Source organism: Cyclopterus lumpus, chromosome 8 (genome assembly GCF_009769545.1).
Source record: "Cyclopterus lumpus isolate fCycLum1 chromosome 8, fCycLum1.pri, whole genome shotgun sequence".
NCBI lineage: Eukaryota > Metazoa > Chordata > Actinopteri > Perciformes > Cyclopteridae > Cyclopterus > Cyclopterus lumpus.
The window spans coordinates 4,463,323-4,534,756 of NC_046973.1; the positions used below are offsets into that span (position 1 = coordinate 4,463,323).

The 71,434-nt window shown below is 42.5% G+C and overlaps 4 protein-coding genes across 12 annotated transcripts; 2 read left to right on the plus strand and 2 right to left on the minus strand.

Annotated features, from left to right (window-relative positions):
- Positions 1–679: 679 nt before the first annotated feature.
- On the minus strand, positions 680–21,255 carry ttyh3a (tweety family member 3a). 3 transcript variants are annotated; one of them, XM_034540407.1, is made up of 15 exons: positions 20,929–21,255; positions 20,248–20,431; positions 16,874–17,043; positions 14,673–14,784; positions 14,283–14,503; positions 13,286–13,381; positions 12,347–12,419; positions 11,799–11,874; positions 9,672–9,727; positions 8,807–8,899; positions 7,990–8,082; positions 7,123–7,259; positions 5,669–5,842; positions 5,226–5,301; positions 680–2,783 (listed from the first exon to the last, which is right to left on the minus strand). In XM_034540407.1, the coding sequence occupies exons 2-15, from the start codon at positions 20,371–20,373 to the stop codon at positions 2,673–2,675; spliced, it is 1,614 nt and encodes a 537-aa protein (XP_034396298.1). In that variant the 5' UTR covers positions 20,374–20,431; positions 20,929–21,255; the 3' UTR covers positions 680–2,672. The 3 variants fall into 3 exon arrangements, with proteins under 3 accessions (XP_034396298.1, XP_034396299.1, XP_034396300.1); XM_034540408.1 differs by lacking the exon at positions 20,929–21,255 and adding an exon at positions 20,621–20,691; XM_034540409.1 differs by lacking the exon at positions 20,929–21,255 and having other exon boundaries at positions 20,248–20,456.
- A 652-nt stretch (positions 21,256–21,907) lies between these two features.
- On the plus strand, positions 21,908–29,911 carry snx8a (sorting nexin 8a). Of its 6 annotated transcripts, XM_034539913.1 has the most exons (14): positions 21,908–21,959; positions 22,064–22,130; positions 22,832–22,959; positions 23,598–23,727; positions 24,390–24,580; positions 24,685–24,805; positions 25,365–25,501; positions 25,635–25,715; positions 25,817–25,977; positions 26,196–26,325; positions 26,412–26,480; positions 27,007–27,156; positions 27,993–28,142; positions 28,570–29,908. In XM_034539913.1, exons 2-14 carry the CDS (start codon positions 22,109–22,111, stop codon positions 28,648–28,650), a joined length of 1,551 nt encoding a protein of 516 aa, XP_034395804.1. In that variant the 5' UTR covers positions 21,908–21,959; positions 22,064–22,108; the 3' UTR covers positions 28,651–29,908. The 6 variants fall into 6 exon arrangements, 5 of the variants coding, with proteins under 5 accessions (XP_034395804.1, XP_034395805.1, XP_034395803.1 ...); XM_034539912.1 differs by having other exon boundaries at positions 21,928–22,130; positions 22,813–22,959; XM_034539916.1 differs by lacking the exon at positions 22,832–22,959 and having other exon boundaries at positions 21,943–21,959; positions 28,570–29,911.
- nudt1 (nudix (nucleoside diphosphate linked moiety X)-type motif 1) lies at positions 29,890–33,150 on the minus strand. Its single transcript, XM_034539917.1, has 4 exons — positions 32,993–33,150; positions 32,739–32,898; positions 31,405–31,550; positions 29,890–30,171 (listed from the first exon to the last, which is right to left on the minus strand). Exons 2-4 carry the CDS (start codon positions 32,891–32,893, stop codon positions 29,999–30,001), a joined length of 474 nt encoding a protein of 157 aa, XP_034395808.1. The 5' UTR covers positions 32,894–32,898; positions 32,993–33,150; the 3' UTR covers positions 29,890–29,998.
- An 836-nt stretch (positions 33,151–33,986) lies between these two features.
- mrm2 (mitochondrial rRNA methyltransferase 2) lies at positions 33,987–36,603 on the plus strand. 2 transcript variants are annotated; one of them, XM_034539391.1, is made up of 2 exons: positions 33,987–34,345; positions 35,353–36,603. In XM_034539391.1, the coding sequence occupies exons 1-2, from the start codon at positions 34,057–34,059 to the stop codon at positions 35,772–35,774; spliced, it is 711 nt and encodes a 236-aa protein (XP_034395282.1). In that variant the 5' UTR covers positions 33,987–34,056; the 3' UTR covers positions 35,775–36,603. The 2 variants fall into 2 exon arrangements, with proteins under 2 accessions (XP_034395282.1, XP_034395283.1); XM_034539392.1 differs by having other exon boundaries at positions 35,413–36,603.
- The last annotated feature ends 34,831 nt before the right edge of the window (positions 36,604–71,434 follow it).

Below are 71,434 nucleotides of genomic sequence, written 5' to 3' on the forward strand. Positions count from 1 at the left end.
GGCGCCTTTCTGCGCCTCTCAAAGGGATCGGCATGCGGCTCGTGGGCTGCACGGCAGGACTAAAATACCAACGTACATAAAACCCGCGCCAAAGGGCTTTACGGTACTTTGGTTGATATTGTTTATGTTTTTGCCTGGTTGCATCACTTTTTTTGGGGGGGGGGGGGGGGGAGCTGTCGCTCTCACCACATTTCCATGCAGCTGTCAGCGCTTCATCTGTTTGTATAAATATATATTTGTTCGTGGTTCTGATGATGTCGCCAGTAATTGGATCCGCTTGGTTATCCAGGATCACCGATGAACGGCTACAGTGAAGCCAGCCGACGCCAAGAGAGCAAGATCAAGTGGTCTGATCGGACCCCAGATCAGACCCCAGATCAGACTCCAGATCCTCTTCAGGGTCTCAGGGGTCTGGGCCACTTTGGTCCGGCCTCTCTTGCGAAATAGAAAATGTCCTTTAAGAGACACACACTAAATGCAACAATAAAATCAGCATTCACTGTAGAATTCTAGGGCAATCTTTCTTGTGTATAATTGTATCAAATCACGGGCTAGTAAAATGTTATATTTTGTATTATTTCCTCCTTAAAGAGATGCACTAGTTTAGTAAACAGGGTTCTGCTGCTACCTAGTGTCGGTTCCTGGTCAGGAAGAATCCAATAATCCACGAGCAGGTCGCTACAGTTAAGGTTGGTTTATTTCAAAACACGGCATTCAAGCTCAATATAACCACAGGTTTTACATGTACACATTTCAGAGATTGCAAAAAATTATGTATAAAACAGAAAAAACTAAATGAAATCTAGTGATTTTCTTTTCCAGAAAAAAAAACTCAAAGGAAATTAAAATCTATTTTCCATATTCACATTAATGAAGCAACACACTGTGCTTGCAAGAGATTCTAAAAAAAAAAAAGAAAAAAAAGAAAGTAAAAAGCAAATCAAATAAAAGAAATATATATTTTAAAAAAAGCGTGGAATAAGGTTTTTTAAGGAATTGAAAATGAAATGTCAATTTCAGCCACTTTTTTCTCCCATTTGTAAAATGTTTATAATCTGTACAATCGCCTCGTATTACAAACAACAACGAGAATGTGACGACTACCCGAAAAACACAAAGATTGCACCCGTGTCAGAATGTTTCAAAGAGCACAAATGAGTTGGAAGAAGTCATTTTTTTCCTCATTTCGGTACACGGGGCAGCCGGGAGCTGTCGACTTTACAAAGTGGCCTCAAGTTTAAGACATTTAAAAAGATATTCAGAGAGTAAAAGAGTTGCGCTTCATTTGTTGGCACCGTCTAATAAAAAAACCCACTTCCTGGTACTGGTCACGAAGCACATCTAAGAGAAGCAAGCGGAACACAGTCGGGAGGAGCTTCACGTTTCAACAGGAAGTCAGCAGTTATCAATAATCCCTTCACAGCATCCGCTCGCTCTCATCTACCGAGTTAGAAATGCTAAAACACATTTGTGGGACGCCGCGTTGCGCAACCCCTCCCCGTATGCAAACCGTCACATAAACCGGCATTAAGATTCTTGTGAGAAGAGTTTCTGGCTCTAGGCTGCTGCAGTCAAGGATGTGTGTGTGTGTGTGTGTGTGTGTGCGTGTGCGTGTGTGTGGACAATCCCCAGTTCTGTTCAGGGAGATGAGGCTTTACAACTCAACAGGAACATGGAGAGAATAACAAGCAGTCTGGAGTAATGTTGGAGAAGACACTCTACTGTCCTCTGGCTCACCGTCGGCTTCAAAGGGCAGGAAGAAAAAAAAGTTCTTCCAGTTGTATACAAACTTCTGGTCTTTGTCACGCGCATTAGCTTCTCTTTTTGGGGGGGGGGGGTCGTCATCCTGCTGAGACTCTTCTTGCCAAACAGCTGCATTTCAATCATGCAGCTCTTCTTTGTCCTCATCAAATCCTCTGAAAAGTGTGTGTCAGAATAAAGTTTCAGAATCGTGGCTCATCAATGGATATGAAAACAACGCCACAGGAGTGCACCCCAAAAAAACAACAACAACAAAAATTGAATACTGGCAATACTGGCCCCAGACGTCGGCTTGAGCACAAAATACAAAAACAAGATGATATATATACAGTATGCCGACTTTAACCGGAGAATGACGCAAAATCGGACTCGATGATTCAAAGCGCAGCAGACCTGCATTTTAAATGTGCACGCGAGTAGTGCCGTCGCACTGCGAGATGAATCTGATGAGGGGGTGACGCTTCGCTTCACTTCACTTCACTTCACTTCACTTCACAGGTGGGAAGGCAGTTGGCTCCTCCCACGTTGGCGTGCAGCAACCAGAGAGTGCAGCACAAAACAAAGTCACCGAGCGGGAGTCGTCGGTGTTAGTCGACGAGCGCTTCCAGAGTCCACCGCAAAGTCTTGTTAGAGGCCTAAAGAAGAGAGTTGGAGTGTGGAAGTTCAGGCTCCGTCACGTCAGAGATGCGGACGAATGACCCGGCACCGACGTCGATTCCCGCGATCGTGAACATAAGCCGAGGAGGAAACAACGTGTACGATTCATCGACTTTTTTATTTTTGCTTCGACCGACGGGCAAAAAAAAAAGGCGTCTGAGGAGGAGGAGGAGGAGGAGGAGGAGGAGGAGGAGGAGTGACTGAAAGGTGTGAGAAAGAAGAACGGACCGACTGGATGCGAAGCTTCGGAGACGTCAGCGCTGCGGACGGGAAGAGTCCGCCGGCGCCGGGTGAGCCGGAGGGGGGGCGGCGTTGGGATCCGGTGGGCTGTTGGCCAGGTACTTGGCCCGCATGCTGGAGGTGTACTGCGGTTAAGACAAAGAGGAAATGACACACTGGAACCAAACACGACTGATGCTTCCACGTCCAATTGTTACGTACAAGAAGGACACGAAAAGGATCAAGTCGCTCCCGACTAAAACATTTTTAAAAACACAGCTCATGTCGGATTTTTTCATCATCCTACGACTCAAATTGAAAGATGCAGGTTTTAAACCCTGAAATACCCAGGTGGTAAATAAAACATGGAAAGCATCAGTGGAGGAACACACAGACACATCAGCATTCATCCGACATGTCAGATGACCTCTCAAACGAGTTCCTCCACATCACAGCGACGTCGTCGGAGCACAAGGGGGGGTTGTGTAAATACAGAACGTTAAGTATTTCTTTTGCCTTTAACCTTTCGTGCACATTCATAAACATTTAGGATGCACCCATGCATTGTTTTTGAACACAGGCGGTACAAACACAAAAAGGCTGCATTCATCGGCCTTCAGAGCCATTTGCATTTGCACCAATATGGGCTCATTAAAACCACTACTTACCTGGGATATTAAAATAAAAATATTTAACGCTGTCAATAAAGATTGAGTGTTTTGCCTATAATATGTTAAATATTTTTTTAATGCCTGTTGTTATTTCCCACGGCCTGAGTCTGGTTTGATCCCATTTCAGGCGAGAGTTCTGAGACTAAATTTCTTCTACGTTTTACACAAAGACTCCCGACATCTGTCTGACGGATTAATCCAAATATCCGTCACTCTAAATGTGTTCAGGTCAAATCAGTAACGGCAGAGCTCATAAATCAGATGATTTATGCGGCAGCCATAAATGAAAAAGACACTCGCTATAAATACACAAGGTCATAAAAAAAAGAAAAAAGAAGTGGCACACCCAATAACTGAATGCTTATCAAATACAGGTGTGACTCTTTACCCCCCCCCCCCAGCATGTCAAACATAAAGAATCAAGACAAAACAGATGCAGGTGATCAGTGAAACGGTTTAACAGCGTCAAGATCTTGACCTTGACTTGACATTGACTCATAGTTTACAGTGAGCCCCCAGGGAGGAGCTACAGCTTCACATGTTCCTCCCAGTACATCTGTGGTGCAGGGGGGGCGAGGGGGCAGGGGGGGGGGGGGGGGGGGGGGGGGGGGGGGGGGGGGGGAGTAGGGGAACATGCAGCCCAGGGCCACAGGAAACAAGAAGTCAGGTGAGACACCAGGTGGGACACTTAGCAAGAGTCAGGACCTGGGGGGAAGGGGGGAGGTGGGGCCTGACTAGAGGGTGAGCAGAGCTGGGAGTTTGGGAGGTGGCACAGAGGAGGAACAGGCCAGCAGGTGGAGGTGGAGGAGGCGGACATGTTTTGTACCTGTTAGCGCGGCGGATGAGGTTACCAAAACGATCTTGAACTCTCCGAAGGCTTTAACTGCCAGCTGAGACCGCTGTTACTGTCCGCGGCAGTCAAATACAACTGTATGGATTCGCAGGAAGAAATAAATACAAGAAACAAAAAACGACAAGAAGAGAGTATAGAGAAGATACACAAAGCGTCTAGGTCCAGGCAGACACATGGCCACTGGAGGGGGAGGGGAGGGGTGGGGGTTCAGGTCAGGGGGTGGGGGGGTCTTGTAGAGGATCAACAACTCTGACTTGGAGGGAAAACAAAGCATCCGGCAAACCGTCCATCACTTATTTTATTGACGAGGTTTCAGTCCTCAGATCATCATATGTGTGTGATGCTGTCTATAATGAACATGAAGTCTCTATATATGCTGTCTATAATGAATATATAGATATAGATAAATATGATGTCTTTTGTTTTGTCTCCATATCCACGAGTCCAGAGCTGGATGAGATTCACTGTGTTTAGCAGGATAAGAACGATCGCTCCAAATACCACAATAGTGCAATACACTACTAAAAGCATGCGATCATATCATGTTTATGTGGGTGGTAAATAAATATATCTGCTTTTCTTACACGGTGCATAAACCAGAGTAAAGAAACAAGGAAGTACGGAGCGTTCCAAGTGGTGAACCATTTCTTGATATTCATATAACTAGAAAGCCTAGAAAGTAAGAGAGTGTGTGTGTGTGTGTAAATGAGAGAAAGAGAGAGAGATAGAGAGAGAGAAAGAGAGATGAAGCTGTGGTAACAGGAGCGATGATGAGGAAACAAAGTGAGTGAAGGAGAGTAATAAAAAACTGATTGCTGATGGGTTCATGGCGGATAAATGACCATCAAACACACAGATTGCTGTGGAGTCTTTATGATAACTGTGTTTTTAAACATCGCCATTGTTTTAAATCCTTTATATTGGTCTAATCTTCGCGGTTCTTCAGATGCGGTGGAACGTTCCGAGTTCAGTCCCTGATTTTAGTTCCTGGATCATCTTTTCAAAAAGGGGCTCCTAATCACTCGCCTGACCCAGAGGTGTTTGACAAGAAATGCGACACTCACCGAGGGCGGAGGAGACTCTCGTCCTATCAGAGGCGTGTTCTCACAACGGGAGTTCTGAAAGTTGGCATTCTGCGCCCTGTTGAATGAAACACACACATCGAGATCAAACACGACGAGCTGAGAAGTGCATAAACCCCCGACGCACTGCTTTAAGGATTATGAAACAATATGCTGCGCACAAGAAACTCTCCACGTCAGTTTTCAGCAGACCAGGGCATAAAAAAAAGAAAAGAAAACCTCCCCTCCCCCAGTTTCCACCAACACTTCACAGCTGGAGAGCAACAGCTGCATCTGCTGTCCACTATGTGGCTTTCTACAGGAGAGCCAAGCTCCTCTCTGGGGACAAACATACTGGCCCACGAGTACATCTTAAGTATCTAATATCCACCACTCATCCTCAGACCGGGCCTTCTGCCTCACATTCCCATTCGGTGGTGACTTACATGTACTCGGTGACAGGTGCGTTGCTGACGGTGTGGGCGGGGGCGGGGATGGAGGTCTCGCTGCCGTAGCTGCTGCCGCAGCTGTACAGGCTGGGCATGTGGACCCGGTACAGGTTGTCATGGTTTTGCCTGCCCCCGTGGCTCAGAGACTCGTCCTCGCTGTCCTCCTCGTTCCTGCAAACATCACACGGCGCTGCGGTGAAACCGCCACCAGGGGGAGCTCCCGTCCCATCCGACTGATAACAAAGGAGCAGTGGGAACGCCACGCCGCCACACTTTGATTCACTTTCATCATCGCTGCCCGAGGGACAGAAAACCAGATGAATTCTCTGCTGCGTGAAGCAAAGATGACGCAGTTCTTCCCGCTGACCTTAATGGGACTGAACAAACACGGGAACAAATGGCCTCGTGTAATCGGATCACTTTTTTTGCAGGGAAATTAAAAGCCCTAATTTAGCGCCGGGACAATAAATGTTGTCACATAAAAAAGGCAGGAGCCTTCTTAGGCAAGGAGAATGTGATTACCCTTGGTTCTTTTCAAACAATGGAGCAGTGTATGCCAGATCCAACAACAATGCATTCAACATGGTCTGTCGAAACCGAGCAACAATGACACCGACATCATGGAGCCTGTCTCCCTCTAGTGTTCATCCCATAGCTAATCCACAAGTTCATTTAATGCAGTGAATGTCCAACAACACATGCAAGTGTGTGTATCAGAGAAACCAGCGACATACTAATTAATATATACACGAGGTATGCTAACACAGCATAATACTTATAAATCGTCATGTAATCCCATAAGGGGTAAAATGAATTAGACAACAATAAAACAGAACGAGCTTAGCAGGAACCACTGAGAAAACAGACTGGTGGCGTGTACGCCTTTGTTTTATAACAGGAAGCACCAGCTGAGATCAAACTGATGAACATGCCCCCCCCACAATTGTTATCAGGGATCAGTTAATTATGTGGTGCAGCTGAGCTGACGGCCAGGTCCGGGGGACCACTTTCCTTCCGAGCCATGCTTGTATCTGCTGCTGATGGGACAAAGACATCAGAATGATTTCAACCCATTTGCTGCAGGAGAAAAAAAAAGGAAAGGACAGCAGCCCGGGCGGTGGTTATGATAGATTTAGGCCAACTCGGCACAATTAGGGGGGCGGATAACGGGAAGCAATCTATTTGAGGAAGCAGCTGGAGCCTTCTGGACACCTCCCGGTGATAAACACAGCCTTATTTATCCGGAATGACTTTATCATTCTCATGCCGCACAAGAGCTGGAGAGGAATAGGGACAAATGCCATGAAACCATCATTTATTGATAGGCTTATGTTCCTTAAATTATTTCTCACTGTTTACGCAGTCCTGCACACAAAAACCCTGCTTTAAAAGCTTTTGCCCTGCTTCCTATGGGGGGGTGGGGGGTTGTGTGTGTCCAGTGGATGCTTTACCTCTTGCTGTGCCAGGTGTGAGGCGCGCTGCAAACGATGGAGCTGAACATGAGAGCCGTGATGAAGGAGAAGAGCGCGAGGTAGATGAGGCCCTCCAGTCCGTCGTAGCACAGTCCCGTCATGGCCTGGACAAAGTCCTGCAAACAAAAAGGGAGAGGCACCACTATTATTACGGCACGAGTGCACTAGATCAGTGCCTGCATTAAAAAACACATCCGGACTGTTGAGAAAACCCAGAGAAGGGAAAGAGAGGAACAAAAAAAAAAATGCAGAAGTTGTTTTGTCGTACTTTAAGCATGTGGCTGCAAGAGTCTTTAAAATGCATCGGCTGTGATTTTCTCATTTAAACTAGGTCAAACCAATGAGCTCAGTGTTGGCAAACTAGAAGGAACGCAATGCATTTATGTGGCTTCGAAAAAGAAGCACGACACCCAACAATATGCCGTTTGAGAATCTCCATTCTGTACGCACGGCGCAGCAGAAACACATCCCGTCTTCTACTGGAGACGCTCTCGTGTTCATGAAGTAATAACTCTTTTAGTTGATGAGGATGTCTAAAGAGAGACGGCGGAGCGGAAAAAGAAAAAAGGAAGTGCTGCACTTGCACGTGTGCACTTGGAATCTTTGACGCCGCAGAGGGACAATTGGAAGACGGTGAGTACTCGTCATTCAGGACGCTTCAGAAATGTTACAAAGCCAGCATCAACTTGTCATTGATGGTGACACGTGTAGTCGGCCGCACAAGCATAACAAGAAAGGTAGCTTTTATACTACGGAGCTGCACTACGAAGACGTCACAACCACTCAGTCATCAGACGTGGAGCAACTCTCCAATAAGAAGGGTTTGTAAGTCTCCTCCCCGCTCACCATGTGCAGGCTGCGACAGTCCACCAGGGCAGTGAGCTGATGGAGACTGATCTCTGTGGTGTTCAGGACCCCCTGGATCTCTTCTAAACTTCCCTGGAATTAAAAAAAATACACACACACACAATTAACATTGTTGAAACGGGCTTAACTTGAAGGCCAACTTGGGCATCTTGGATGTCACGGCCAACCACAAAGAAAACACCGTTGGAACTAAATCAGGGAAATTCTCATTATCTGCATTTAAAAAAAATTAAACTAAGTGGTATTTTCCTGCCCCTCAATGGTATAAACAGTCAAGAAAAGAAGGAAGTAGGTGACAAGTAAATCTAAATCTTTATCAGTGTCTTTCTTCTTTCTTCAACATACAACAGAGCACAGCAGCTCCAGCTGAAAGAGCAGATTTGAACGTATGATACATTTGAATAGACTCTTCCTCCAGCGGAAAATACGTCCGATGGCCCGATATACACATTTCCACGACCTCAGCACATTTCTATGTGAAGTGAAAATATGCCCCTCTCTATTCCCAATGTCAGCTCTCATTTGTGCCTCTGTCAACGCGGTGGAAGGACCAACAGCGCGAGGACAATACGCAGTGTTGGATGGACAAAGCCTAATGCAGCTAAATGGACATAATGAGGGTCCCAGGTGGGCCGTCAGCAGACCTTTAACAGGTGCACTTCGCCTCTCTGCAGCTCCGTCATTCACTAGGCTGTTCGCTCATCCGACGCAGTACAATAGTACAGGACTGCTTGTGGCCTGGGAGGGGCCAGCTACCCTGTAAATGTGGCCTGGTAAAGAGTGGAGAGAACCGTACCTGGGTTTGTTTATACTCTCTGGTGGCAGAGCGCAGGAGTTCAGACACGTCGTCCTGCATCTCCACTAATGCTTTGTGGCTGCCGGAGAGTTTCTGAAAAACAAAAGTATGAACATGTTATGTAGCCAGCATAGATGCGAGCTGACGGGCTCACATCTCGTGCCTATAGCTTCCCTTTTCTTTACAGTCGCACTAACAATAGACGGACGGACTTTCACAGCACTCAGTGGTTCTGATTTATTCATGTGGTTTGCTGAAGGAAGTGCATTAAAGAAAACTAAAGATTCACAGTAAAAGAGCCATTCTTCTTCTTTAGCTTTTAACACGCAATGCCTGACACACACACACACACACACACACACACACACACACACACACACACACACACACACACACACACACACACACACACACACACACACACACACACACACACACACACACACACACACACACACACACACACACACACACACACACACACACACACACACACACACACACACACACACACACACACACACACACACACACACACACACACACACACACACACACACAGGAAGAGCTTCTCTGCATCACAGGATGGGAGGTATTGTGCTATTGCCTGTAAAAACAGAGTGACTCATCGTGCCCACTTGAAATCTCACCATTTACAGGTTCATATGAATCATGAAGCGACCGACTGCTCCCGACCGGCCCGTCAGATGCTCGGTAACGTGGCCCTTGTTATCGGACTCCACAGCGTACGCGAATCGCCGACGTGCGACCGGCTGAATGTTGGCCGAGCAAACAACCGGTCGTACGGCATAACATGGGTATTCATCTGAAGGGAGAAACTAATGTAGAAATATAAACAACGAACCTGCTGGAAGGGGTTTGTTCGTTCCAAACTGCAACTAAGGTAGTGCTGCAGGATATCTGTGAATAGCAAGGACAGTGGGAACAGAATATGTCAGCAGAGTCACGTACAGAATACATACTGAATCGGCTGATATTAGCTTATTACAGATATATCAGTATCCATGTATATGTTGGCCGATAAGTAACAAGAAATTGCTGCAAGTAAAACAAACAAACAAGGTTTGAGGTCACTTATAAACAATGTCGACATCATCAGTCCATGTACACATCGGGATCACACGTATTTAAATGCCGAAATATCAATATAGTCCCTAGAATTGTTCGAGCAGTAATGTGTTTCGACCTTGGACTATATATTTAAAACAAAGCTGCTTATTCCGATATCGCTTATGAAGCGCTGTGCCTTCTCGTCCTCGACAGCGCGAGGCAGAGACCTTGTTCTCCAGCGCTGTCTGTTCTCCTCGTTAGAGCGACTGACTGAGCTCCTGCTGAGCTAATCCCGAGCTCGGAGGTGAGATGTTCCAAAAGAATAAAGTTCACGCTGTAATAAAGCATAAATGGATGTGTTCGAGAGGCTTGGGTACAACCCTTCTTACAGCACGGAGGCTCTTTAATCATCTCGGGGGTTATTGTTAAAAATTGCAATTCTGTCCACAGAACACCAGGAAGCACAACGGGCCTATAATGGAGGTTTTTGGACTCTCACAAGCCGCTTGCAGCCCACTCCGGCTCCTAACCCACAGCAGTGAGTAGGATCCGATGAGAAATCCTCGCAGAGTGACTCAACGGCAACGTCCACGAATACAAGCTGTGAGAACGCCACCGCCTCCCCGGCACAAGGCGAGCGTGGACGTCACGTTCGCCATGTGCCGGGTAGCTCGTTTCCCACGCAGCCGAGCAAACTCAGGAGGAGGATTTCCGGTACGGAGAAGTCCATATCGGGCCAGCTGTGTTCACACGTGCACCCACACACACACGCACATGAATATCAGGAGGAGCAGATTTCTTGGCGGCAACGGGTGGAGCTACGGACGCTCGTGCATCACTTTGTGTCGACTGTGCGGAGAACACACAAGAAGGGATTCTTGAAGACTCAATTATGGCTCATAAGGATCAAATGAATGTATGTTTACGACAGTCACAACAGCTTGTAATCATCATATGCCTTGTTGTCTTTGTGTGCAATATTCACACGTGAGAATTAGACTTGATTCAAAGCATGAAAAGATGTATCTTCCCGGCTGAGTGGTTGACATGTTAGAGGGGTAAAAATAGAAGAGAAACCCCCCGTTCTGCACCAATCAGCCCTGCAGCCAAACACAGCTTCATGTCTGCTGCAGAATACAGTTCAGTGCAAAGAGGAAGTCGGTGCTCAACGCAACAGCTCTGGTTTTCTGGCCCGATTAACCAAACAGCTTGCTTTGTGCATTTAGCAAGCGCCATATCTTACAGAGGAGAGCGGAAAAAGACAAATTGTGAAGCAGGAAGTCCTCGCCGTTTGTATTTCTAAAGCAGCGTCTTCGCATGTTTTTTTCCCCCAAAGGCTGAGGAGGGATGTAGGAAACATATTGCGTCTCTGATCCTCTTCTCCACTGCTCTTATCTCCCCCGTGCACACATACAAACACACACACACACACACACACACACACACACACACACACACACACACACACACACACACACACACACACACACACACACACACACACACACACACACACACACACACACACACACACAACCGAGGCCCTCGCTTGTTTCGCCCCCTTACACGCTTCCCATCATGGGACAGATTGGGCAATTACAAAGCGGAGATGTGTGAGAGGCTTCTGTACAGCTCATAAAAGGCAGCTCATTGGCCTCTTGACCCTGCCGCAGATGTGGCGGTCATTTTTAGACCCTTTTTATGGGCCACGGAGAAGACCGAGCCCCACTCTTCAGAACAATGGCGCCTCGCTGCTGCACCATAATCAGAGCATTGACACCAGGAAGGGGGAGGGGATTAAACAACTCCGGGCTAAAGTGTCCTCTTCAGTGTCAGATGACTCATGTATTTACCATTTCAAGGAGTCGTCGGAGTGAATATGAAACAAACTCATTGCACCATCTCAGTACCATATTCATACCTCGGTTGATGACGCCGTACTGGTCTGCCACTTCGATGACATACATGTCAGGAGCAACGCAGAAGTCGCTGGAGGTCTAGAGAGAAAAAAATAATGAAAATACAGTCATGTTGGATGGAACACGGGAGTTCATTTGATTGCAGCTTTAAAAACAAGTTAACAACGTGACGGGCCGACTCCTTCCCAGCTGAGGTCCACGCATCAATCAGGTCGTTTTGGACGTAGGAAACAAACTTTTGAAATGAAAAACATTTACATATTCATTTGTTTTAATGAGAGAGAAGAGAGTGGAAAACACATCCGATGATTTGTAAATGTTCATGAACATCTTTAAAGATTGCATTTAATTGCTTAACATCAAACAGGTGTCTCTATTGTTCAGTCACTCCGTGCCTACCCTCCAGATTAAGCAAAATAAAACGTCCCTCCAAGGCCAAATTTAACAGCCCTTGGCTGAGCACAAAAAAAATGGTGTTACCCAATTATACGTAATGAACTGTGCAGCTCTACCCCAGAAAACAGGATCACGCTCTGGTGGAGACACTTACCGCTGAAACAGCCAATTCCAGCCCCAGGGAGACCCAGCTGATCACCAGAGCGACGACACCAAACAAGCACACCCTGGGGAGAGAGAGAGAGAGAGGAGGGGACGAGTTTAAGTACCTTCAACCCGCAGTGTCATAGCAATACTACTCATCTGTACCGTGTCGCAGGAGATATTTTTAAGCCAATTACGTCGGTCCATAAGTGTGTGTCGAGCCCCCTCATGCATCACACATGTACAACGCTCATCTCCAAACACGTTTAGGTTGAACTACGCTAAAGAACTAAAAAAGGAGAAAGTAGAGCTCGGTAGGCCCATCAACAGATTATATTATTTTTTAAATTTAGATGTGGCATAAAATAAAACTATGGGAAAAGTATGGAATGGGGCAAAAACAAACTACTTTTTGAAATTGCCGTATGAGATTAGAAGATCTTAAATTGACCATTGTTTGTACATTTTTTTTATAAATACAAGACAATTAATTTAAAGCAATGTTTATGACTCATTTTAAAGTACTGTGTGCAAATGGATTGCTTGATTACCTATTTGCTTTTTTTACCCTTGAAGTCTAAGTCTTCTTTTCTTTGGCAGACTTTACTGCATTTTCATATCGTTAGTGCCTATAAAGTGCAAACAGCCTTTTTACAGCCGCTCTATTGAATATAAAACAGTTACTAACAAATAGAAGGGCAAAGCTGCAGATTTAAGTAAGTCATTACGTGTAATTATCAATCGCCTGAACACTTGAGGATATCAGGGTCGTGATGCTAAATTAATTGTGACTGGGCGGATATTTCACAAGGCATAAATTCATCCACGACTAAATAATAATGACAAGGCGGCCTTGATCGGTTAAAGGCGCACATGTATCACCACTCGCTCTGTGACAACAGCTGAAAGAATCTCCCAGGGGGAGAATGGTTTGCGTGACGAGACTCACCCGATGAGCGTCGCCTTGGAGTTGCGTATGAGGCCAAACAGCACCAGGAGGCAGATGAGGACGTCGAACAGTAGCAGGCCTATGTAGCCCAGCCACCTGCGAGGACACGTGTCGTTAACCACTAATAGAGCAAACCCCAGCATTCGATCTCTCAGCTCATAGAAGAAGACTATTATATGATAAGCATTTAACGAGACAAATATGTTCACACCCAGGAATCATTTATTTTAAGACTGTAAAAAGGGCAAAAGGATGCACAAGAGATTACTCCAAGAGATTACTCCAAGAGACCCCTTACACATTGATTTTTGATACTGTAATTTTGAAAAAAAGAATTACTGTCATTTGAAGAGTTAGATGACATTATTGCAAACCCTCATTTTGCAACTAAAATGCAACATTATCTCATATCATTCCTCATTTTGCATTTTAAATATGCATCTCATATCATTTCTTCTTTGAATCATGTGACACATGAACAACATAAAACCATTTGGTAAGCCACTTGCATATTTATAATTGTAGGCATAAAGAACTGGAAACAGCCCAGAGATTTTACAACTCTTCTCTCTTTTCTACCAAACTCAATGCAGGTTCATGGCTCTTGGTAAGTCTAAAGATATGCTGACCCACTACGACTCAGTCCTCGTTGCCTTGGTCGCATCCGCTTCCTAATTCACACTCGAGAGATTTTCATTCAAAATCATATCCAACAGAGCGGCCTCAGCCAGCATTGTCCCGTCAGGAAAGAGACCAGGTAACTTTTAAACCCCCCCCCCCACACACACACACACAACATGTGAACTCAGGGATGAGCGACAGAAAAGTCTGCATAAAGAGACGTAGCACATGAATCACGGCCTGTTGCTGTGTGCGTTGCTCACTGCTGCCGCCACTCCTTTCTCTGCAGCATCGGACAGGAGCTGAATATATAATGTGTTGCATGATGTCACTCTTTGTTTGAACGACTGCTGTGACTGCGCTACCACGGTCTCACCTGTACCAGTCGTACAGCTCGATCTCGACGGCCAGCTCCTCCAGGGAGACGTCGGCGTTCTCCCAGAAGGGGATCTCCCCCATCTGTCGGACCAGCTCGTCTAGCTGGCCCTGCAGCTTTTGGATGATGGACAGGTAGTCCGCGTGCTGCGCATACTGGCCCTCAAGCTGCTGCAGATTGTTTTCTACCGTCTGGTTCAGTGAGGACGTGCTGTCATACACCTACAGCCGGCACAGGGACAAACAAGGTCACGGGGAAGAAAAATGGGATTCATTCGGTGGCTCTGGTGGTCGGGGGAAGCCGGTGCTGCTCATGGCAGACGGGGAGGGGGGAGGGGGGGGGGAATGAATTATTAAACACGTTGGTATAATTTGCGTCCTCAAATCTTACCAGTGTCTCCACTCCAGTGATTGTGCGGTTAGCATGGCGCAGGGAATACGTCAGCCGATTCACTCCATCGCAAGTCTCGCCGTTCCCATAGAAACCCACAGCAATGCCAGCGCTGAGGGGAGACAAAAGGAAGGGGCGGGGGGAAGACGGGGCTCGGTGAGGAGGAGGGATTAGCCAAAAAAGACACAGAGAGGAGACAGAGAGGAGAGCGAGCGCGGGGGGGACAGCGAGGCCGGGAGAGAGGCGTGTGAACTCCACTTTAACCCTGTCGGTCCAGACCCCAGTCAACAGGCTCCTTTCAGCTCCAGCAGAAAGACCCTATACAGAACCATGGAAACACACAGGAATGGACCAGCTATGCCCCCAAACCCCACACTGCGGCTGACAAAGGCTGTACTGAGGCAGGAGCTCAGCTCTCGTTAGCGCCGACGGGCCTCAGGTGGCATAAAAAAAAAAACTGTTCCGGCGACTGCATGGGAAACTGTTTCTATCGGCACATCAACGAAAATAAATCAAATATTCCGACGATGTATTTGTGTGCACTTTGCGATAATCTGTCTTTGATATACATTAGATTGCTTTGTATATTTCAGTGGCAAAACCCAAACACTCAGAAGCAGGAGCCGATATCTCGTCCTGTTTTGCAGCCGTGTTTTTTATCAAGAGGCATGATGATGATGATGATGATGATGATGATGATGATGATGATGATGACAAACAAATCACTCAAAGCTAAAGTCAGACCAAGTCGAAGCCAACACCAATCAGTGAATGGAGGTCTGCTAATCTCTTCCTCTCACACTCGGCGGCGTGGAAAAGGTGAACAGGAGCGATCGTCACAGCTGGAACTAAAATAAATAAAGCAGACCTCCCCGCTTTGATCATGTGAATGTTGTTTGTATCGGTGCAAAGCATGGAGTCCCTCAGAGAACAAAAGCAAAACAAAGAAAAGTATGATCTCTCCCAAACGTTTTTTTCCTGTTTTCACTGAAACACATTTATGCATTGGCACACACACGCACGCACGCACGCACGCACGCACGCACGCACGCACGCACGCACGCACGCACGCACGCACGCACGCACGCACGCACGCACGCACGCACGCACGCACGCACGCACGCACGCACGCACGCACGCGCACACACACACACAGTGATTGTAATGCAGTTCTTGTACTCATCAGGTCCCCGAGCTCTTTGTGCTACTCTGAATCAACTGAGAGGGCTCTCCAGTCGCCCCTGAGCAGGAGGAAAACAGGAAAACAGGGAAACAGGAAACAAACGCAGCGTCCAGGTGGTTCAGTTGTCACACTTCAAAAATAAATATAATGAAAGGGAAAAATTAAGCCGACGTACGTTGATAGTAATCCTGGTGCCCTTTGTGCCGTTAGTGTGCACACATACAAATGTAATGTCCCACAGCACCACTGTACAGTCCCAGCAGGACTACAACCCAAAATGAATATGTATTCAGCAGTTTTCATTAAAAATTCAGAATAAGTTTATAACTTACTCATTAATGCAATTTTGTGGCTGTTAGTCCGGGTTTACGTCTCGTCACACCTCAGATGCTTAGTTTGGGGTAATTAATCCTTTGGGCTTTATAGAAATGTAATTTAATTTGTCCGCGGCAGCATTTTGTGTGGTGAATTATAAAGTGTATTTTGCTTTTGTCGGCTATTTTATGTGTAGCTACTTGAGCGGCTGAAGGACATTTAAAACCTCTGCTCTTAGTGGGTTCGGTGTCTTAATGATGCGGATAGTTCAGGATAGTTCTTGCATCTCTAAGTATCTGTAGCTCTCCATCGTGTGATTTACATATTCAGCTGAGATCTCTCCGGTCTCTTCCTGTATCTTTGTCTCTGGGCGTGTGAATGCAAAGTGGCGAGCGGCACTGAGTGGTGAATGCATCTTAAAGATGATTCCCTCCTGAGATATCGACGCCTTCTCCTCTTTGTTGATTCTCTGGCAAGCAGTGAAAAGGCTCCTGTGATCTGATGAGACACGTCAGGTGACCTACAGCGAGACCCTCGTGTCTCGCCGCTACTGTGGACGCACGATGGCGGTAAAACCCAAAGAGCTTTAAAGCTGCACCAATTTGTCCGGTGACATTCGGAAATAAGTTTTACGGATAAAAGGAATCGGCGCACTGTGGTTGAATATGGTCGGGGATCCGATAAACATGGACTGGATGCTCACCTGCAGACGAGCGTTGCGATGATGACGCACCACGCGGTGCAGCAGCAGTCAGTGCTGGGCCGATCCTCACGTTTGCTCCGCCGGCAGCACAGACAAATGGAGTAGAAGAGCAGGAACAGGAGGTCCAGGGCCAGACAGGCAAGCGCCACACCTCCCAGTAACAGGATCGACTGGTGGGCAGAGGGACAGGGGGTTATGGAAACTTCATAGCTGATACCACTTTAGCATCAATAACAGAGGGGATAATGGGCTTCCGCAAGTGCCCCGCAGAGAAACACCACAAAGCAGTCTTGAAGAAGAGCACAGAGCTCCAAATGCATTGCCTTCTCGTCTGCTAGGTGTCTAATATGTTAGCTTTATTGAATATATTATAATTATATGTTTCTCCTCTGTGTACTAAATTAAACTGAGAGCAAGTGCTATGCACGATAGTCAGGTGGAAACATCTCCAAAGTAAGACGTCTCATCTTTCTTTGGGAGTGCTGATGGACTTGATGAAGAACAGAACCGCCCGCTCCTTTAGGCACAATAAATGTGGCAAAGAAAACAACAAAAAACAAAAAGGCCCTCTGTGAAGTGATATCGTAAATGTTAAGAGATAAATACTCAGTATATTGTGTGAACACGTTACACTGGCAGCAGAGCAATATACTGTACTATCCTATGTAGGTCAGACAGGCCTCCGTGTTCACTGTAGACTCCTGAGGATTCACGGCCGGGGCAGATTTCCACCGTGCCACTCAAGCTTTGTAAAAAGCCAGGCTCCATATATTCGTTCACTCTTCTCAGAGGTGCGTCGCAGCGAGTGACACGCCCGGACGCCGCGGCCCGGAGACCGGTTTTCATGGCAGTGGGTGAGCGCAGACTTGGAAATATTGCAGGCTCAAGGCAACGTCTTGGCAACGTAATACGCGGCGAGACGATTCCTTTGATCCAATCGCGTGTCGTGTTGACTGTGATACTGTGAATAAACGACAGACTGGGGAATCAGATGCACAAATACCACTGAAGGACTCCCGTATGTTGCCCTGCACAGTTCAGCCAAAACAAAGCAATACAGGAGCCTGGCCGGGCCAAACATAAACATTATATTAATATCGTTATACGATACTACATATTGTCTGATACTTTGGATATTTTAATATGGCATAAGTGTTGTCTGGTTTTAAAGGCTGCATTTCAGTCCTGGGATGTTATTTTCTGACTCTATTTGTTGCCTTTACCCGCTCATTCTATCGACATTACTAGTGATCACATTATTTGAATATATTGTGAAAGCATCAATAGTCAAACACTACTATATTGTCGCAATATCAAGGTTTTTGGACTAAAATATGGGGCTTGATTGATTTTCTCCACATGGTCAAGCCCTATCGAGGAGTTCAAACTATAAATCATACTGCATGTTACTTTTGGTGCATTGCCTCCATGTCATCATCTGTGCAAAAGCACCTAACGTTGCATATTCATGAAGTCTTATAGTCTTATAGCAGCACCACCGACAGCTGACAGGCCAAGACTTGTGCTGAAGGTGGGTAAGAGCGTTGCATTGACAATAATTAGCAGCCCATCATCACAGTGGGATAATAATTGTGGTGAATCACGCTAGTCTAATGATGACCTCTGATGTGTTGTTCTGGTTGAGATAACACTGTGAAGGCGGTGACATAATGTGCTCCAACAGCTGTATCACCTGCATTTTATTAAAACATGGCATGATGTGTCCACTGAATATCCTTTAAATAGAGATGCTGTACTTCTAGCTGAACACACTGAGTGCCAAACAGCTGCAGCCGTTATCCAGCCAATGAATCCTTCCTGTATGCTACCGGAAAAAAAGGCTTCCATTTATACTTTGGAGAGCCGAACAAATATGTATAATGATGTCGTAAAATTATGATTTTTTCCAGTAAATGCCCTCCGGGGGCACATCTGGTGGTCATTTTGTCTCAGCTAGAGTATCCTTTCCACTGATTCACGAATCAACTAAAGAAACCTGAATGTCTGACACGTACGCGAGTTAGTCAAAGTGAAACAGGGACGTACAATGTTTTACAACTCAGATCACTTTCTTTGTTTAAACATTAAAGCCCTTACAAGCTTCAACACAACACCGGCGCTGACGACAATGCATGTCTAGAAACTCGTCTTCCCGTTTCTCCGGAGCGATGATTCACTTTATGAATCATACCGGCACTGTAAAATGGACACAGCGTTCTCTTTGGACTCCATGTCTGCCGATTTGTGTTGAAAATCACCCGCTCTGTCACTTGTTATTCCCTCTGTCCTCAGTAGTCTCTGAAAGTATAATGCCACACACTCACTAACCTCAGTCTCTCAGAGCCTTTTAAAAACCCACAGAAGGGTTGGTAATGACGCATTTTGAAAAAGGAGCAGCATAAACAAAGTCCGTTAATAAACAAATTAAAAACTACTAATTGTTTTAGGGTCATTTAGGGTGATGTGGGTCCATTTACATTCACACTGTTTTTCCCATCCATGACAAATTAGACAGCCTCCCATCCTGCAGCGGATTGACTTAGTTGAACAGTTGAATCAACAGTTTCCACAGTTTTCCACAGAATTTGCTGTGCCATCTGACACGATCGGTGATTCTATTTTTCTCATTTTGCAAGCAGAAGATATACGCAGCGTCATTTCACTGGATCCTGTGGGTCAAAGCTAATCGTTGTCTGTGTCAATCGCTGCTCTGAGAGGCATAAGCTGCGCAGACAGAAACCAATGCCATCTGCAGACATGAGAATATGCTGAACATCTACATCTGCAATTTTTTTTTTAAAGTATCACTTGACCTACATTCAGAGAGTCTCTTCAATATTAAAACTTGTGAACTAATGCTATGTTGCTCTCCCCTCCCCCAGTCTTAGCTGATCATCAGGCTCTAGTCTACTTATGGATCTTCGCTACCGAGAACCTCTTTAATCCAGACATCTAGAGTAGTTGAGGTTTTCTGCCAAGGTACTTCAGAGTCCACATGCCCCATATATGACATAACAAACACAGCTGATAATTACATATTGATTAAATATAAAGTATATGGCCTTTTGGGTCCACTTAGGTGGCTCACACTCTAGATGCCAGCTGTTTGATCGTCTGTCAAAAGGTCAAGACATGGAAAGAACAGCAACACACAGATGGTGACATGGATCAAAAGGTGAACAGGTGCACACAGGTCATCTGTCACTGAGAATGCACTTTACCTTCAATTCAAGGGAAGTATTTGAACACGGTCACATTCTCCCTATTGTCCTGCTCCACACATGCATCTTAAATACTGAACACCGGAAATAAAACAACTGAATTTAACGCAAGGCAAAAAGGGGTCAGAGAGGTTGTTGTTGTTGTTTTTTTACCTGTTGATATGTCCAGTCCTCTGGCCGGAAATCACTGCTCGTTTGCTCGAACATGAAGTTGAAATGAGGGAGCCTGTGCAGAATATTCACCCACCATGGTGGAGAGTAGCTCACCAGGGCTGCCATGGCGAGCACACGTCAACGGGACCCACTCCTCGCCGAGAAGAAGCGAGGATGCTCGAGGCTGTAAACACAGAGGAGACTCCGCTTCACACAATCCGTCTGTCGGTCCGTTTCCGGGGGAGGAAAAACACAAAACAAGAGCCGCTCATCGAGCGTGCGTTAGGGCGACAAACAAAGTTAGTGAGCTAGCTTTAGGTTAAACACCGTAGAAGAAAATACATATAAATGTTCCTATAAAAGGAATACATACGTAGAAAAACTGCCCGTATTTGACTATATAGATTAGTAATAACAACCACGACTCGCTGACGACAGTGACGTCACTCACGGTTAGTTAACCTAGTAGCTAGCTAACACTAACTAGTAGCTAACGCTAGCTTTAACGTTAACCCCGGGGCGACCAGAAGCTATTTATCTCGTTAACAAGTCAACTTAAGTTGTTGTTGTGTCGCTGACGATTATCCGGTTGAACTCACGAATTTAGTGAACCATTACAAAAAATTAAAACAAGCTTCAAATAGCGCGTTAAAAAAATATTTTGTTTAAAGCTAGTTATACCCGTAATGTAGCGAGCTAACGTTTTAGCTGCCGGTTAGTTGTTCAGTCCGCTGAGACTCGGATAACAACGAGAAGTCTCTTTTGTTCCTCTTGTCATTCTGCTCCGCGGTGGATTAACACTACATCCTGTTGCGTTCACTCAATGTTTCCTCCGCTCCTCTCTCGCAGTTTTATTCCACTTCAACCGATCAGACAAGCGCATCCGAGTGAAACCTGGATGAGACTGGAGCCAACACGGCGGACTGTTCGCGACATTCATCCGGCTGACGGTCTCCTCCGCCCCGGCCCTGCACTCAGCCCACAAAAAGTTACCCAACAGCGCCACTCAGAGGCGCGTCCCGGAGTCGCGCTCATGATAGGTTCAAGCAGTGTCGGACATTCTATAACTGTTCAATTAAATTTGATTTATTTAGTATAGCCCACAATCACAAATTACAAATTTGCCTCAGAGGGCTTTACAATCTGTACACAAACAACATCCTCTGTTCTGGGACTTCACATCGACAGGACCCCTCCCCCCAAACAAAACCTTTAAAGGGGAGAAAAGGGGAAGAAACCTTCGGGAGAGCAACAGAGGAGGATCAGTACAATATATGTCATGTGTACAGAATGAACAACATCACAGACTTACAACACATGTGATGCATATGACAACTACTTATAGTTGAAATCAAAAGTGAAATCAAAAAATACTATATAATAAAGTGCTTCCGACATTAGGAATAGAGAAGCTGAAACACACGAGGAGCATTTGAAGGCATTTATTCGGTTGCGTTTGAGGAATGTCGAATATAAAATCAAACCCAATGAATGTGCGAAAGTGAAATCAGGAAACCAGAAATGTAAACAATAAACAAAAATAAAATAAAACAATATTTCTCAGATTAGTTGGAGGAATGCAGACTGCGTGAACGGAGCATCTGAATGAGCTGCTTCGGTACAAACAAACTCGTGCACCAGCGCTTCCCCACTCCTTAAAAACACGTAAACGTTTAGATTACCGCAGGACGGGTCACACTCATCAGCTGCCCGTGCGTGCATGTGCCGGTTTATATTGCTCCACTCCGCACTTGGACTTTAACCAGCGCCCACTACAACTTTAAGAAATAAATGACTTGTTTTTCCTCTTCTGCAGGAAATCACATGGAGGTGCTCTTGCGCTCACATGACCGTCTGAGCGATGGCAGGAGAGATCAATGAAGGTACAGTGCGAGAGCTTCTTAATGTTGCCCGTATCATTTCCATAATCACTCTGTTGTTGTTGTTGTTGTTGTTTAGTGTCAAGCCAGTCAAAAGTATCGTATTGAATGTTTTTTTTAAAAACGTGGATCCTTCCGTTGGGCGCAGTCGCGGCGTGAGAACTTTTGGGAACATAAAGATCTCAAAATGAAGTTGCTCCATCTTAAAACCCCTCCTCGAGGGGGTTGACGTTATTTCGATTCGCCCGTTTTCTGTTTACTTGATACTAGTAACAGTAACTATTCCTTTTAAACATGACTCCTTATTAAAATGCTTATGAAAGTTCTGATGCGTTTCTTTTCCTGCCACGTGAAAAAGGGCATTGCAGTTTATGAGTTAGAACTCAGATTCCATATCTTCATTTTTTTAAAATGTTGTATCTACTCAGCTACTTTCTACTAAAGCATAGATAAGGTCGAATCTCCAATGTTACCTTTTAAACTAACGGGGCAAAAGTGTACAATCTGTGTTTGGGACAATATAAAGTCATATGATGGGGAAATTAAATGTGTTGATAAGATAACCACAACCTCATGTAGTGAGAGCCGCTGATTTAAAGCCAGACCCTTGGCTAAAGATAAAGATGGGTGTTATTAGGGCTCTGCTGCAGATGCAATATGTCTCACACTTTGTGATGCCATGTAGGTGTTGTTCCCTCTTTTAGGATCAGTTCCTGCCTATTACAGGGAAGTGTATGAGGCCATCCGCTGTAGGACAGATGAGAGAGTGCAGGTTGAAGTTTTTCAGCGGTTGCTCCAAAGGACCGATCTCTCCAAGACGGTTGTAGGCCAGGTGAGGGGCTCACACTGAGAGTCGACAGTCTATTAAAACGGTGTCATACAACTGTAATGTTAATGAGGCAGCAGCACCCATCATAAACAAGTACATATCACTTACTGATTCTTGTCTTTCCCCTAGCATGTGTCTGATACAGCGAGCTATAATAACATACACAGCTTGAGTTATCCATCCATCGATCCGTCTGTCCACGCACTCTTTAGATCCCCTGATTGGCTCACAAGAGGGCTGGAATATTACATAATTATTGATTTTATACATTTAAAAAGTCCACGACCCGTGTTGTTTCTAATCAAAGGAATGAATGAAGAAGTTAAACCCTTGAGTGTATTGCACAAATACGACTTATATTTAGTGAGTTAGTGTTCGGCATGTCTTATTTAAGACACTATTCACTACACCATTCACTATGGGTCAGATTTGGTGAGTCATGAGCTAATGTCACAACACATCTGCGTGCGTTATGTCTGGCATGGTTCAGTAGAATTTCCCTTTTTTATTTAATACATCATCGTCTTTGCGAGCACTTTTGGTTGTTGTTGCGTAGACTAGAGGAATGCAAACCACAGTTTGAATCAGGATCTTGGACTCGGAACCCGCGACCTTCACGTCACTCCTTTTGTCCTCCTCAGATTGCTGAGCACGTTGACTCCTCGGATGGGTTCCTGAGCAAGTTGTCCCTCTACAAAGTGCTCGCTCTGATTGCCCTCGCTCAGCAAGGAAAGCCACCGAGTCCCAAGCTCCTGGAGGTCTGCATACAAGGTAAGGGACCTTCAGCTTAATGAGTAGCTCCATGATCCCTCAGCCGGCCCTCTCCTGTTAAGCACTGTCACCGCTCTTTTATTGGTTGGCATCGTCTCAAGGTTTCTCATTATGATTATAAAGTAACAGAGGGACATTCGGGAGTATTTATACATCATGTATTTGTACAAATATACATATATTCAGTTTCTTTTACAACAAAATCAATTGTACATATATTGAGCTATTTATTTAATTTTGGTGAAGCCTTAGCTGTGTTCAAGTGTTCATTCTTTCACTCCGTGCCACAGTGGGAAGATGATGGTCACAGCTTTCATAGAGGTAGCCATTATGCCGACTTGCGATTTTTCATTCCCGACCTTCTGTGAGTATTTAAGGCTCCCTCTGTTATTACAGGTGGGGCCAGTATGGCAGCCAGCTGCACGCCACTTCCTCGTGTGCGCGAGAACAAGTGTTGTGCATTTATATTCAATTCATGACCCTCTTGGAATGTACAGAAAGGCCTAAATTACAGACTAGTTAAAGACATGCGGAGCGAGACGCCTATAATCTAAGAGAAAAGCAGCATTCCTCCCACTGAGGAAATGCAGTTCATTCAAGAGTTATTGATTTAATTGTAAGGAGAAAAAATCCGAATTTGTTGCCGCTCGCGTGCTCCGCAGAGTTACCAAAACCTCATCTCGGGGAGCCGAGGGACCTGAAGGCATTGAGGATGCAGCCGGCTCAGGAGGACGTCCTGACGATGTCCCAGACGCTGGACAAGCTGCTGGTCAGAGACACGGTCCAGCTGGAGCTCATCCCTGAGAAGAAGGGCTTGTTCCTCAAACATGTGGAGTACCAGGTCACCAGCCAGGCAAGGGGTCCCACTGGGATGTTACTCTTGAATTATTTCACTTAACTTCCATTGTTATGTAACTATAAGCTTAATCATTTTTGTTGTCTGATTTTTGCTTTCAGCGTTATAAGATATCAGTTTACCGGCGCTACAGTGATTTTGATGTCTTCCATGAGGTTTTGCTCCAGAGGTTCGCCTACAGGGTGGTGCCGGCGCTGCCGCCTAAAAGGATGTTGAAGGGAGGTGCGTCACTCCGTCTCAACGTCTACGCGTTCACCGCTCTATTCCTTTTGGTTTCTGCATATTTCTTTCTGTCTGAGCCCACTGATGTTTTCAGAGCATTTTATGGAATATTTGGGTTTATTCTCTTTCCTCAAAGGTCAGAATTACACATCCAGGTGCCTCTGGAGTGTTGCACCTCTAACGCTGTCGAACTTATGCTGGCCTATAAAAAATAAAACTTTAAAATATATGCAGAATAAAACTTTCATATATATATATATATATATATATATATATATATATATATATCTCTATATATATATATATATCTCTATATCTATATTGTTCTTTATGCTGCATCTATTTTAAAGTTTTATTTATTTTTTTAATATGAATGAATGATGTGCCTACATTATCCACAATGCAACTTGACCACGGATATTTGGGTACTTTTATTTATTTCAAATGGCAAATCAACCTTAAACATGGCTTTGAGATCAGTTCACGCCACCTGCCTCGTGCAGCTCCATCGGCACGTTGTCCTCCTCTCACGGCGTTCTCTCCGGTTGTCCGCCCACAGTGCTGACCTCCGTCTCTGAGCGCGAGTTCATTGAGGGGAGGAGACGCGCCCTCGGCAGATTTATTAACCTGGTGGCGCGGCATCCCTTCTTCTCGGAGGACGAGCTGGTCAGGACCTTCCTCACCTTCAGCGGCTCCGTACGTAGTCACATTGCCTGTTGCGCAATAGGAGCTATGGTCACGATGACTGCCAGCGAGCAGCATCCTGTTCCACTTACTCCCTGTCTTTTTTTGTTGTTGTTTCACTCGTCGCCTGTCCTCCCCCAAACAGGATGTCCAGACCAAGCTGCGTGACACTTCCAAGAAAACGGGCGATGAGTTCATGACCAACAGACTCGCCACCCAGGCCAAGGTTGGTCTTGCGTGTACAAATGAGGAAAGCCCCTTTTGTGTGTTTTTTTACCCCCCCAAACAATCCGCTGCTTTTTTAATACGGTTGTATTTGTCTCGTAGGAATATCTCCCCGCTGACATCCAGGCTCAGTTCTCGGCGAGCAGAGAGCTGATTAGAAATATTCACAACAGCTTCCAGAAGCTGCGCGACCGAGCCGAGAAAATGGCGGAGCGCTCGAAGGAGAACGCGACAGATCTTCTCATGTTTGGCAGAGAGCTCAGGTATCTTAAAATTATTGTTATGGGTATGAAGTCTTTCACTGGCATCCGGAAGGTTTTCGGACTAAGAAAACAAACATTAATGAGATTCCAGATCCCTCTGTGTTTGTTGTGTCTCTTCATGGTTGAAATGAGTTTGGCATCTACTGCGATGTCACATTCTGGGCCCCTTTTAAAAAAAAATAAAATAATGCTTCTTCTTTTTCCCCCCTTTCCCTCAGTACTCTGGGCTCCGATGCGTCACCTCTGCCCTCCTTGGCCTCCTCACAGAGCACCTGGGGGACGCTCCGGCAGTCTCTGAAGAGTCTGTCTGTGGAGTTCGCTGTGCTGTCTGACAAAGCCGCTCAGCAGGTGCAGCCCTCGGCCCTCCGTGCCGCCACCTGCTCTGCCCGAGAACCGGCACCGGGTAATAAATGCTGCTCTGCTTCTGTCTTCAGGGCAGACGGGAAGAGGACGACGTTGTGGAAAAACTGAATCTTTTCCTGGATTTGCTGCAGTCGTACAGAGTAAGTCAGTTTCAGTGTTTCTTTTTTCATTTTTAACCCCAGCGTATGAGGTGATTTCTGTATCGATGATTTGCACGTTTCTGATCTCAATCTGATGACGGTCACTTTATGAAGCACTGGAAAACAGTTTTTATCCATCAAGGCAATGCAAATATCAATCTCCTGTTTTCTGACGGAGAGACACAAAGAGGAGCTGTGTATTTACACTGAATCCAGGTTCAGTTAGTAACTGAATTCAGGATATTATGTAATTTGAACAACAATGCACCCTATTTATTTTTTTATGTTTTTTGTATCTCACTTTGAACCGTAGTTCTTAGAAGTGGGTGGTTTGCAGAGATTAAACAAGTGGACTGGTGGGCAGATAAAGTGGCATTTTCCATAACCTCTATTAACTGTTATCTGTATGGTAATATCATAATGTGTTCAAACAATCGTCCGTGGCTGTTGTTTTTATATAACATGCCTTTTTGAGGGACATAAGAGGAGCTTTGTGTGTGTGTGTTTGTTTGTTTTCTCTCTCCAGGATCTCTGCGAGCGGCACGAGAAAGGCGTCCTGCACGAGCACCAGAGAGCTCTGCACAAGTACGGCATGATGAAGAGGCAGATGATGAGCGCCACGGTGCAGCCCAAAGAGCAGGCATCGGTGGAGCAGCTGGAGTCCCGCATCGTTCAGGTGGTCACACTTTTAGACCGTTGGCACGGGATCCAAGAGTGGCAGTTTTTCTGGCCAATGCATCTTCAGTCTGGACTCTTCTGTCGGTTAATAACTTTGATTGATATATATTAAGTCTTTAGATTATTTCATCTTTATCACAGGCGTAGAGTTTTGACACGGTGCCAAAATGAGCAGCATTTTATTTTCTGAGGGACATTTATCAACTTTTAAAGTCAGATTTCGACCTCCAAGCAGTGAGGGAATTAATTCCTGAGTTTCAGAGAGTTGTTTATTATTGTGTTTACATGGTTTACCAAGTTCACATCGTAGTGCAGCGTGTTGGCACCAAACTCCCAGTGCGGCGCAGGTGGATGGGGACGCCATGAGTTTTGCAGGTAGGCTTTTTAGTCACAAAAGCAAATATTGGTCAAAAAGGATCACTAAATTATTACCAGTCATCCTGAGGGGAATATGATTGTGTGTACCAAATGTCATGGAAGTAAATCTCCCATATAAAACACAACTGTGATACGAGAGTAACCGCCAGCCTCATGAATGTCTGTCTGAGGTTTCAGTCTGGACCGAAGAGGCCGTCGGTATTTTAATAATAGTAGAGTAATACGCTGAGATTAATGCACCCCGGCTTTTTAATTAAAAATATCGTCTAAGTCCTCTGACTGACTGCAAACTTCTACGAGGCTTCTTCATCAGCGACAGACACCTCATTCCATCATTGGAGGAACATATCTCCTCCCAGAAAAAGTATTTCTTATTATTATTATTATTATTATTATTAATACTCATCATTTGATAAGAAGTGCTAATGTCCCACTATTTTATTATTCTGTTAATAGCAAGAAAACGCCATCCAGACCATGGAGCTGCGTAACTACTTCTCCCTGTTCTGCCTCCACCAAGAGACGCAGCTCATCTTCATCTACCTCCCGATCACGTCCCACATTCTGGGGGCTTTCGTTAACTCCCAGGTCCAAGGTCACCGAGAGGTGAGGCGGCTTGTCTGCAAATCCTTTCTCTGCACGCCGTTCAGGAGGGTCACATCGCTTTTAAATTGGCTTTTAAAGAACTCCATAAGGGTGGATGGCATCACTGAAAAGGAACCCTCTCCTGACGTAGCGTTGGAGTTTACAAGTGAATCTCTCGTGCACCTTTTTCCCGTGTTTAAAAAAAAAAAAAAAATATATATATATATATATATATATATATATATATATATATATATATATATATTTCTTTGGGAAGATGCTTTTATCTTTTTTAAAAAAAAAACATTTTGAGAGGGTTTCTGTCGATACTGTACCTAAAGGTAGATTCACTGAGATGCATAACTCGCTTTTAAAATGACGGAGATTATATTCGTATGATGAGTTGCAAGGAATTGTGGGTAAAACCAAATGCCTTTTTCCCCTGCAGATGGGAGCGGTGTGGAATGAACTCCAGCCGAAGCTCGGATGTCTCTTTGGGGTAAATAACGGAGTGAGACCTCCCGCCTGAGACCTGAACACACCGCCGTGGATCTCAAACTGGAACTAAAATAACTTGCTCTGTGAGCTCAAGGAAAGTCTTCTTTTACACAATATATAATCTTATTTTTGTGGTTTGCTCACCAACCGTGTAACTGTAAAAGGCCGTGGGTCTGTTTAACGCCATGCTTGATATAATGCTACTTCATCATGTTGGACGGGGGGGATGCCAGTGTGTTAATGCATCTCATTTCATAAAGCACCTGTTTCTAACTTGGTCAAAGTTGTATACACTAAGATAGTTGAAGAACATTAAGAGTGACAGCAAGTCTTGGTTTATTAAAGATGATGTAAATCTCCAGTCATGAAGTTTTTACTCGTAGAATAACTTTAGACCAATGTGTTTTTTTTTCATACAGATTTGAGTTCATCAGGGAGTGTAGCAGTGGACTTTATATGTTCTTTATGGACAATTGTGACATTTATTTTCACTTTTGCAGTGTTTATACTTTTATGGAGAGCATCATATTTGCTTTCTCTGCTTAAATTGACTCTGTTTTATTTTGTTAGCCACAAATTAAAAGGGATTTGAGATTCGCTGATTAACAATTACAACTTTTACTACCAGTGGCATAATATCAATAATACCACTATAAGCTTCTGATTTACTACCAAAGAGCAATTATATAACTCTACACAGCGGTGCAATACATCATGTAACCGGATTCCTGTGTTAAATAATAACCACCTTTTAAAAAAAATTTCTTTCATTTTCACTTTAAGATCTTCCGTCCATGTCACTTTATAGATGGAGGCTATTTTTCACAGAGAAATCCTAATTTAAATAAATTTGATCACGTATCGATCCGGTTATTGTTGAATTCCCCTTCTGCTTTTTGACTTTCTACTTGGATATTTGGCATGAAAACAATCGTGCACATTCATGTCCGTCCATTCATAGTTTATCAGAACATTATGTATTTTTCTCAATAAGAAAAAGGGACAAGTTGCCTTTATGAGTTCTCGCGTCACCTCACAAACTGATATCGTCTCAAATACACCGAACTGGCAGAAATGAACAACGCCAACATGCAAATCAGGAAATGTGTTTATGAAGAAACTGTGATGCTGTTCAAACGGTATGCAAACAAATGTATCTGGAATTGCATAACTAACCTGCACAGAATATGAAATCCAATAAAAGTATTACTGTAAATACTGTAAATATAAGTCCTTGCTGAATTGTGTTTAAAATCAATGATCCTGAAAATAAAATGACAGAATGGATATTTCTTTCAGTTTGATTAGATTTTTATTCACATGAAGTGTTACTTCTTTTTTTTTTTTAACACAAACTCATCAACTTTGGAAGGCCGGTCCTAAATGTTCTCCACCTCTTCCAGTTTGTGGCTGAGGATCACATCGTGACCCTGAAACTTAAAGTATCCGACAAATTTCTTCTTCTGCAGCATCAGCGGGAACCACAGGACGTCGTCGGCCCACATTTGACTGAAAGGAATTTGGTCACATTCGAACCACTGAGGCCGCATTTCTGGAAAATAGAGTAGACCTAAGAATTAAAAACATGTTATCACCTACCATCACCTGTTTCGAGGAGGGTCAAGAATTATTGGGTTAATAGCTTTTTTATTTAACTCACTTTTTTCTTTCTCTACACTCCTTATCTGTTATCTAGAAGAAAAAATGTGTGTAATCCAGAACCCACCCATCGAGACCCTTTTCTCTTCCAAAGGTTTCCTTCAGAAGGGCTCAACCCACGACAATCAGGGTTCACTATCAGTTTTTGGGGGCGTTGAAGGCTGGATTATGGATCGTTCCCTTTTGCGTTCAACAATCCTTCAAGAACTATCTCTTCCAAAAGGGGTTCTTTGAAAGAAGAGGGTTCTTCATGAAACCCTTAAGTCTCACAAAGAAACCTTCAAATGGTTCTGGGTAGAACCTCAGCCTCTGAGGGATGAACCTTTCCAGAGTCCCAAACCCACCTCCACATTCAATCTTTTTCTCTAACTCGCCTCCTCAACCTGTGTCAGTTTGACCTCTCTTGACCTCCAGGCTCTTTGCTCGAGGGCTGCACTTCGCAGTGCGTCTCTAAACTTCACCCGGTTGACCTCGACTAAACTCTCAGGAAACACAGGTCACTGCATTCCTTCTGGGCCTCTTCATTCCTTTGTGCACATGCAGTCTCTTAAACTTCACCTCGGAGCTCAAAGATTCTCCCCCATGAACTCATGCTGCTCACTGTCATGTCTGTGAACACGTTTTCAGTTTCCAGAAAAGTGTTTTCAATCGATTTACTTCGAGGGGTCACGGAGTTCAATTTGGTTTTAAAAGTTGAACCGAAAACCGTTTCAATTCCCAGTATCTTAACTTTAAGGACGAAGAAGCCTGAACTGTCATTGAGATACTTTTTTTTTTTTTAAAGAGGAAGTCACGATTAAGGTGAACCAAAAGTGAAGAGATTGTTTTCCTGCATGATCACACGTTTAGTTTTTTCGTCACACATAACAGTAACTTGAAATGATGTTCAACAACAATGTGGAGTTCTTCTTCAACTCCAAAGTTCATGATTTTTGTTTTCATGGTAATAAAAAGGACACTTCTATTTTGCTAAGGTTTTTAAATATTACAGAACAGTTTTCTAGCTCCACTGATGCATACTATTTATTATAATCTTTCATGACATTCCCAAAACATTATGCTGCAATTATAATAATAATAATAATAATAATAATAATAATAATAATAATAATAATAATAATTCAACCTTCTGACTCTGTCGGCTCTCCGTTAAAGGCGTCGGCTCTGAAAACATGGACGTCGAGCAACTGCGGTTCACCGACGAATTCAAACGTGATGTTTCCAACCTTCTGGAGGGCGTCCACCGTGAGCCCGCTTTCTTCCAGCAGTTCTCTGAAAAGGAAAACATCAAATTAATGTTTGACGAGGTGGATTTTAACACGTAAACTCACAGTACACAACAAATAATAGTGCAACTTAATTTTACAAAAGAAATCTGCTTGAATGGTGCATTCAAGAACAATAATTTGCAGACAACTTTCAATGCTCTGGAGGTGTTTTCCTCCCCCATTGACCACCAAACATACTCTATAGTCTTAAAGTGGATCTGCTCGGATGTTTATCATCGTCTGCCGTTGTCCTGCAAAAGGTAAATATAATAAAAACACTTAGTAATGTGTTCAGTAATTTTTTTGTTGATTTCTTTCAGTCGTTTTCATCCAGATGCCAACGAAGCAATCTCAATATAAAGTATCTTCACCGATGCAAAGAATGAGGATCGGTCACTTGGCTTCCTCCAACATTGACACTGGCTCGAGATGTTTCTGATTTCATTATTCTGCATTCTTTTTTTCCCCACAGCTTGGGACAGCTGCCTTTAGGGTTTCCTTCCTTTAGCTGTGGAACAAACGTCCTGCTGATGATCGATGATCCACACACAACCGTCCTCCAGACTCAACATTCATTTATTTAGCCAATCTTGCAAACTCACATATTTAAATTATTATTCATCCTCTCCTTTAACACTCGGACACTATACGCCGATTTTATATAAAAAAAAATACACGTTGGGTGATTCTAAATGCAAAAAACTAAAACACGCTGTGATTTTTATTAGTTTAATGTTATTTTCTTTACTATTTAATGTCCTGCTCTGCTATTTTATTGTATATATTGAGCATTTTGTCATACTTATTATTCACATTTGTATGTTTACTCTGTAACTTTGCTTGCTGCTGCTTCAAACAAATTCCCCCCTGGGGATGAATAAAGTATATATATATATATATATATATATATATATATTTAAAGGTGTAATATCTACCATGGCGTAATATAATGCAGCAGAAAAGTTGATTGTGAAATCAATTACATTTCACAATCAACTGAAATTTCACATTTTCATTTTTTTTCTATAAGAAAACACATAACTGAAAGATAAGTAATTTGTCACACTTTGTTTTTATGAGGGAACACATATATAAATGTCTGCTTTATAACTTATTTTCATTCAGACTTTGTAAAAACAACAACAACTGTGAACTGCATCTTCACACAACAACAACACCAATCAATATGGACCTTCGTGCACCCTCTTCAATGGTTTCTCCGGGCTCCACTTTGCCTCCGAACCCGTTCCACTTCCCGGCCCCAAACCCTCTCTTCTTCAGGCCGAGCAGCACTCTGCCCGGCTGGACCACCAGCACCAGGGTCAGCAGCCTGGTGGAGCTCAGCATCTCACCTGTCGAGTCACGCGCACACAATGTCAACAAAGCCTGCAGCTGTAATGTCTGATGCGCGTGTGTACCGGATGTGCTCTGCGTTTACATCCTCACCGGTTCAAAGTCGGCTCTGTGGTCCGAGAAGAAATAAGTAAATGTTTAAAAAACTAAACTTTCACGTTGAATGACTCCCGCGTGCAGCGCTACTGACGTCGTCACATGACGCGCGGACGTGCAGGAGCCCGGATTGGTCCGATTCCACGTCGGACATGATCCACCAGTCCCATCATTTGAATCGGCTGAAGTGTGTTACTTTAAAGTATGTTCGACTAGAAACCATACTCCTCCAGTAAAACCCAACTTGTAACTAACTTTACACACCTGTTTATTTATGACGATCCACAGTGTGCACATGCACACATATTTAGAAATATGTCAAAAATGATTACTAATTGAAAATAAAAAAGAATAGCATTACAACTTTGTTTTCTTGTGATGATCACTATGAGGTAATCCCAAATTTGAATAGGAGGTTTCTACTATTACTAGCACTAATACTACTATTAATAATAACATATGCTTATATATTCTTTGTCTTCTTCTTCTTGTTATTATTATGATTATAATGTTATAGTACCAGGGTAATTCGGAAAATGAAAATAATATGGGATATATTTAAAATAGGACTTTATTGCTTTCCAGAGAGGAATTTAATGTTACATCTGTATAATAAACGTAGGAAACAGATGAACAACAATCATATTATATCTATGATATAAACACACAACATTTAAAACTGTATTGACTAATATTCATATTCTAAGAATGGTAAACATATACACATGGAAAGCAATAAAAATACAACACATGCCTGATTTCCTTAAGTGGGACCCTCAATAGAAAATGACTTCATTACAGTAGGTGGGATGAGGTGAATGCATGCACGTTAAAAACATTAAACATAAAATGTACTTGACTTGAAAAACAGTTTCCATTAAAAGAAGAAGCGTGAAACGTGTCCTCCCCAGATAGGAACTGTTGCTGTTAATATTTTGCAGATAGGGGTCACGTAAAAACGACGCACAGTATTGACCAATGGGGAGCTGCATATCCACGCAGGCGCAGTTTTCCACCCGTTGCACGTGAGCCTCGTGTCTTTGACGTCGGTAAACACTGTCATGTGGTGCTTCTCCCTCCAGAGGAGGTGTCTACACTCCTCGTTGGGTTTAATGAAGAAGTTAAAGAGTAAAACTCCAGCCGAGCAGCGCTGGCTGCAGCGGCAGCTCAAAGACCCGTATGTCAAAGCTTCCCACGCGCAACACTTCCGGTGCAGAAGTGCCTTCAAGCTGCTCGAGATAGACGACAAGTTCAGGCTCTTGCAGCCGGGGCGCATTGTGGTGGACTGCGGAGCTGCACCCGGTGCCTGGAGCCAGGTGGCCGTCCGGAGGGTCAACTCAGACCGGACAGGTGAGGGGGTGAGACGGGGTACACGAACATGTACAGTATCCTCCCGACTGCATTCATGTATGTGCATGAAAAAGCCTAAATAAAGTAGGTTGATAATTATTTATCATCAGTGGTACCACATTAACATTACAAGAACAATTATTATATTATTATAATATGATATATTATTTATGTTTAAATATTACGACTTTTTTAAAAATTCAGTGTTCAATGATGTAATACATGCTGTGTTATTGTGGTACAAGTAAGCAGTTTGTTATGAATTAAATACTTATTAGATTAACAAAAACTTTGGAGTCTCTGATCCAAATACATAATAATGTCCGGCAACTTTTTATTTAATTTTTGCATGCTTAATTTCTTTAATCCTTCCTTACTTTCAAAGGATTTATTTCTTGTCAAACTGTAAACATACCTAAATAAAATACAAAGTATCCAAAAAAATAATAATCCAGCAATGAGATAGTTTAATAGTATCTGTGCTTTTTATATAAGAATCGACATGCAAACACTTGTAACTTCCTTAGTTGTGGCAATTCATCAGTTGTTGGTGCAGATTGTTTATACAAATATGGGAAAATCTGATGTTAAATGAGATGTCTTTCCAGGTTTCCAGGCTGTTTGTTCCTTCTCAAACCCTAAATTCGGCCAACCGAAGCTAAACCACGATCTTTTATAACTGTAATGATGGCTTTAAAAGAATGCGAGTAATTTCAGTCCATGGCTTCCTTCTTAGTATTGGAGGTTTTTAATTAATTTGTTTTGGAAGATGTCTTTATTTGTTTAGACAGGGAAATAAGTAACAGCTAGCATGTGGGGAATACTAAATTATAATTAGCTCTTATTTACAGTTCATCACTTGTTGACTTGTGTTACATAACCGAATTGCTTTGTCAGCCTGGGATTCATCAAATCTGCTGGGGGGGGGAGAACCAATTAACACGCTCATGTACACACAGAAATATCTTCTTTTTAAATTAAAGTTGACAGGTCTTCTTGCGTCCTAGATCCAGCGTTGCCACTCGGTACAGTTGTCGGTATTGATCTGCTGAACATACCACCTCTAGACGGCGCCCACTTCCTGTCCAGCCACGACGTCACCGACCCCGCCACGCACGCCAAGCTGCTGGAGCTGCTCCCCGGCGGCCGGGCTGATGTCATCCTGAGCGACATGGCGCCCAACGCCAGCGGCGTCCGGGAGATGGACCACGAGAAACTCATCGTGACGTGTTTGTCTTTGGCCGACTTGGCTGAGAGGGTCTTGCAGCCGGGGGGCTCCCTGGTTTGTAAATACTGGGACGGGATCCTCGCTCGCAAACTCCAGGAGAAACTCTCGAGTGTGTTCGGGCACGTTCAGACTTTAAAGCCAAACGCCAGCAGGAAGGAGTCCGCCGAGAGGTATTTCCTCGCTCGAATGTACAGAAAGTGATCGTCGGGATTATTCTAATATTCATCCGCAATATATTCAAAAGAGATGCTTCCTGGAGACTCCCAGACGTTTTGTGGACGAGTGAACATGAGGGAGAGGCTTACTGGATAACTTTGATCAAAAGGTGGCACTGTTGAGGCGCCAGTGAGGCTGGCGGCTGCAGGCACATTTCACACATTGCTGGATGCTGATCTCCCATCCCTGCGAATGTACCACGGCGGCAGCAGAGAATCCGTAATATGTAAACTTATGCAAGAATCATCAGTGTGATATTCCTCAAGAGCCCCCCGTTTTCTCTGAAGCTATTGTTTGCCCCCACAGTGTTTGTTCGACACAGTCAGTTTTGGTATTTGCTTTGTTACAGAAAGTCATTTACCAGTTCTGCTTATGCTGATAATGTGTACTGCCAGCCACGGTGAAATATGTAATCATTCTCTCATTGAGAGCTTACGGAGTGGACGAGCTAATGCGGAGTCACATGCAGCATGACTAATGGGAAGTGGGATGATACTGAATCTTGGCACGCCGCAAGTGTTGTCAGGCTCTGCTCCCTGACAGCGCAGAGATGTCCATTTCCTGTGCGGAAATATTTTCAGCCCAGGAATCGAGATTTTCTCTCTTCGGAGTCTTCTTTAAATGACCGCGTTGGACACTTTTAGAAAGTGCTATTTATTTTGTTTGTTTTCTTTTTTTGTTTCGCACACTGATCTGATTCTGCTGGTGCCCGAGTTCTGATAAAAGGATGTTTTCTATCAAAGCTGCGTTACAAAAGACACCGTTTGTGAGGGATTCACAGTGTGGCCTTCTAAATACAACATTGTCTACAATGGCATGTGTACGGTTGTTCTTTGACTTCAATCCAGTGTCTCCGTTTATCAGAGGCACGGACATTTGGGCCCCTTCTTAATACAGGGATGGACAGATAGTTAGGGAAATGGCACCTCATGTACAAATATCACATGCTTTCTTAGCTTATCTTAGCTTTTATTTTCTACACTGAGACACGATCACTGGATTTCAAAATAAAAGACAAGTACACAGGACTTTACAGGAGTCATGTTTGACAGTGTTAGCTAATGTTCACTTTTTGCGTAAACTGCCGCAAATGGTTTCTGGATAAATCTTTCATGAGCCACTTTATGAGCTCATCTTGACCCGCGTGGTCATTTGGGAATATGGAGGGTATGGAAACGCTTTTTTAATTTAATGAGAAACTGGGCTTCAGGGAAGCTGTGATTTAAATATTGATACAGTTGAGTGTCGCGATATTATGTTTTAAGACGCTATCAATTCTCAAAAACACTTTTTCTTTACAATTAATAGTTTACATTCAAAGATTTGTATCAGATTGCACAACAAGTAGAATTATGATGTTGAAAGTTACACAGACTGATGAATACAAACTTTTTTCAAACTCAGATTTTACGCATATGGCGTTGTGTTCTTCATACTATGAACGTTTTACTAAAATTAGGTTAAATGAATCCCAAAATGCAGATAGAACCAACCTTTTAATTGCATGCTTTCAACTCACTGGGAGGCTCCTGCTTATTCACAGATTAATAACAGTTAGAGGATGTTATGAGTTATAAACGCTGCAAATGTATGGAGGAGAAAAGGGGATTATACATCTGTATTGTTAGTACATTTAGATTGAAAAAAATCTACTTATTAAACTGCTTTTTCAATCTAAATTCACCTTTTTGAATTAACTGTAAAATTAGATTACTAAACGAACTCCATTCGAATTACGGATGACTTGTCTTTGATATCATATTACTCATAAATAGATTTGTTAAAGTCTGATCGTTCCCCAAAATGAGAATTAGAAGCTTAATCAAGACTGAATTAGCATTTATGGCAGCAAAAGGAAGAGATGGCTCGCATGCATAAATTAATACGGCTGCTATTTAGCCTTTCTGTCTCGGGAGTGATGACTAATACACTATGAAGTGAAACATTCATGCCTCTTGGTGAAATAAACTGCAGCGACTGACCTCTAAATCTGATTGTTTGGGCTGAATGGGAGCCGCCGAGGCCGATAGTGAAGGATGTGAACAGATGACCAATTTTACTTCTCATTACTTGTTGATTATTCGGCCCTTTTTTTGCTATTTAGATTCAAATGATTCCCAAATTACTCTGGGATTTATGTTAATTCCACCGAGCCGAGCTGCCAGTCTCGGGATGAAAGATGATTCATTCACAGGTTAATTCATTCTTCTGCGGCCAGCTGCAGGTTCAGATGTAAATATTAGCGAATTAAGAGGGGAAACTGTCGCAGAGACGAGAATTTGACATTTAGATTTGACGCTGAGACGCTGTAATCGACTCGATGATTGTTTGAGTTTTGAAAACAAATCTGCCGCACAACAAACCTCTTGATTGTACTTTCTATGTATTTGCGTGCCCTTTTATCAGCTGTTCATGACGTCAATGGTAACATAATATCCCCCATACAACAGCGTATACACTTTATTTTAACAATATGAACACACAGCAGCTGGTAAATATCTCCCAAGTTCCGTCTTCTGGGGGGGATTTATGATCAAATTATGAAGATGAGTTTAATCAGCTGCCACTAATAAACGGGATTTCTGAGTATAAACACACAGCGTCTGGGAGAAAGGTGTTTCTCTTTACAGGTTATTATGAATACAAACAGATTAATCTGCCTCGTCCCGTGTGCTCTGACGTCGTTTGGTGTCGGAGGCCTGCAGAAGACGCGAAGTTGGAAAAGCTCAGAATCGCTTTTATACAAACATAAAGCGTTCTGCGAAAACTCTCCCCACTTCCTTTTCAAACGCCGCTCCGTCTCTGTGATGAAAACAAACAAGGCGGTCTCATATTAGCGCGGCTGGGGAGCCTGAAATCGACAGGAAATTAAAGAAAGGTTAATATCGTTTCTAACCATCGGTGCCATTCATTCCCTCGGCTGACCCGAGCCGCCGACATTCATCGCTCCCCGAGCCCGTCCCCAAATGTTAGCAGACGGAGCCAAGCAGGCATTCACCGGCACGACGTCACGACTCCTGTTATGATGATCAATTCATAGCATCTTCACGGCTACATGAATCTGCAATCTCAGGACGGTGTGACGAGTGCAACTCCTTTTAATTTATGTTTATGTTTATGATGCCGATGTTTTTGCGAGACATTTGACAAAACGACACTGGGAAAATGAAGCGTGCCCTTTTAAATATTCAATGGCCGTTCTCTCACCACGCATTTTCAAAGGTTTTCCAGGTGTTTTGCTTCTGGCGACCATCGCACAAAAGGACCCACGTGAGTGAATTATCAAGCAAATCGCCTCCTGATCTTTGCCTCCTTTTTTTTTCTTCTTTTTCCGCCGTGCACTTTTGTTTTTGTGTCAGTCCTGCTGGAAAAATGTCAGGAACATTATTGCAAACGGGGCGAAGGATTGTTGTGGGAGGCGGGTCAAAGGGGCACGGAGAACAAACAAAAGCACGGGTTGCACTCGGTGGCACCGATTGCATCCTCGTATCGGGCCTGACATTTAGCGGCGAGTATGGAGAGCGAAAATAATGACCTCACGGTGACATTGTGGATCTCCTTCCAGTTAATGTATCAGAGGAGCAGAATCTGCGTGTGTGTGGTGGAGCAGCTTGGGGTTAATACACTTTTCGTCTTTCAATTCTACTCAAACACACTTTTTCTGTTCTTTTTCTTCCGTTGGTAATCTTACTAGTCGTAATTAGCACTTATTTGGGTCCACACAGATGAGACGTTATGGCTTAAAGTGGGCGCTCTCTTTCTCAAAGCCTTTTTAAAGAAGAGTATAGCTTTTTAAACCCTCTGGAGCTCATGAATAATAATGCTTCATATCATCATCGGCTATCCTTTGAAGAGCCCAAAGAAAGATCAGTTATCCGGCTTTGTCAACACTTCAAGCGCCTGTAATGGTTAGATCTTATTAATAAGTTTCCCACGAGTCGGCTAATGAGTCCGCGTGAGTTAGATAGTGGCCTTGTTTCTGCAGCGAGAAGACGGATGACTTGTTTTTTTTTGTCACGTTACCGATCGGTTTACATCGCGTTTTACTCTGAATGGAGGAGCCGAGTCCAAAATGAAAGATCAAACAAATAGAAGAGTATAAAAGCTCATCCTGCCCAGTTATTGGCATTTGACTTTTTGGATTATGCAACTTTAGTGATTGGTTACTGGCTCGCTCGTGGATAATATTGGCACATCTGAACCTGCACATAGTTCATCAATTGAAAAGATATGAATAAATACCGTCTAGACCCCCCCCCCCCACCCACACACACACTCACTTCTATTGCACTTCTCTATGCTTCATTATTTACATGATAAATGGACTGGAGACGTTCAGATCTGCACACTGATGCAAAAACATCAACAATAAGTGGCATTTGTAATGTGTCTTAAGAATAGGGTCTGATTTAATGAAATACATTGTAAATACTTAAGATCCGGAACCAAAAAGGGGCGTGACAAAGACTGTATTTATTCATATCTTTTCAATGGTCAAATTGAAATCCTCAACAACATGAATGACGTTGCTAGATTACTTTGACTTTTCTTCTTCAGCTTGGGTCAGAAAAAACACAGATGTTTTGACTTAAAAAAACCCAACATCTTTTAGACTTAATTTTGATAGTAGGGATGTGACGGAGAGAATGAATGTCATGCAACAAGGATCCCCGGGCCGATTGGAGATGTGCGACGCTGCGGTTACATGATCAGTGTCGTAAAGCCCCCAAAGCGAGCATGACGCCCCGGTGATGTTGGTCTGTTGAGACACTTGTTTGTGATTTTGGGGCGACACAAATACACTTGAGTTGAGTTGACGTGGCTGCCAGGTTTGCAATTTCATCTTTATTTGACTGTGTTTAAAGGTTGTGGGCCATTTTTCTTACCTTACCGATAAGGAACATAGTTTGTATTGTTGTTGGTGAACAAAGCAAGAAGAAAAGCAGTTTAAGTGCTCTGTGCAAAGAGCATTAATGTGGAAGTTTTAATTGGCTTTTTGTTTTGTTTTCCATTTAATTAACTTGTCATTGGACGGGCGGGGAGCTCTCTGGGCATCGCGAGGCCAGTCTGCCTGCTGGTGGGTTGAAGGAAAAGACGAAATACTACTGGGAATGACGACTGGGCAGAAGACAGATGGTGCAAAGGCTAATTGTGTGACATCTCACTTCATGTAACTGTTTACATATTTACATATCAGACAGAGGAGCTTACAGTATTTGTATTCCCATTCAGCTGAAATGTGCTGCTTTGCAAAAAAAAAAAATATATATAAATAAACGCACAATAATTCTTCTTATTTTTAATTTTTATTTAATTTACTTGCAAATCCACATTTTCTCTCAGCTGGCCAACATTTTCAACATTTTCTCATTTTTTTTTGTGCGGGGCAAAACTGCACTTATGCCGCCGCCGTTCGCGTCTTATGGAAGTCTGCTGGGCTGTAATTATAGAAAGGATGAAATGTTGATCAAATGCACGACTTTGAAGTAAATTCCACCCACTTAACATCCCAGGTAATGACTGGAACCCCTCCTGGATTACTTAGAAAGCGAGCGAGGGAGCAGGGGAGACTTTTGCAGAGTGCTTGCTCATTAATCTTTTCAAAGATGCTGAAGGCAGGACTTGACACGGTGGTACAGCGGGCGCCCCCTGGGTTCATGCCGGCGCTGTGTGGAGAGCCGGTTGCATAGCCAGCGGCGCTGCACTGGGAGTTTAGTTATTTTTCTTTTTTCTCAAGCATAATGGGAGAGCGAGATCGGTCCACGTGCTCCCTCGGAGCGCTACTGGTCTTCATGGTTGACTCGTCTCATTCCTGGATGGTGTAAAACTTCTACCAGCAGGAGGGGAACGTGGCTCTTTTGGCAAAGCACCTTAACATTGTCTCACAGTCGAGAGCAGCAGGAGGTTGATGAATAGAGAGCAAAAACATGTCCTCGTTGTTGTGAAAGAGGCTTGAATTCTACTTGGCACCTTTTTTTTTGTTTTTTTTTCCCTTCTTCCTCTTTAGAGTTTCTGTGGATTCAAGCTGTGATTTTAGATATTCATATCATTTGCAAAGATCCTGCGTTAACGTGGAGGACTCTCTGATTTCAAGGGGGTGTGGATTATGAGTGTCAGTGTTGACAAACAATAATCATCAAAACAAACAACATATCACTCGTCCTTTTAACAATCCCACATGTATCTTTGTCTGCAATGTCTCCAGGGAAAATAGTGTGTGTGTATGTATGTATGTATGTATGTATGTATGTATATATATATATATATATATATATATATATATATATATATATATATATATATATATATATATATATATATATATATATATATATATCATTTATTTATGTGTTTATTTATTTATATGTGTAAATATATTGTTTATATATATTTTATTTTTGTATTTACATTCTGTATGGTTGCTCTGGCATGTCTCCTTGTTTCTCCTTATTGCCACAGGAACCTGTAAAAAAAAAAAAAAAAAAGTGAACAATATAGGAATCTGTTCATGATCCACTTCATCAGAATTTGTTAATCTAGCGGACTCTAAGTGCTGAAAGACATGATATTCAAACACTGCGAAAAGGAAACCAAATGAGAAAGGTCCTCTGAAAGATGGATGAGCGTGGCAAAGCGGCGCCGAGCTGCTCACGAGGCGGCGAGAGGTGAGGGGCGGCTTGATGAGGCGACCAGCAGCACCTGAGTCCCATTAAGGCTCTAAATCCGTCCCCGTGCCTCGGCTGCCTCGCCATATGGTGGCCTCATCTTTATCCGCCTGGGTTTACATCCACGTTGGTGTATTGCTGCCGTCCCTTTCATTTCTCTTCATGCTCAGGAGGGGCCTCGGCAGAGGAGCCACCATTTTGAAAACGTCTTCCTTTTGTGTCTCACCTCCCCGTGCTTCCGTTTCCACTTTTTAAAAAAAATTGTTTTTCCGATTTTTAGTTTTAGAATCACTCCATTTTTCTTCTCGAACTTCTCTTCAGGAAAAAAAGGAAGGAAAAAAATGATAAAGAAAAAAACTGGTGTTTTTGGTGTTGCTGCGTCTTCTTTCCCAAGGGCATCATTTTAGTTTTCTTCCAGGTTGCTGAGATGTTTGAAAAGGTAAAAGAAGAAATCGCCAGGCATCAGGTGTTTACTGTCACATAATTGAATAACTGCCTTTATTTTGTATTTGATTGTAAGGAATCTAATGTAGATTTATGAATTGAAAAGTCTGCATCCAGCTCTAACATACTGAGAACGTGGAAACGTTATTTTTAAGTATTCTTGTTTATGTAATGCTTTTAAAAGAATACTTTGTCCATTCAGCTGATTTCTTCTTCAGTATAGTCTTAATTTCCACTATATTATGATATTATAAAAGACCCTCCCGCAGCGCTCGACCACCTCCTGTAAGAACCTCACTACCACTTCTCGCATGCTGTGATGGCGAATTATGCCAGATAATTTCCTTTATAAAGTCTTAAACTAATGGATCCTAATAGGGAAAAATCACCATTGTCAAGGCAGCCAAAATTGAACGGACCTCATCACCACAGTCTCTGTGCAGGTCACGCCGTCCTTGTCGTTGTCTGCCTTACAGACATCCTGGATATACAAGTGCACCATCGAAGCTCAGGCGTTAGCTACATTACTTGGCCCGCTCCCCACCCATAGTCGGTGCGGGCCAACCAGACGCAGCTTCTGCTAGCTGTTCCCTGGCAGCCCCCGAGCAGCCTGGAGGTTGGGTAACGGACCCAAGGAAGCAGAGGTCTAAGCAGAAGCCCACGGTGCACCACCAACCTCTCCACGTTTCTAACCGGTTCACCCCACTCGGCGACCTTCTATCTTTCACATCCAACCTGGAAAACATTACAGACAATTCTATTTGTTATACTGTACCGGCCACCAGGTCCATATTATGAATTTCCATCAGAATTCTCAGTTTCTATCAAGTTTAGTCCTTAAAACTGATACGGTTGTTATTATTATAGGAGATTTTAATATTCATGTGAATGTTGATAATGATTGCCTTAGTGCTGCATTTATCTCATTGTTGGACTCGATTGGTTTCTGTCAGAGTACAGAAACCCACTCATTGATCATTTGGAGGTAATGGTCTGACAGAACCCTCTTCTGTCAGACCATTACCTCATAACTTGAGTTTATACTCCCCGAGTGCACACCTTTAGTCAAAAGTTTCTACACCAGATGTCTAACTGACAGTGCTGTAGCTAAATTTAAAGAAGCGATTCCTTCTGCATTTGATTCAATACCACGTCTCAATGTGACGGAGGACTCCTGTGCTAACTTTAGTCCGTTAGTCTGTCCCAGATTGATCATCTTGTCGATAGTGCTACAGGCTCACTGAGAATGACACTAGACTCGATAGCCCCTCTGAAGAAGAAGACGGTGAGGCAAAGAAGGTTTGCTCCCTGGTATAACCCTCAGACCCGCAAACTAAAGCAAACATCACGAAAGCTTGAAAGCATATGGCGTTCCACCAATCTGGAAGAATCCCGCTTAGTTTGGAGAGATAGTCTTAAAACGTATAAGAAGACCCGCCGTAAAGCCAGAGCAGCCTATTACTCATCAGTAATAGAGAAAAATAAGAACAACCCCAGGGTTCTCTTTAGCACTGTAGCCAGGCTGACAGAGAGTCACAGCTCTGTGGAGCCGTGTATTCCTATAGACCTCAGTAGTAATGACTTCATGAACTTCTTCAATGAAAAGATTTGAACTATTAAGCAAGATTGATGATCTCTTGCCCTCAACCAGTGCCGATCTGTCATCAAGAGGAGTGACCTTGGAAACGGCTGTATGCCTGGTGTATATTTGGATAGCTTTTCTCCCATCAACGTCGACCAATTGTCTTCAACGGTTTCTACTTCTAAACCGTCTACCTGTCTCTTAGACCCCATCCCAACGAGGCTGCTTAAAGACGTGTTGCCTTTAATTGGCACCTCTCTGTTGGATATTGTTAATGTGTCTTTGCTAACAGGCCATGTACCACATTCCTTCAAAGTAGCTGGAATTAAACCTCTGCTGAAAAAGCCCACTCTTGATCCAGAGGTGTTGGCTAACTACAGACCAATCTCTAACCTTCCCTTCTTCTCTAAGATCCTTGAGAAAGTAGTCGCAAATCAGTTGTGTGACTTTCTACATCAGAATAGTTTATTTGAGGAGTTTCAGTCAGGATTTAGAAAACACCACAGCACAGAGACAGCACTGGTGACAATTACAAATGACCTCCTAATTGCATCAGATAAAGGACTCATCTCCGTACTGGTATTATTAGACCTTAGTGCTGCGTTCGACGCCATTGATCATGACATCCTATTACAGAGACTGGATCAATTTGTATTTGGAAACGATGAAGCCTCGATGACCACCAACGTTAATCACGGAGGATACACTGAGCTCCTCTCTTCTCTCTCTCCTTTTGGACGAATTAATGTCTCTTCATTGCACATTACTAATTCTACTTTGCCTTCTCGCCTCACAGGGTCCATTGGTACTGGCTGTGTCTGGAGCCAGTCCCGGCCCCTGAGCTTGATTCTTTGTTGGTTTATGTTCTATAGTTGTGTTGCAATTTCGCCCAGGACTAAGTAAAACATGAAATGGTGTAAAGCATATACCATTTTTAGTTAGTTTCAGCTAAAGAAATAAAATTTAAAAAAGTTTGTTTGCATATTTAATGTTTTCTAACTTTCAATGTGACCACAAATAAATGTATCTTCTACTGAAGCTGGAGTCGACTAATTCAAGTGTCTCTGCCGGACTGCAGTCACGCCGAATAACAGGAACCGGAGGCTCAAAGTTTGGTGTGTACACTTATTTTATATTCATGCGAGTGCTCTGCTCTTACACTGTGGCCTCTGCATCTGATGCATCAGAATCCATGTATTATACTCATCATCAATTCCTAATTCATAGTCCAGCTTGTCTGCGTGTGACTCAATGAATATAGATAGTTAAATCAACCTCTGTGAGCTCGATGAAAACTTTATACCTGAAATATCAAGTGTTTGGATTTGATGGATCGCCATGAAATATGGTGCTCACATCCACGTACGTCAGGATGAACTGCGATAACATTGTAGAACTTTTTCACAGCATTTTTATGAGGTAACGCTTTTTTATTTATCAAGCGATTTGTTTTGTGCCGGAAAAAAATCGTTCCATCATTAAAAGCCTTGACTTTGTGCTCAGTGCTGATTAGCAGATGTTAGTTACATGCTCTAAACTAAGATGGTAAACATGCTTAATGCAAGTGTGAGTAACTGGTTATGAAGCAATATTTCTATAAAGTCATTATTAAAGCTTGCCATCGGTGCCACCATGCAGGTAGAACGCTGTGCAAAATCAGAAGAAATAATGCAGGAACACCAGAAACTCCTTCAGCTCAGACCACAGCGCGGCCTCCAGGAGTAACGGGTGCATATTGCTGGAGGGAAGCGGGGAACCCGGAGAACCAGGACCAGGATTGAGGTGGGAAGACTGTCGCACCCCGCTGCAGTAAAATAAGAGGTTTATTAAAAGGTTTTCAGACACATTGACACTTTGTCAACAGAGTCAAAATCAACACAAAATGAAAATTCCTCGTAGCTTTAACATGTTAGCATTTAGCTAAGCGTGCCAAAGCAGCCTCACAGCGACGTTATGGATCTTTACAGACTCTCTAAGGTGGGCTGTATGTTTTCTTTTAATATGCTAAAGATACATTATTTTATAACGGCTATATCTTTGATCACTTTGTTGTAAGATAAAACATAATGAACATCAGTAGTCATAAACCTTTGCAGCTCTTCTGCTGGATTTCCTTTAAATTCTTCACGTGTTAAATTGACTGTCAAAACAAGGATTTGCGGGAGATGTGATTTGAATGTGTATTAATGCAAAAAAAAAAGGAGAAGCGAGCTCTGCTGAGAAAAGGCCATTTGTTTGCCTGGATGGATAAATAAATGATCAATGCAGGTCAGTTTGCTCCAACAGACTTGATGGCTCACTGCTGGACACCAGAACATTGACGTCTATACTGTTGAGACGTTGAATCCAGTTCCACGACTGGTCCATCAGTCTTCAGGGTCATGTGTGGGCTTTAATTTATCTTCACACTTCCATAACTGCAGAGCCGTTTTTTTTCCCCCGAATGTAAAAACGGCACATACCGTGGCAGTTATCGTTGTAAATGACTGTCTCAGCCACAATCCAGCAGGCTGCACCCATCCATCACGTTAACTGTACCTGACAATCACTGTCGTTGCTTCAGCCTCGTGAGAATCGTGAGGAGCCCGGTCCACATTCACACAGAAGGAAGTCGATGATTATGAAGTGAGGTCAGCCCCAAAGTCATGGGAATTAACGCGTCTCAATTCTGAATGAGGGGTGGATTTTCTTTTTTTTAATGAGAGCTTGTCAAAGTAATTGTCCTGCTTTATTTCCCCCTCGCTTACAAAGACTCATCAGTCGACTACAAAGACCGAGAACTTAAGAATTATGTGCTCAGAAACTGGAATACAATAGTAGAGCCTTGAATTAGGTGATGATGTAACATAAGTAAATTATGAGGGCGCTTTTGGGTTGCGTAACGCTGAAGAAAAAAGTCAGGATACGACATACAGCAGTGCCGTTCGCCTGACGCTGCAGCTTTTTACATTTTATAGCAGACATAAAGAATTTACCACATAATCTGGAATCAGCATGGCAATGCAGTGAGTGATTATGGTGCTGGCGCTAAAAATACAACTCGTGGATCATGTGACTGTTTAATAAACAGAAAGGGACAATCGATTGCAGTCGGACTGGAACAAACCCGGGAGAGCAGATCTGAATGCAGCGAGTTAATCAAAGGAGCAAGTTGCAGATGCAACATCCATATTATTGATTTTCCATAAATAAGAGGCATACCTTTTACCTTTTAGACAGGGTTCCTACTTACTGAGCCATTTCAGATCAGAATATTATTACAGCTGGCCAGCATATAAAATAATAAAATTATCTTTCTGATGGTTTTTTCTCTTTGTGGTATAGTTTTGCATCCCTTTGTGTGTGTTTTGGGTCTCATTGTAGTTGTTTTGAGGAGCTTTGCAGTTGTTTTTGCATCTCTTTGTGGCTGTTTTGTGTAAAACCGATAATGCAGAACATATTCTAAGAAAGCATACTTTACATCCTTTGTGGTACTATAAAGAAACACTAGTTGGATTTCAGCTCTGTGGACAGTGATTCACCTTCGGTCGGTTCGAGGAATGGCTTCAACTCTTTTCTTTTCATTAGATGTTACCAGTTGAGCCGCAAATAAAGAAGGCCAGAATCCTTCGAGGCCTCCATTTAATGTTATATTGCTGAATCCCTCATTGAGGACGTGAAGAAACAGTTTCCAAACTGCGCCTGTATTTCCCTGTAAAGTGGGATTAGCGTGTCGTCTGTTGATGAAACGCTGCGAGTCGGAGCCACTGATGGCAAACACAACATGATTTATTTGATTAATTTGAAGCTTTATCACTCAAGAGTGTTTCTTGAGCTTGCAGTCATGGCGATAACACAACGGATCCACTGCTGCGTGTTAAGAGTAGACTCTTTCAGTCAATAATGCTACACAGGATTCAGATTGAATTCAGAAAAACACAGAAAATGCTGATGAGAAACAAAAAAATAAACAATCATCATTTAAAAGTGAAAATGGTCTGTATGACCACCCTCATTGAACTGAGTATACACACACACACACATACACACACACACACACACACACACACACACCTCTGAGGCAGTCATATTACATTGTTGCTTTTAAAGGCATAACTGTTTTGCCTATATGGAGGCCGCTGTAGCAGCATTGAGTTATTTGAAATTCAACAACAATTTAGGCGAAAGCCTTTAAGGTTAAAGGTGAAAAATGTATCAACATTATTAAAAATCCAAATCCAAAATGGCCTGCTGCTCAGAGACTACTTTGCCGGCAGCTCTGGGAGACGGACCTTCAGTTAGCCAGCGGTGCAAACCCGATCAGACTCATGCACACTCATAACTCACTCATAAAACACAATGTGTGGTGAAAAGGTGATTCATAGAAGAAAAGATTACGCCACCATTCAGACCAAAAACAGACCTGAGTTGCAGTTGAGACGATGAAATTCCTTCCAGGAAGTTAGAAGAACAGATTACAATTTCACCTCGTCAAAAAAAGCAAAATTTATTGTTGACGTGAGACAGGAAACCAACCTGCCTCCTGGGTTACCTAGGTAACCTGGGTTACCTGCACAGACCTCCACACCTTTTTAGCTTCAACCATCACAAATGAACCCCCACTTTTCCCATTGGCTCTGAATGTTGGCAGAACACTCGCGGCCTTGGTGGCACATTCCAAAATACCAGGGCGGATATTATTATTGACGAGAGCAAAAAAAAAATCCAAATCACAATAGCTCTCCCCCCCAAACCCCCCCCCCCCGCTGTCCATATGATACCGGCACACTTTCCGGCCGCTCAACTTGTGTTCACGGCTGAATTGGCAGAACATTGATTATTCTTGGCCGAAGTCTTGTGTGTTTTCATGAAGCGAGAACTCCGTCTCCCAAGCCAGCGGTGCACCAGCGTTCAATGAAATCCTGTGTTCATCCAAATATGTGAGTCATGTAGCCAAAAGTTGTTCCTCATCACAGCGTCTCCACCGGCCCACCCACACACACACACACACACACACACACACAGTTGTCCGCCTTGTTTCGTGCACTGCTGTTTGTTGTTTACCATTGTAGCACAGGAAAGCAATTGCAAGTTATGAAAGAAAATGGAATGAAATGTCACCATTCATCAATGTAAGTGTGGACACTGATAGGAGTGGAGGAAGGAGATAGAACTGATGATCTGATGCCAAACGTGGCTCCGGCAGAGCGCTGAGCTCGAGTCAGCGTGCGGGGGGCCAAGGTGCCGCCGCGTGACTCTGCATTTATTATCTTTCATGTGTATTTGTTTTTAAACGCCCTGTCGGGGATGATTTATGTGGATTCGTTGATAGGTGTTTTGTTTGCGATTCAGCAGCAGAAAATCAGGGGGCATTATCCATGAAAAAAAAAAAATTGAAATTAGCTTAGTCTCCATCATCACAGTGGATGTGCAATCATAGTGACAACGGAGCAACCTATCGCCGAGAGACAAAAACAAATTTACTCTGGTTGAGCAATTTTGAGTATCACCTTAATTGCATTTCTAAACCTTGCGAGACGACTGAAATCTGCACTAATGTTAATATTTTACTGAAGAAAGTGTTTATTAGCGAAGCTGTGAAGATTTTCAAGTATGAGGTAATAGGAATACTATATATAATTGGGTAACGCATTGTTCGACCCCTTTTTCTAATTTCTCGGGTGGAGTTGATAGCCGAGTGGCACAGAAGTCCCCCGTCTGCAGCATGTCGGTGCCTTTTTACCATTTCTTGTCTTTCTCCACTTTCACTGTCAAATAAAAGCCCCAAAATGACTTTTTTAAAAATGATGTTCTTATGAGCCACGGTCGTTATATGATTATTCTTTGACAGCTGAAACACAAAAGGGGACATTATTCACGTCGACACTCATTCCCCCGTCCCTCTCGGTGTCGGCCCTCCAGGATTGTGTTCATCCATTTTGCATGGGTCGGTCTTTAAAGGCTCCCCCTTTCGACAACCGTCCACCTGAAGTGTAACGTGTCGTCGCTGTTCAGAGCACAGGCTGTCCTCTCCCCTCGGCACAGCCAGCGGCTTCAAACAGATAATTCAGGTCAGCAGTCGGGAATCGTCCCGCGTGTCTTTTGGCGGCGGCTAAACGAGTGCAGCTTTGTGCGTTTTTTAATGGGATGTTTAAAGCTTCTACAGGTCTGCTGGCGACCTTCACTGAAGGGTCATGCATCCAGCTGCAGACTTAAGTCTCAATTTAAGATTCAGAGCTATTCTAATACTAATATCTTTATTCTCGTGAAGGATCAAACAACTACGTGTATTTAAAAGTTGTCACATTTAGCAGTTGATGGAGACCAAAACAGGATTTAAAGGCTTCACACTTTACCATTATATTGTTACTTAACCTTTTATTCACACCTCTGTGTATAGTGGGAATATACATATATATAAATATATATACATATACATATAAATAAATACAAAATTAAATATATATTTATATATATATATAAATAAATGCAAAATAAAATATATATTTATAAATATATATAAATTGTGTGTGTATATATACACACATACACATATATATATATATGCATATGCATATGTTTATATGTAAATAATATGAAAATATGTAATAAAATATATATATATATATATATATATATATATATATATATATATATATATCAAATAAAGACATTCAAACAAATTAAAAGCCGTAAAAATGTCAGCCTGCAGAATATAACAGAATTATACCTCATCTACATTTTGATGTCTTTCCTGGAAACTTCAATATTCTTTGTGCAAACCTCAAGATTTCCCTTGTAGCATATTTGTGGGTTTAAATTAAATAATCTTGGGTCAGGTGTAATATTGTGTGAGAAGTTTTACCTTCTGAATTGAGAGGATATGGGAGGTCAGAGAGTCTCACAACCTGTAACTCATCTGCAGGGCAATAGTTTCATTATATATTAAAGTAAAAATAGTGGTTATCTTTCTTCTTTATGTGATTTCTGCTGAGCTTTATGAATGGAGGAGGCCCTTATGCTCATATTACTGAGATATATTTGAATAAGTGCCATGCTAAGAGTGAGGGTAATGAACACATTATCTCTTATTATTGCAAGTGGAGCAATCTGCTCTCTGAGCTCTTCATGTCACAGCTCCTTATTATGACATTTATGTTTTACACCAAAATCCAATAATGCCAGAGATTTATTTTTACAATAACCACCAAACGCTGCGCCTTAACAAAGCATTTGCGCCTTCAGTGTGAAACATGTAGTTATTGGCCAATTTGTGCTACAATTAAAAGATATTATGAAATAAAACAGTTGTTCACTCACGGTCCTTAATAGTTTTTTGGGGGGATATATATAACGTGTCATAAGTTTGTAACACGAAGCAGCACTTTGAATTGAGGTTTTCGCTCATAAGTAAAGTTTAATGTCCATCGTAATGGGTTTAAAATCAGCGTGCGCCAACAGAGAAGACAAAGAACAGCTTAAAACCGTCAGAAAGAGGGAACACAATTGTCTTCAGGCTGAGCTTGAATGGGGAAAAATCCCCATTAAAATGCAAAAATAATGAACCAGATTTACTGCACATGAATGGAAGCTGTGGTCTAAAACAATTATGGACCTACATTTTCCACCAGGGTTCTACCACATGGCATCATCCTTTTTATATATATATATATATATATATATATATATATATATATATATATATATATATATATATATATATATATATATTAGTAGGGGACATTGTAATCTGCTGTTCATTAAAAATAAAAACGCAGCATGGTCGATTATTAATATTATATTATATTAAAGAAATGTGGCAACTCGTACGGCAAACTGCAGAGTAAGTCTCGCAGTAAGTGGATTCAGGTTAATTAAAGAGATGCTCCTGGAGTCTCTCTGTATTATACATTCCCATTCCACAGTTCTTATTTTCTATTTGCCCTGTGCTTCATTTAGATTTTATTTAACTGTACTTCTTGGTTGATTTACACGTAATTATTCACACGTCTTAAACTTGCATCTTAATATTCAGCCGAGCGTTACGGAAACGCTTTCAGTGGCTTTTATGTGTTTCTTTCTTTCCTCTCGGTATCATAATCACATCTAAACTACTGAGCTTCTCTTTTTTACGCCACGTGCTCTTTAATCTCGTCGTCATGTACTGATGGTCATCTGCAGCTTATCACCGCTTCATAACATCTCATAGAAAAGAAGTCCGCTTACGAGCCGTGAATATTAAGCCACTGTTAAGTCTCTTCTTCTGATTTTTGACTGTTCTGTTAATCTTCTTTATCTCAAAAAAAAAAAACGCTGCAGTGTGCGGTGTATGTCACAATATCTAAACAATTGTTTTCATTATCAAATAATGTGTTGTTTTTCACAGGGTCCAAGTTGAGATATTTTAATTGCTCGTTTTGTTTGATATTTAGATATGAATATATTCAGTTTACTCTCACGAAAGACTGGCAGATGATTACAACTGAGACGCTACATTTTGTTTATTAAAAAAAATGTTGCGGCACAGGTATTATTAAAACTGTTGCTGATTTTAAATTGTCCGTAGATCAACACATCAATAAATGTACTAATATTTCCAGCTAATGTACCATAAAGTAATTACAATGAAGAGATGCCTCTGAATACATAAAGGAGAAAATAAAGGAAAGAGAAATAATCCACATGTGGAAGTTGAAGGAAATTGATTATTCCTCTGTAAATATGTTTTGATGTGACTCTAATTTGATTTCTTCAATGTCCAATGAAGCCGTCTTCATGTGTTCGTCGCCGGCTGCTGATTGGACGACAGAAAGCTGTCGCGAAATTGCTCCATTTGTTGCTTCGCAGAGCAACAATGTGTCATGAAATGTGACGGAAACAGCTGAAAGCTCTCCTCTTCTAATCTTAGAGGTCAGGATCAACCACAATGACCATATTTAATGGTTTTGCAGCTGGAAAGTGTATTTTGTGCCGTGTCTCAGGAATTGTTGAGGTATGCATTGACACCATGGAGAAATATTGTGCATCTGCAAAAAGCAAAGGTATAAAACCAAAACAATTTGAATGAATTACGTGTTATTGATCGATCTCAGGGCATTTCCCCTCAAGCTTGGAGTATCTCTTTTTAGAAACTGGACTGAAGAGACTATCGCTAATGGATCCAAGAGGAATATATAACAGAAAACAGAGCAGCCTGAAGGATTGGTTTCCATAATTGCCCCCTCAATTAATGAGCTGACTAAAACAATGTGTCCTGCAGCGCTTTCTTTGGCTTTGTCCTCAAACCCGAGCCATATTAAGTTGTGCCCAAATTCAAATGACACGGTTCCTTTGGAAGATAAACACTCCCTTTTATGAGTTTATGCTGCCGGCCCATTAATTCCTGCTTGTTGTAGTGTGAAACAATCCCCGATGTATTAAACGGCAAACATTTTTTTAAATTTAAGTTATTTATATTATAATAACCCATTTTCAGTGGAACAAATAAATGTTTTACAGAGAACTTCCTTTTCCATGATTTATTGAAAAACCTAAAAGTTAGAAAAGTGGCAACAGGGAGAACGACGTCTGAAGACATCGGGTGTTTCCTCCCGACTCTGCTTTTGATTATCGGCATTTGTAAAACGTTTTATATTTTTTACGTTATGAAGTATACATTGACACGATGAAGAAATATTATGTATCTGAAAAGCCTCATGAAATCAAAACAGTTTTTTCTCAGTATATTTCCCTTCAAGCTCGGAGCTTCTTTGACATTTTCCTCCATAATTGGGTATGTTACATTATTTACTGTGGCCTCCCTATTACCTGCACATGACCTGTTATTTCTGGCTTGTAATTCACAGGGTTGCCAAAATATGTGCTACACTTTATACATTTTTAAAAATGTCTTACCATGGGGTTCAAACTTTTCTCGTGATGCGGTATTGTGATGCTCACCTCTTCATAAATCCTGCAACTACACCGCTACATCCATCATGTGTCGGCGAGTCGGGATCACACAGTATGAGACTATAACACTCGTGCTGCAAATATCAAGAGACTTTAGGCTCTCTTCGGGCTTTGTTTGTGGACCGGATGGATGTGCTGCACGGGCTTCATGAACGTGTGATATGTGGGCGTCAACTCTGACCATCAAGTGCTGTTGTTGAAACCATTGTTATGAGTGAAGGTGACAGCTGAGCAGATTGTCTTGAGATGAGTCTTCTTACAGTGAACTGTGATGTGGAGCTCGAAAAATGAACATGGCTTGTTATCTGCTTTTTAATGAGTGCGCTGGTTTCTGAGGACAAGGACTCAAGCATTGTAAGATAATATAGGTATAGTATGTTGTTAGTGGGAGCAGCACTAACAAAACTGCATCTGTAATGTAGCAAATCAAATTAGACAACGTTGTGATTTATGTTATTATCTGTTGGAAAGTGGGTTAACGGGACACGCTGTATTTTTTTTTTTTCCTTCTTTTTAAAAAGTGTCTGTAAATGGCTTTTGGGTTACTTGGTTATTAAATATCATCAGTATGCAAAACCATTGTTCCCCACGGGATCAATGACAAACGCAGGTGGAGGAGGATGAAAGGGGAACCACCTGTCGGGTGACATTTCACAATGTATTACATTTCGGCTTGTTTTTGTGAAGGAATGTTTCATTCCTTATACTTCCTTTATGATCCACCACAAAGCTCTCTGGGTGGGAGGCATTCCCGACGGGAGCGAGAATCTCCAAGGAATCCCGAGAAGATGCCGCCTCGTCGTATCGCCGTAGCTCTAGATGAAACATTGTCCGTGAAGCAACTACAACGGGCCTGAATCTCTTTTTTCCTCGAGATTTTTTAGAAAAAAACTGTTGAGACCAAAACATTGACAAAAGTGATCCGATTGGAAAGGTTTTGCCTGAAAAGAGCTCTGGGAATGTGAACGACTTTGTCTAATTGCTGCATTTAGACACCCAGCGTGGTCGAAAAGAGGGAATTAGGAGGAAGGCATGCTGCAGGTGCAGTGGAAGGAGGACGGAGTATGACGTCTATACGTCCTTCGTAGGAAAAGTGCAATCCTGACGGAAAAAAAATGGGGAAAATTGCCTCATTTTCACGATAAGTCTGCTGCTGCCGTTACTACGGTTACCGCTGTTAAACCGCCACAAGGACGCAGACCAATATGTCATGTTGTTACTCAACTTGAACATTGTTTGTTTGTGAGAGAAGTATTCTGGAAATGTTTTGCAGAATGTATCGTGCACAGATGTTTGGGAAATACCCAATTTCAACACATTTATATTCCCGCACTCTTCATGGCACATTGACTAATATTCGCCTATTGGCTGCGGGCGGCGACACAATGAGGAACAGCGTGCAGTCTTTTTCGTTCTTTCATTTCCTACAAACGTCATCGCAGTGTTTTTTTTTCCTGCTCACTGCAGCGGGACACAAAACAACAGGTGAGCGAGCGGTGGAACCATTTCACATAAATGGTGGACTCGCTCAACCCCGGAGGTTCATTTACGCAAATCTATTCATGGTCTGAATGGAGAGTATTGATCTGAATTGACAGTTAATGTAAAGGATGTCCTCCGGGAAGTTGCCTGCAGAGAGAAACGAGTCGTGTATACACGGAGACCGCTTGGATTCAAAAGTTTTATTTCCCTACAACTTTCTAACTTGGTGCACATGAAACGAATGCACCTCCGGGTTGCAAGATATCCCGAAAACAGCGTTGTGAACGTACATTTGACTTAACAGTCAGAAAATGTTGTTTCTAGTGGAATTTGTCAAATGAAAGTGGAGGAAGCTGCAGACACTTTGCAGCAGGTTGTGTTCTAATTGGGAACAAAATGCTCTTTTAGGCTTTAGATGGTATACATGCTGCATAATCTTCTCTTTGTCGGGTAGATTCTTAGACATGAAAGGGAAAAGCTCTTTCTTTGACTGCATAAATGTGCTCCGTCTCCCTACCGTAGCTGTAATGAACTGTAATTCTGGCTCAAGGAAACACATATGCTGGCATTATTTGACCCACCTCCCCAAAAAACACCTTTTCACCACTTCAAGGCATCAGATAATTAAAGAAAACTGTAAAATGTGAGGGGATAAACATTGAAATAGAAGCCTTTCAAGGTTTTATTATGGCCTTTAATCTGAATAAAGCCTAGACGCGTCAGATTTATCTGCTGTGTTCTCCACATCTGACGCTTACATAATTGAAATGAACTCCGCTTATTAAAGACATACGCAGCCACTTGGTGACTGAGTTGTTATTAGCTTGTTAAATCAAAAACAGAATGTTTCACAGCAGCCCCGAGCTGTATTCTGTCAAGAGAAGAAGGGTTTGAGGGAAACAGAGGCCTTGAGAGACACAGTTTACATCGGTGAAAAGTCCAAAGTTTAACAATGAAAGAAGGAAAAATAATCAATATCCTTTCACCTTCTATTTAAAAACAAAAGTGTGAAACTGCAGAAAGAATCGCGTGCTACAGGAACAGTTTAGCATTTCTGTTGGTAGCAACAAAGAAAACTTGTTTTCACGAAGTGCATGAAATGATTCTTCTGTGTTATACATGAAAACAAACCCCATAAAAGAGCTGCACAACATTGCTGTTCCACGGATGTCTTGAATTTCACACATTTTCCCCACAGAGTTTTGATGGGCTCCATTGTATCTATATCATCTCCATGTTGTTGTTGTGGAAAAATGAGTACATAACGTCTCACTGCCAGGTGCTTTAACTGTAAAGGGACATAAGAAACAGTGTTAATAAGAACTGAACAGTAGCAAATTGAGATTGCCAAACGTTGTCCTCGGAAGAGGCATTTTGTCCCCCCCCCCCCCTGTGTCTGTAAACCTTTCACACACAGAATCACAAGTGTATCATTAACTGGCAGCTTCCTCCAACATATTATCACACTGGTAGAGAGCTCTGCATAGATTATTCATAGAGGCTGATAACTGTGTGGGACGTGTGCGTAGGAGTGGGGAACAGAAGCAGCATCCACTGAACGACTGCCGACCGCTGATGTCTCCATCACATTTTACAGCAGGTCTTTATTTTTTTTTTTTAACAGGAGAGAAGTGGAATGATGGAAGCTTCGCCGCTGTGTTCAGGGCGAAGAGAGACAACTGAAAGGGTCTGAAAATCAATCACTGTCAACAACAAGTCCATATGAGTCAGTGAGCGTGCCTTTGGAATATAAGGGCTGTGACCGTAGACTGGGAGGAAGAAGTGGAGCCTGGAGGTCACCATTTTGGTTTGTGCAACCAGAAGTGACACAAGTGGGTGGAGCTAAGTATGACTGAACACTAGTTGCGTTGCTGCAACTAAAGATTATTGTATTTTCCAGTAAATCTAGAGCCCAGACCTCTTTTTTTACTAATAATATTATATTTTATTTGACTAATTTACTAATATTACTTTGCAATGATATCAAATGAAGAAAACCCGGGGATGTGTCACAGTTTTGCTTGATAAACAACTCTTAAATAGTAATTTAAGCGCTACCTGAAATGGATATTAATTGGTTTCCGACTTGAGTTTTTTAGGCTGATATTGATATTTACTATGACAAATTTGTTAATGATGTTTTATCTGAATTTTATAGGATCCTTTCAATTTGTTATTAACATTATTATGATGAAGAAATGTAGCACGGCCACAGTGCTTTTGAGCTAAATGCCGGGATCACTGAAGTCAGAGAATATGGATTACTGACACTAGCAATGACACCGATATTTGTTTTCTTAATTTTCAACTCAAATATATTTCATGTCATCCTTTCTTATATTATGATTGACCTTTTCTATTCAACCATATTGAGTCAAATGAAAAAAGCATTTCCCGCTACAACTGGCTGGTTATTACATGGATATCGTGATAGGAGAATAGATATCCTCTTAGATTTTGGATATCGTAATATAGAACATGTGTTGTCTTTGTAATTTTCTGAACTTACCAGAGTGTTACCTGTTCTATTATGTGTGTTCTCATTATATCCACATTTCTTGTGATTTATTTATTTAAAAAAAAACACTGATCAACCCCACGATATCACCACGGTATCAACATCGAGGTATTTCATTTAAAATATCGCGATATTTGATTTTCTCCGCATCGATCCAGCTTCAACAACCTTATCGCTCATTAGTATTCTTGGATCATTTTGACAGGCAAAAGTCCTGGTTTGAGAAGTCGTCATGTCTCAAATGAAAACAACTAAAGATTTAAGTTTGATGCTCCCCGGAGGTCAAACGGAGACGCTCCCCGGAGACGAGACGAGCGACACCTGCGACACTATGTAGGTGCACTAAGCTGTATATCAGGAATACTAATGTCGAACAGGGTCCTGCCATTCTAATTGTGTTCCTGTTAATCAACAAGACTGACAACAGGCAGGACGAGCTCTAGAGGACTGGGAGGAAATCAATTAACATACAATATGTTGCCGTGCTTGTTAAAATAATGGAAAAAGCTTTGGGATGGGGGCGGCTGCGGGAGGTGCATTGTTCTCCTCGCTGTCGCTTTAGTTAATTGCAAATCCGAACCTTTTAAAGCCGCGTGGAAGTTTGTGCAGTTTGTCGAGCTGCACGAAGACTTGAACTCAACCCTCCTGATGAATTGTGTCTCTGGGTAATCCTAATTGAACATATATTGGCCATGCAGCTTACGTTGTTTTGGCACTTATTAATAACACGTCGAAGGAGAATTCTAATGTGGTTTCTACAATTGAAATAAGAGATAAACAAAGAGTCCAGATCTCTTCGGCCTGCGGAGACCAGTAACGCTTGACTTGTCACTACAACGCCTCTAATTGGGCTCGAGGTGAAGACCGCATCGGGCTTTAGGGAGCGATTGGTTTTATGTTTCAGATCTAAAAAAAATACAGCAATCGTTGTTTAGATTTGAATGTCTTTGTGCTCTAATAAAATAGTATGGATTGCCGTCTGCCCTAGACATTAGTTTTGACCATTTAACAGGCCGGCCGCAAAAATAAAGCATTAAGATCGTCTCCTTCGTGAAACAAAAATAAACATGTCCAATTCTTAAAGGTGCTATATACAAGATTGGTAGCACTTTACGGCGCTAACGATGCTAACGGTACAAACGACAGCAAAAGTGCTGACATGGCTAACAAGTGTTCACCTAGAAAATGTAATTTCTTTGTTAATTTAATTGTTTTTTTTAATTTACTCTAAAGGTCTTTAAAAGTATTTTATTTGGTGACCACTGCAGAAACCCACAGTAATATACTACAAATTGAGCTTTTGGCAAAATTGTTCAAATTAGTCCGAAGCATCTATGTCTTATTTTAAAATGGCAGTTGGGAGGTTAATGAAAAGAATAGAAAGCAAACTGTGATGAACTTTTTTTGCCTAGAACATAGAGACTCATTAAAAGCCTCTGCTGGAGTATGAGTAACGGAGTAAACTGTGGCTGACGTGGGTGCTCACTGCTTTCGACAGAGCGTTCACAGGCCTGGGTCCCAGGGGTGCTGTGCAGAGAGGCTTCAGCAGCGTGCCTCATCCTCTCAGTAGACACAGACAGTAGAGTGTGGCGGCCCCCCAGGGAGGGCCACTCAGTCCTGTCTGCTCATTGGCCAAGGCACAGACATGCACTGTCAGATATGCCTTTCCACTGGGTAGCCAAACTTGTGTGGTTACATGAAACTACGTGACCTCTTTACCCCTCATCTGTCCACTTTTGGCAGGTTTAGAACCTTTTTTTTTTACCATTTCCGTGTCCTCGGGTTGAAAGCTTGGACAGGGAAGGTGTGAAACCGCCACAAAGGTTGATTCAAGGCAAATGTCCTCTCCTGGTAAATACAGCAACCACCTTTTGTGGGTGTTTTAAACCCAAAATAGCACTATATACATATATATTTATTTATGTATGTACTCATCAGGCTGCATTGGTGTATAGGCGTGTTGCTAGGTACCGGTAAGAAGATGAAAAGTCAATCGAGAAGGACCAGTAATATGTGTAATAGTAATAAATCCATGAATTTAAAGGCTTATCCGATGCAAAAACAGTCTTGACAGATATTTTCTTCATGTAATTTGATTAGGAGGATACTACTGGACCGCACAAATTATTCAAATAAATTACATTTCGCAAGATAAATTATCGCTGGACTTTGTTTTTCCGACACATATTTTCTGCACAGCTAAAATTATTGCTAAATTGAAATTGCTTTTGTTGTTGTTGGATTCAAAGCGTAACAAATCGGGGTTCAAACTGGAACTGGCCATCAGGACCCACGGTTGTCACTTGTGTGTTCCTCCAATACGCCTCTAATTTTGGGCCACTACCCCGGACAGCTCAAGCCAAACATTTCAGCCATGCTGTGCATTTCCTTAATGTTACACTGGATGGTTGAACTGCTCGTCTGTCAGGTAAAATAGTATAGGGTCTTAAATGCAGTACAAGTAGGGCAAAGGCCTGTGGAGGCGAAAGAGTCTCATTAGGGTTGTAAAGTTGGCACCTTCATCCAGACCTGGTTCAGCATCCTGGGCCCGAGCATTTCATTCTGCCACCTTCACACCAACTCTGGGGCGCTCGTTGCAGCTTCAGCGTGCTCTATTTACTGCAGTATGCGTTGGTTCAGAATTATCCCACGGTATATTAAAACTAATAATCCCCAAACTTAACATCAGTGTCAGCAACAGTAGGCTGATGGGTAATGGACTAATTGCCCCGCTGCTTGAAAAAGATCCAGTCAGCCAATTAAGTTTCCAGTTTTAAAATGGTTCCTCCAGCTGTCATTGGCGAGAGAGCGGTGGTTAACGGTTAGATTCAAAGTGCTTGTCCAGCAATTCAGAAATTGCAACAGGATGCAGAGAGATTACAAAAGAGGCTGTGGACACCTTTCCATACCTCCCTCTACTGCTGCACCATGGAGGCTTATCTCCATAGTGCCCCCACACAATATGTTCATGTTCAAGACACAAAGAACTCTCGCTGCCACGCAAACGTGTCGTCAATGTGTGTAGTTTATCATTTATCATATTATTTCATTTGCAGGACTTGCCAGTTACCTGCATTTCCACATTTTTGGACCCAAACTGTCCAAACTTGCATTCAGACATATCAAAGCTGACGTTTCTCAAAGCTTTGTCGAGTGCTTAGAAAAGCTTGTAAAGCTATATCGACGTCCTGTGTAACGCTCACACGCCGCGAGTGGCGAGTTCATAACCTATGCGCAGCAATGTCGTTGGGGAATGTGCAGTTTCAGCGATTCTAGCCTTTCGGAATTTTGTCAGTTAAAAATCTCAGATATGTAATCTTGCCAAAACCAATTAGGCTACAGCAAATCCGCGCCTAGAATTCCCACATCAAATTGGAAGCACTCTTCTGAGACACATGCCAGCACCGCGGAGTTAATTAATCCCTTCAATCCGAGGTCTGATGAAATAAGAGCTGAATGTTGCCCCCTTCCCAAGGCAACTGTTAACAAAGCTGTTCTGCTCTTATTAGTTCTGTAAACTGCGTATCAGACGGCTCCACATCCAAAGCACCAACACAACAAGTGTTGCTCCCAGGAATTGAACTGAAAGTCTGATTTTTTTGGCCCAAAAGTATTCACCTCCGGACCCGTGGGTGGGAACTGCATTGATGGCGGAGCACACAGAGTGGAAGTAGCGGGCAGCACAGTCGGTTATTGGCGATGGCCGAATTAAAATCTGTGAATGTTTCATGTATTTGTGAAGAAAGAAATATAATCAAAATGTAATACACACTGTGCCACTTGCAAAAGCACGACCCTGTATTCTTCTATTGTAATACCCCCCTTTCAGACATGCACCATTTACTTCAAACCGACAATTTCACCACGCCGGCTTCGTGTCTGAGTACCTAAGTCACTTTCTTTTAAAGGTCAGAGTGGCAATCTGCCCTCGTAACATTTCTGTTTCACATTCAGTCTGAATGCCATCAGATAAAAACTGCGGCGCGAGGCAATGGAAACGAGTCTCCTGTAAAACAAATGTTTTGTGTATTCCTTCCAGCTTCGTAGCTGAATAAATTAATGTGCCGGAAAAAAAATTTTCATACAGTATGCGAGCAAAATAGACGAGAGACCCCACTTCACTTCCTGTCATTCAATGCGTGTGTCCTTGAATATGATAGAATCACATGAATATGGACTCTCTGTAAATGTGTTTACATGTCACCCATGTCTGAATGGTACAAAAGCCTTTAGCAGGTGGACAAAGTCAGACATTTATTCCGTGTCTGAAAAGGGCATTAGATTAAAATCTGACTTTACAGTGTTGCATATTATTTTAAGGCGACCAACCAATTTGCAGAGACGAGACCGTGTTTCTAAGTACAGCCGGTTAGAAAGCCCTCTGTGTTTCTGTCGGGTTTCCTTTGGTTTTGTCTGACATTCTGGCTTCAATCACAGTGTTCTCTGCAGTTTCCAGATAGTACCGAGTGACGGTGCATTAAAGGAAATGGAAACTACAATGAGGACAGTTCATACTGAGAGAGTGGGGATGCTGCAAAGCTGGAATGCATACATACGACAGCGCAATCCACATTTAACTGTGTTGCCGGTGTGATGAATCACTTCTACATCAGTATTAAATACAATTGGAGCCAATGTTAATGTGATCGTAACTGTAGAGGTAGCTTGTAAACTTAATGGATCACATTTAGGAGGTAAGCGCTCCCTGAAGTAAATTCACCGGTGGTCACTGTGTGGGGGATCCGGCTGCTGCAGCTCTCACTCCTTGTGGTTTATTACGTTCAGATAAAAGAGCATTTTCATTACACAGTGCAGACTGGGGCTTTAAAAGTGTTGCAAGCCTATACTTTATTAGCCGAATGCAGTATACGTAGGTTGCCAGAAGCAAACACAGATCCCTCTCAATTTCCTGCTAGAGACAAATTCACTCCGGGTCTCAATTACTCTAAAATGAGCACTTTCCAGCCATCTGAGAAGTTCTTCCCGAGGGTGTAAACTCTCTGCTCCTCTTATCTGTGGAGAGACTGGAGGAAAACCACCCAGCGTGGAGCTGTCGGGGTTCTTCGAACACACTTTATGTCCGCATCTACCAACCACTGTGTCGGTGGGTTTTAGAGGCCGAGAGCTAGGAAAAGGAGGGGCGGAGCCAATCAATGCGCAGCTCTTTATATGATTGTTCTGCAGTTCGAGGTGTCATGATACCGGAAGTGTTGTTGTCGAGATACCGATAGTGGTACAATTTCACGATTCTTGATATTTAAAAAATATTGATGTGAAAACATCTCCTTTAATAAACAGCTGTGTTTATTCAATTTTCTTACTGAAAACTACATTTTGCTTGGTAAACATTGGAACACGTCATGATGAATTTAGAATTACCCTCACCCAATACTATTTTTTACTGATAAGTGCCTGAACGCATCACAATGTAAATCAATGGCGCCTACCATTAACATTAGCTCCATGCAGGACTGTGCTGCTAACGAGCTCTCGTCCTCCCAATTTCAACGCTGATACGCTAACCCCACAATCACGAATAATTCTTTTGATAGAAAGTTGATTGCTATTAGGTTACACAATTTGACAAATAATATATACTTTTCTCCAGCACATTCATTTTTTCTTTAACTGCATTTAGTGCACTGTATATACATATCTGAGAATGCATAGGATATGTGTGTGTTGCTCAAAGGCACCTCGATGGTAGGTATCAAGTACGGCCTTCGCCACACACATTTTCCTGTTTGGGATTTGTTACCAATGCATAAAGCAAAATAATTATATTGCGAAAGCAAATCGCTGCCAGTGGTGCATATTAAAAAAGCTTATTGTTTGTAAATGACTTTGAGCTTATATTTCCTTGAACAGCAATACAAATCTTAGTTGTAAATGATAGGCCCCCAGAAGATCGCAATGAAAGCTCCTGAAGACTTTGTTTAGAATCGTGCTCCCAGAAGGCCTTGCTTTTCACATGCCAGCGCATTATTATTCTGAGCGTAATTGGTATAAAGGTGGCTAGTGATATCAATATCGGGCTTGTGTGCTGAGAGGCGACAATAAAGCGAGCAACATGACAGTGATAATTGCTTCTTTTATCCCTGTGCCACTGTCACATGTTTTGATGTATTAAATTGTTCCCCCCCCCCCCCTCTTGTTGTCAGAGTACGATAACGAGGGGAAAGTGACAGGGATTTTACTTAAAGCAATGTTCCAATCAAATGTTCCCATTATGTAATGGGAGGGAAACTTTGGAAAGTAAAAGCAGAACATTTCAAACCGTCTTATCTTGTTTGTGCCCATGTCCTCTCTGGTGTATTGCTGTGTACCTGTCAGGGATTTCTCTTTCTATTTTTTTTCCAACCGGCTTTCATCGCTCATGAAATGAAGCACCTGGGGCTAAAGACAGGTATTTGTGTCCTGAGTACCGTGCGACAGGGGAATAGTTCCCGGGCTGCAACGCTGAAACAGATGAGAGTGGGTGTTTCATTTTAGAGGACAGTAAAATTTGTACATAACAGCCTGAGATAAAACACTTGAGAGTGGATAAAAGTCTTTTTTGATCTTAAGTGTAATGGCACATCAAAATATAGTGAACACCATACTATACCATAATACTACTTGCAATGGCGTATATATCTACACTTACTACACAAAGTGCAGTGACCTAAACAAAATGTGGCAATAAAAGGTGAGGAATTTCAAAACATTCATCATCGTCACGCAGTGTTTGTGATCTGCCAACAATAATGTCAATTATATAGAGTTATTGATAGCTTTTACAATGCTGTAAAACAAATTGTGTGTGAACATTCAACAAGTGTTCGTGTCTCAGTTTTATGTCATTCTAAATCCAAACTTTTGTTCGCTAGCAAGAGAAGCTAAAGCTAACCACTGCTCAGAGTATTCAGCCCTTACAGTGGCTCTGTGAAGATGTGTGTGTTTATCATGTTGACTATATCTAAGCATGTTAGTGAGCTAACTTGGTATTGATGACAATAGTGAATAGCTTTACAGATATTTAGTCATAAATCAAAGTATTGACCTAGATTACACAAGAGGAAAAGTGAGATATCGCCAAACGCTATTTACAATTCATCCTCTTGGGACCATGAATGTGTGATATGTGTTAATTCAATTCAGTTTATTTTGTATAGCCCAATATCACAAATTACAAATTTGCCTCAGAGGGCTTTACAATCTGTACACATACGACATCCCTGTCCCAGGACCTCACAACGGATCAGGAAAAACTCCCCAAAAATAACCTTTTTACAGGGAAAAAATGGAAGATAGTAGTTACATGGCAATCCACTCAATACCTGCAAATTTCACACAAAACCACAAATGATGCATAAATAAAAGTTAAGGGATTACCAAAGTCACAAGGCCTCCTCGGAGAAGGAGGAGGACCATGAATGCACAATACGTTATGCTTATACATAAAGTATGTTAAGCAATTTCACAGGATACGTAATAACGGGGTCACTAAAATCATTAGGAATAATTCTCTGGGAACCATGAATGTCTCTACAAAATGTCATAGTTGAGGAGATATTTCAGTCTGGACTAAAATGGTGGACCAATAGGTTGACCTACAGACTAATCGGTTGACCTACAGACCAATCGGTTGACCTCCAGACCAATCGGTTGACCTCCAGACCAATCGGTTGACCTACAGACCAATCGGTTGACCTCCAGACCAATCGGTTGACCTACAGGCCAATCGGTTGACTTACAGACCAATCGGTCGACCTACAGGCCAATCAGTGGACCTACAGGCCAATCAGTTGACTTACAGACCAGTCGGTTGTCCTACAGGCCAATCAGTTGACTTACAGACCAGTCGGTTGACCTACAGGCCAATCGGTTGTCCTACAGGCCAATCAGTTGACTTACAGACCAGTCGGTTGACCTACAGGCCAATCAGTTGACTTACAGACCAGTCGGTTGAAGGCACATATCTAGATCTATCCTGATCTCAGAACAGCAATACTACGAGTGATACATTTCAGATCAATTTGAACGCCACGATGCAATTCCCAGAATAAAACCGCTTTGTTTCAGTACTTATCTGGACAATTAGACATTGAACAAATGTCCTCTCCACCATAGCAGGGTGTTAGTGAGTTGTTTGTTTGCTTGTCTTTTGTCATAGATCCATTCATTTTGTCATTAATTTAACCACCGTCTCAGCTGCTCAATCATTTGGACAGGAACCTGTCGCTCAGGAGGTGGTTGGACCCTCATTCATTCAAGAGCTAATTTGTCATCTCTATTTAGTTTTGACGTGTCATGACAACCATGACAAAACGTAGTTTGTCCTGCAAATTAGCCGCCGACGCTTTAGAAACAGCAACAGTTTAAAGGCAAAATACTAATCCAGCGGCTATTTGTCCAGAATGAGATCGGGGTTTAAATGCTGCCACAGCTTTCGGGGTGGAAAAAAACTGAGAGAAAACAAAAATAAAATTGGCCTAAATGGTTTCCCTGACGACTCTTCAAAAAGCATTTGAAGGATTTTGATGTTTACCTTCACTCAGTATAGCCCCTTTTCTTTGCTTTATCTTCACATGAATTCAGCAGATGAAATGTAAAGCCTGCCACGTTGCTGTTCAACCCGTCTTGTCCTTTTCTTGCCGCTGGCAGCGTGAAGCCCCCCCCCGTAGGGGAGAAGAATCCAATCCAGCAGTCCTACCTACGGTTCAAGGAGGATGAAAACTCTAAAAGACTCTAAAGGCTCCTTCAAATGCTTATTCTGTTCATTCAATAATCATCCATTTAAACCACAAGTATTCATGGTTTGACTTAAGCTGGCAATTTAATATCATAAAGGTATTCTACGTGCTTTTATGTGCTCATCCATTGATTGACACCAATAGAGATAGAGGAGCATGAGGCTATTTCCTGGTCTGTTTGCACTGCATTTTTCTCTGCAGGCATCTGTGGTTTGGAAGGGGGGGGGGGCGTCATTGTAAAATTGCCCATAACCTTGTACAGGACAAATAAGGGTTAAACACAAAAAAAGAAAAAAGCTCATGTTTTGCTTATTTCTTAAAAGCTCTAAACAAATGGCAAAAATACCTTCATAATATCCTATCGCTGACATTTTCCTTCTAGATTGCAATATGAAATTGAATTCTGCAATATTAAAACGTCTGCCGACACGCAGTCTGATCCAATACTTTCATTCACATAAAAGCTGATTGAATGTGTCCGACACGTTTTCTTTTCTTGAGTTTCTTGATCCAATTACTGAAAGTCCTGATTCAAAACTATAACGCTGATAAGGTTGAATTATTGCTATGATTGAAGTTTAACTGGAGAAAGTGACTCCTGAAAGTGACTCCTGAAAGTGACTCCTGAAAGTGACGTAAAGCAATCCGTTTGCGAGAAGACGTGTCACTCTGTCAGAGTTTTTGGAACTACAGAAACACTGAGTCATGAACGATCTTTGATTACAGACACCAGCTTGCAGAGAGCACACAAACCCAACAGCCAAGTTTTATTTTGGCCTGTTATCAAGTTAGCTAATTAGTGATGCTGATATGACCCGCCGTCGCCAGCGTTTGGCATTTTAATTGGTTAAAGTGACGGCCAGTACGACACATTCTCAAGGGGTTAAAACAATGCAGGCTGCTGAAAATGTATTGCGAACTAATTTGAGTTTAATTCCTTTATTTTCTTTCGTAATTTACTTTTCTGCTTTGCCGTTTCAGAGCTTGCAGGATCGTGTTTCCCTTGTGATCTCTGTTTATTCTGTCTAAATTAAAAGGCACAAAAGTTACAGGTTAAGACGTACATTGACTCTGAAAGCCTTTGCGAGTCATGATTTCTGGTCTGACATGATTGCCAGCTGAGCTGATTGAGGGGGATGACCTTCACAAGTGCTTATCCAGGACTGGTGCTCAGGGCAACCTAATATTGGCATTGGATTATTCCTACATTCCTAATTAGTGCGCTTGGGCTTTTGGATCAGGCAACCTCCATCAAGGAACATCCATGCAATTATATTTATCACAAATCTAAGCCTAAATAGGCTGGTGGACAAAAAGGTTGTTTGTTATAAGAAAGGATTTGGAAATGGTATTGTTCTTCCTGAAAATCTTTCCAGCAGCATTGCCCGTATGGAAACATAATTCAGTTTCGGACGTGGACCCTGGACTTGGCCGTACAGTCCAAAATTGTGTGCTTTATTTTCAAGCTGCATCCATCTCCACTTTCTTTTAAGAGAGCGTACCAGTGCTCTCCTCAAGGGCCTGCATCTTAAAAAGCAAAAGACAAGTAGCTCTGTAGTGGAGGGATGGCGAGACCTTGGCCAGAATGGATGAGTGCAGGCCGAGCGTTTTCCCAGACCTCCTTTGTTGCATTATATCATAAATCTAGGCAGCGCGTGAGGGCGTGATCAGCAGCAAGTTACGATATCAATAAAAGTGTTCAGAATGATTCCTTGAAGGATTAGAACAGGATTTACTTCAATAGAAGCAGTGCTCCTGCCACATGCACACTATCATGTCAGTGAGTTGGAGGGCTAAATCTGACAGGATAAGAAGTCCAATGAGAGAAGCCTAATTCATATCGTGAATAGAGCAGAAATTGCATATACTTGACGTCGTGGGGTCATTCTAATGAGGGGAAACCTTTGAAGAAGTAGACCGGCACTCGAGTATTTCATTTAAACGTAATGATTTCCTTTAATTGTGCTTAAAGGTTGAGCAATAACCTAGCTAATCAATGGGATATCTGACCTTTCACCTATGCGGTAAGACTGGAAGGAAGGCCCTTAATCCACTTCTTGAAAAAGACAAATACTAAACGTGAAGTTGTGTGAACGCGATGGGGGAACGACCTCGACCGAGTCACACGAGATATTAAGATGATTGAGCTCTCTGCCGACGACTTCATTTAAGCACATTCTGAAAACGGGACCGCTGCCGTCCGCCATATTTGGTTCGTCCTCTGTACTTCGGTCCATCCGTCATTGTATGAAAGTGGTATTAAAAATGGCAGTGTGGGTGTATTGTTTTTCCTAAACTTCTGATTTGCATCCTGGGAGAAGCGGCGCTGAATTGAACGCGCGCTCCCCGCCCGTGTGCCTTTGATCAATGTTTGTCAGATTGACTGAACCGACAGTAGCCTGGAGTGCGCACCTGCGACCGGGCTGCAGAGCTTACTCTACGTCGCTGTTCATTAAGCCAGAACACTTTAAAATCAACGGGACTCGCTTTGTGTGACTCTCCCTGCTCGTCGTCTGTCTGTCACAGATCGTACGACACGCTGGAACATCATATCTGAATTACTGCGATCAACGCTGACTGTAATACGTTCGGATGCGAGGCGTGAAGAATACGGGGAGCTTCTAAAACCTTTAGTTTAGATGGAATTTAACCCCTCCCACGTTCTCCCCGTGAGAACGTGGGTTTCCTGTCGGTGCTCCGGGTTCCTTTCCCCCCCGTTCCGAGGTTTATTCTCGCCGTAGCTCTTGATCCCAGCTGTGCTGCGGCGGCTCACCACCATTTTCACACGAGGGCCAATGAAGTAACATAATGCAGAAAGGGATTGCATTTATTGAGTTGTCAACACATAGTAATAGTAATTATGAAATGCTATTGGGACACTTCGCTACCTACCGAGCTCTTAAGCTTAATTACAATTCATGAAAAGCATTTTCTGAGTATCGACATTGAACACTATTTACTGAGTGAAAGGGTTCAGTTATTGAAAGTGAAATTGTCACATTCATACCTGAACTGCTTATTTCCATATACCATAACTAAATATAGTGTACAGCATCTGCTTTTCTATAAAAGACTTAAAGCTAAAACATGCTCTTATGCCCACATACTTGAAATCAAGGTATACTTTTGAAAGGCATTGTATCATTTTGCATCCAGTGAGCGGTGCAGTAGCACAGGGAGTTAAAATCAGACAATGGAGGCTTCTCTGTAACTTTGTTCACAATAGTGATGACACTACTTACACTTGGTTACTTTGGGTGATATCAGTACTTAATAATATTTACAATGCTCACAATGACCTTGAAAACAAGTTTTATTTTACAAATTAAATCCGCAAGATCATGCTGTTACTGACATTTTTACATTAAGCTTTGTGTGGCAGCAGGGATGTTAATAGTTAACCTTTTAACCGACAATACACATGTTGACCAATAAATGCTATAGGTTTAAACAGTAAAGAAAATTAGAGAATTAGAGCCAAACTCAGAGGAGAGGTTTGGCACTTAAAGGAGAACAGCTGGTCCACCTTAAAGGTTGAACCACCTTAAGTGAGCCTTGGTTGTTGTTGTTGTCTACCTTGGGGGGTTATTAACCCCTTTGGGACCGGGGAACATGGCTTGGTTCTTGAGGAGTTGTAGAATGTATTCACTGTACATACACTTGCTGCCTTCATATCTGGCACACAGCTGACAAACCTGCAGCTAAACTAATTAATGATGTGGAGACTTACTGGGAAAGTGTCTGATACTCCGTACTGGTATTGGTATTGGTGCGTCCCCCGCTTCATAGGAGAGTGTTTGTCCATCTGCCACATCAGACTTATTCCACTGTGTGTTCCCTTTTGATTTGCAGAACTCCAACAAACTGTCAAACACATCTTAGTGTTATCTTTCCATCTCTCAGAGCTCCTTCCCGTTGCAGTAAACATCTCCGAGTGCTTAAAGTCTCTGCTCTCGGAATGGGCAAACAGGGAGAGCAAAAACACTGTTGTTTCTGCTGTTTTAATGCAATTTTGCACTGTTCTTTACTAAGGATATACACAACCAATAAATGCAATGTCAACAAGAGTGATAGTGTTATTAAGTTTTCTCTAAATACATAAAGAGACGTTCGCCTTTTTGATTTATTCAATTAATTGTCAGGAGCAGATTTATTCACCTTTTTAGATTACATGAGAGGACATAAAAGTCAAGGCTCAGTCCCGGCCTCCTGGTGGTCTCCTCGGTGGTCTTAGTTTGAATGCACCGTTGGAGGTTTGGATGAATATTGGTTCTGCTGGAGCCCAAATC

Bases quoted from the DNA above. Each gene is read 5' to 3' on its own strand.
- ttyh3a (XM_034540407.1), bottom strand. From the start codon at position 20,373: ATGGCAGCCCTGGTGAGCTACTCTCCACCATGGTGGGTGAATATTCTG. The intron at 12,420-13,285 runs GTGAGTCTCGTC...CTCTCTCCCCAG, and splicing joins TCCAAGGCGACGCTCATCGG to GGTGTGCTTGTTTGGTGTCG. The intron at 7,260-7,989 runs GTGAGCGGGGAG...TTTTGTTTGCAG, and splicing joins ACTGTCGCAGCCTGCACATG to GACTTTGTCCAGGCCATGAC.
- snx8a (XM_034539912.1), top strand. The intron at 24,581-24,684 runs GCAAGGGGTCCC...TTTTGCTTTCAG, and splicing joins AGTACCAGGTCACCAGCCAG to CGTTATAAGATATCAGTTTA. The intron at 25,502-25,634 runs GTACGTAGTCAC...TCCCCCAAACAG, and splicing joins TCCTCACCTTCAGCGGCTCC to GATGTCCAGACCAAGCTGCG.
- nudt1 (XM_034539917.1), bottom strand. From the start codon at position 32,893: ATGCTGAGCTCCACCAGGCTGCTGACCCTGGTGCTGGTGGTCCAGCCG. The intron at 31,551-32,738 runs GTCCATATTGAT...TTTCCTTTTCAG, and splicing joins ATTGAAGAGGGTGCACGAAG to AGAACTGCTGGAAGAAAGCG. The intron at 30,172-31,404 runs GTTGAATTATTA...TCTATTTTCCAG, and splicing joins AGAGCCGACAGAGTCAGAAG to AAATGCGGCCTCAGTGGTTC.
- mrm2 (XM_034539391.1), top strand. From the start codon at position 34,057: ATGTGGTGCTTCTCCCTCCAGAGGAGGTGTCTACACTCCTCGTTGGGT. The intron at 34,346-35,352 runs GTGAGGGGGTGA...CTTGCGTCCTAG, and splicing joins GGTCAACTCAGACCGGACAG to ATCCAGCGTTGCCACTCGGT.